The 72089-nt window shown below is 31.4% G+C and overlaps 4 protein-coding genes across 6 annotated transcripts in view; 3 read left to right on the plus strand and 1 right to left on the minus strand.

Moving 5' to 3' along the window:
• The first annotated feature begins 529 nt into the window (after nucleotides 1-529).
• LOC123206908 (aspartic proteinase CDR1-like) lies at nucleotides 530-2057 on the plus strand. The gene has a single exon (XM_044624192.1). It carries the CDS (start codon nucleotides 617-619, stop codon nucleotides 1925-1927), a length of 1311 nt encoding a protein of 436 aa, XP_044480127.1. The 5' UTR covers nucleotides 530-616; the 3' UTR covers nucleotides 1928-2057.
• A 32126-nt stretch (nucleotides 2058-34183) lies between these two features.
• LOC123206522 (methanol O-anthraniloyltransferase-like) lies at nucleotides 34184-35832 on the plus strand. The gene is made up of 2 exons (XM_044623755.1): nucleotides 34184-34715; nucleotides 34804-35832. The coding sequence occupies exons 1-2, from the start codon at nucleotides 34266-34268 to the stop codon at nucleotides 35686-35688; spliced, it is 1335 nt and encodes a 444-aa protein (XP_044479690.1). The 5' UTR covers nucleotides 34184-34265; the 3' UTR covers nucleotides 35689-35832.
• Nucleotides 35833-64228: 28396 nt separating this feature from the next.
• Nucleotides 64229-70355, minus strand: LOC123209563 (xylulose 5-phosphate/phosphate translocator, chloroplastic). 2 transcript variants are annotated; one of them, XM_044627662.1, is made up of 2 exons: nucleotides 70325-70355; nucleotides 64229-65830 (listed from the first exon to the last, which is right to left on the minus strand). In XM_044627662.1, the coding sequence occupies exon 2, from the start codon at nucleotides 65800-65802 to the stop codon at nucleotides 64567-64569; it is 1236 nt and encodes a 411-aa protein (XP_044483597.1). In that variant the 5' UTR covers nucleotides 65803-65830; nucleotides 70325-70355; the 3' UTR covers nucleotides 64229-64566. The 2 variants fall into 2 exon arrangements, with proteins under 2 accessions (XP_044483597.1, XP_044483596.1); XM_044627661.1 differs by having other exon boundaries at nucleotides 64229-65831; nucleotides 70342-70354.
• Nucleotides 70356-71471: 1116 nt separating this feature from the next.
• Nucleotides 71472-72089, plus strand: part of LOC123209346 (B3 domain-containing protein Os04g0386900-like) — a 2400-nt gene continuing 1782 nt past the window's right edge. The window contains exons 1-2 of one of the 2 annotated variants that reach the window (XM_044627345.1): nucleotides 71472-71772; nucleotides 71853-72053. In XM_044627345.1, coding sequence (XP_044483280.1) covers nucleotides 71677-71772; nucleotides 71853-72053 — 297 coding nt within the window. In that variant the 5' untranslated portion in view covers nucleotides 71472-71676. Of the gene's footprint in view, nucleotides 71773-71852 lie in introns of both variants that reach the window. The other variant, XM_044627344.1, reaches the window with a different exon arrangement.

Here is a 72089-nt window from a genome sequence, read left to right on the forward strand (position 1 = left end):
AAATTGACATAAAAAATATTATTGAAAAAAAATAATTTAGAGCTTGTTATAAATATCACAATAATTAATTAATTAATTAATTTGAAAAGTTTGTGAAATTTGTAATTATTACTATAAAATAATGAAAAGGGGTGATATATTTGAGGTTTTAGTGGCAATTGCTGTTGCCAATATAACTGATGTTTAAGGAAGGAAAATTAACTTTCATAACAATTGTAAAATTCCATAAATAATTGCTGCCATATCATCTAGCTTTTTGGGACAATTATTTTATAATAAAATTATATGTATCTATTTTGAGTATATAAATATATAGGCACATACATTTATCATTATATGATTTGATAATTTTAAATTAATAATAAAATAAAACTCAATTATGTGATAATACATGTAAGTGTATATATATTTGTAAATCTAAAATAAATACCTAATAATTAGCAATTATTTCATCACTACATGAAAAGAAATAGTGTGTGTATTTACATCTCTCACACTAAATGGCGTTGCCCCAACGCTACTATTTATATAGTATCTTTTTCTACTCTTTGAAAGTTACACCAATCATACACATTTTAACTCTGAAAATGCCTTTTCTCCGTCTTTTTTTCTTACGATGCTCTTCGTGTTGTCCTTCTTAGGGATCTATCTTACAGAAGCACAAAAAGTATCAGGTTTTAGTTTAGAACTAATTCATCGTGACTCTCCAAAGTCTCCTTTCTATAATCATAGAGAAACTCCCTTCCAACGATTGAGAAATGCAACAAGTCGTTCATTTAAGCATGCCAATCGCTTTGATCGGAAATCAGCATCTACTACAAATGCAACTGATGCTCAAAGTGATATTATCTCTGACAGTGGCGAGTACCTTATGAATATATCAATCGGCACCCCGCCTTTCCCAATTCTGGCTATCGCTGATACCGGTAGTGATCTTATATGGAGTCAGTGCAAGCCATGCATTTTGTGTTACGAGCAACAAGCTCCTCTTTTCGACCCTCGTAGTTCCTCCACTTATGAAGATGTTTCTTGTTACTCAAGGCAATGTGCGTCACTTGATTCATCCGTTTGTTTGGCCTGGTTTGGAATAGATTCGTGCCTATATTCAGTATCATATGGGGATGGATCATTCTCAAATGGAAATCTTGCTACTGATACTATAACACTCAATTCAACGAACGGTAGCGCTGTGTCTCTCCCCAATATCGTCTTCGGTTGCGGACACAATGATCTTGGAACCTTTGATGAGAAGGCAACCGGCATAGTTGGCCTTGGAGGCGGCGATAATTCTCTAATCTCCCAAATGGGCGATTCAATAGACGGAAAATTCTCCTACTGCTTGGTACCTATAACTTCATCTGATAATAATTCCCTCTCGAGCAAAATTCATTTTGGTAGCAATGCAAATGTTTCAGGTTCTGGGGCAGTTTCCACTCCCTTGGTCGCTAAAGACCCAGAAACTTATTACTATCTCACTCTTAAAGCAATCAGTGTAGGAAACACTAGTATCCCTTTTGTTGGTTCTTCATTCGGAACCACGGAGGGAAACATTTTGATTGATTCAGGAACTACGTTGGCACTTATGCCAGAAGATTTTAACTCTAAATTAGTTTCAGAAGTATCGAAACAAATCGATGAAGTACCAATTCAAGACCCCGAGGGAACTTTTGATCTTTGCTACATAGCGGATTCCAATTTTAAGCCTCCAGTGCTCACCGTGCATTTTAGTGGTGCAGATGTGAAGTTGAGTTCCTTGAACACCTTTGTGCCGATTACTGAAAAAGTTGTATGTTTTACTTTCAAAGGTGCTGAAGAGACTGCAATTTATGGTAACTTGGTACAGGCAAACTTCTTGATTGGATATGACACACAGAAACAGATTGTTTCATTCAAGCCAGCTGATTGCGCCACATGTAATTTCTTTTAATTTTAGGGTTTGTCGCAATTGTGTTTTTCATGTGGAGTGATAACATTAGCTTAATCACTGTTATGCATTTTATATATAAAAAATAGAATAAACCCTTGTAACGATCATGTTCAAGGGTTTTTGGTCATAATTATATTCTATATCTGATCTATTGTTATTTTATTAAATACTGATCATATCATTATATAGTATCGATATTATTTAAAGATGGAGAAAAATAAAATATTATATATTTTTATGGACTGTTCTTTTCTGCAAATCAATATAAAAGACTTATTGATTTACATTTTTTCAAAAGAGTTTATATAATGCATTTTTACAAAGTCAAATGTTTGAATCTTTATATTAAATGTCGAAAAAAGTTGTTTATAAATATAGACAAGTTATATTAAACTTTAATGAAGAAGGTCTAGTACTTTATTATGTATGAGCCAATTAATATATTGGAATTCTAGAACTTAAACCATATTGCAGGATACGGTCCATATTGCAGCAACATTGTATTTAACACTAGTTTTGCTGAAAAACATACGGAATTTTAACAACACATGGATTTTAAGTTTGATATGTTTTATTGTTCATATAGTGATAAAAACATGAATAATGTATTGATTTAAAGGAAATATTAAAAATGAGCTCCATATCTTCCTACCATTTAATGTGTTCAACATTTTCAGATTTGGTGGCAGTTGGAGACCAAACATAAACGTGTCATTTCCTTATTTATTTTTCTTATAAGACAATCTTTTCTCTTTTTTCCTGATTTATAATTGCAACCTAAATGGCTGCTATGCGTCAGCAAGATTTTAACACAAACAGGACGACTGGTAATTAAAAACATTTGTTAAAAAATTAAAATGAATAATATTTTAAAATTTTGTAACGAATATTTTACTTCATTTATTTTTTTTTAAAACATGATTTTAACTTGATTTGTTTTAACTCAAATACGACAAGTATCAAGTGTGATAATAAAAGTTTCAAATGTTACATCATTATTCTAGTGATTTTCAGTTCAATGTTGTTCTTTCCATTTATATTTATGACATACTATACATGTTGTTCTAGATCTTGATTGCCACATTGTCTTCTATTCCGCATTAAACAAATAGTCAAGTAACTAATGATCCTCCTGTAAAGTAAAAAGTTTAAGATTATAAAACATATAATACTGCTTTTGAAAAACAAAAGGCTTCTAGTATTAAATTTTGAAAATTTCATGTTTTATGTTACATAAGTATGGTAAAACATTCAATATTTCATATAGGTTATTTTCTTTTCCAATTAAATTTTAATTAAAAATAATAAACCTTTAAAAAATTAAACTTTATTTTATGAAGGGGAAGGATATAATTTTATTAATAATATATTTAATTATGTATTAATAATTTTTTAGAATTGTCAAATATAGTGTTGTAAGTTTTGGATTTCTAGATTTTAGAATAAAAAAGGTTTAACAAAAATCAAGAAGAGAATAGAAATAACAGAATATATTTGAATGAAATTCCTTGCTTCTCATACTGCTTAAAGATTTTACATATAGTTTTATAGTTTATATATACAGTTATCTAATACTGTTAGTTTTGTGAATAATACTACTCACCACTCAATCTTGATCATGATCGTCGATGGTGTCACAAGTTTCATCACCAAATTTTAGAGAGAGAAACTTAAGTTAAGAGACTTGAAAATATTTGTGCAAAAAAGTCAAAAAACTTTGACATTGGTTTTGAGAAATAAAATCAAATACAATAAAACATAAACGGTTGTTTGACCAACCACAATTTCTAGTTCATAAACTAAACATGTCAAATGGGTCAGATCACCAATAATTCAATCAAAAGCATATAAAATTAATGCAATTTGGAAAGTTACAATCCACTACTATAGTGGATCATATCAGGCACATGGGCCTATCGAGGGTCTAGCCATGAAACGTGTGGGTTGGCATAGCCCACCACTATTTATGACATAGTTAAAAAATTATAATATTAATAATAAAATTAATTAATTTATAGTTTTCTAGACAATAATATAAATATGCAGAATAAATCAGAAATATTTATATAATATACATATAAAGAAAATGAAAAAAATGAATATAAAAAAAAAGTTGTACACCTAATTGCTTAGTAAAAAATTTTGTTAAATTTAATTGTATATATGTATTTTAAAAAAATATGGCTTATAGTTTTATTTGGTTTGAAAATTAGTCAAATTGCAACCCAAACAAAAAACTATTTTTAAAAATCTATCAACCTAAATCAAGTCATTTTACAAACCAAACAATAATTTTTAACTGATTAGATCTAATTTTATAATTTAAACTGAATTATATACACTCATACCTAAATATCCTCATTTAAACTAGACATGTTAGGGTTTAGGGTTTATGGGAAAAAAAAACATTTAAGTTTTACCAGACATGAAATGTCTGGTTTGCTGGAACAATAATAATTTAAAAAAAAAAAAAAAAACATTTCCTGCAACTTCAAACACCAACACTCTGCTGCACATATTGAATTTTTACCATACAGAACAAAAATATCACACCCATCAACTGCAAGCCCGATTATCTTACCTGAAACTTCCATTAATACTGCTTTTGATGCTCATAGTGATCATAAGGAGTCACATAAAATAGAAATAACACATTCCTCCATATGTAGGTTCCACCATCAATCCATTAATACTCCTACTAAAAAAAAGAATCCACCAGCATACAAACTCCTCTAAATACAAGCTAATAATTGCAACTTGAAAAATTCACACGCTAATCACATAATTTCCTCCCTAAATTCTTACCACATACTTTTAAAAAGAAAAGAAAAGCATAACTGACCACATTAATATAAAATCTCAGACAACAATTTATCAAACAAAAAATCACCAAAAACAATTTTTAATTCAGCAAGAGTCCAAATGAAACCAAAAACAGCAGTTTTATCAACAAAAGTAAGATAATCTGGTACAACCAAACTTATAAACTAGAAGCAGATTGATGAGAAGCAACAAAATACAAAGGATGAAGGGCATGTGGAAGAACAAAAACTGGACAATGAGGAACAATCCAATATTGAAGTCCACAAAGAGATCTAAGAAAAATATAACAACAAAGACCAAAAAAAGACTAGGAAACCATCTATGTGGCTTAACGATTTCATTAGATGAAAAAGATTTATTTTGTATGGATAAGAGTAAATATAATTAGTAAGTTTTATTTAATTTTGCTTAGCATTATCATGTTTAGTTGTCATGTGAGTGGAATTTTATATATATATATATATATATATATAGGCCAAAGGACTATTTCCTACCCAAGGATTGCTGTTTTCCCAAGTATCCCCCCTTTAACTTTGAAAATCCTAAATACCCACCTATGAGCAGTTAAATTTAACAGTAGTAAGGGTAAAATCGTCATTTTATCTATAATATTAAAAATAAACTAAAATACAATCTCCTTTTCCTCCCCTAAACTTTTAAAACTAAAAGTTTTCTCCCTATCGAAGTTTTAAAAAATGACAGTTTCTCCCTAGGATTTGGTTTCCAGATCTTCGGTGCTACATCCGGCAACATTGTCAGTTGTCTATCCCTCTCGAAGCTTCCTCTCCCTTCGGCGGTCTCTCTCCACCCATTTGGATGTTTGTTCGGTGTCGATCTTCTTCTGAAAGCTGAAGAGCTTCATCGGGGAAGACGAAACACTTCGTCTCCTATCGTTTTCCAAGCCTCATTCAACTCCGATCAGATGTCCAAATGGGTAGAGAGAGATCGTCAGAGGGAGAGGAAGCTTCGGGAGGGATAGACGACTAGCAATGTTGCCGGATTTAACATCGAAGATTTGGAAACCAAACCTTAGGGGGAAACTATCATTTTTTAAAACTTAGGTTAGGAGAAAACTTTTAGTTTTTGAAGTTTAGGTAGGGAAAAAGAGAGAAAATTTTAAGGGGTTAGGGTTTCAATAAATTTAACTGCTCATGGGCTAGTATTTGGGATTTTCAAAGTTAAAGGGGGGATACTTAGAAAAACAACAATCTTTGGGTGGGAAATAGTCCTTTGGCCATATGTATATATATAGATCTTGCTTTTGTATTTTGGAAATAAGATAATACAAAATAATCTTGCTCTGTATATTCTTTTTTCTCTGCTTCATTTCCTTTTTCTTCTCCAATTTTCTTCTAAGTTTTTCTTCACCCAGAGCTGACCGTTGCTCGAAGAATGGTTTTTTAACAATCATCTTACATTTCTTAAATTTCCAAAAAAGTTGTATCATTAGTGCTTTCATTAAGAGACCATGATGGCGAATACAAAATCGATGGACACAATGAATGCTCTGGAAGCTTAGTTTGAAGATCAGACCATTTCCATCCACTAAACTTTACAATAGTACATGGCTTCAACTGACAGTCATTTGGAAGACTTATGATTACAAATTCAAGAGACTTTTATGGAACAGATTGGTCATGGTGGTAGTTCATTGAAGTTTGCATCCTTATCAGAGAATTTTTTAGGTAGGACAAAAATTTCTTTGATATTATGATCTATGAAAATAAACGTCCCAAAATTTGATAGAAATGACCCTAATAGTTGGGTTTTTCAAATTAAGGAGTTTTTCGATTTCCATGGGACTCTGCAACACTTACAACTTCAGATAGTTTTCTTCTATATGGAAGGTAGAGCCACTAGGTAATATTAGTGGAGGAAGGCTAACCAATTGCTGACCACTTGGAAAGAGTTTTTAACTAATCTTAAACATCGTTTTGTCTCATCTATGTATGAAGATCACCAAGGAAATCTTTCTAAATTGACGCAAACCACTATTGTTGCTAAGTCCCAATCGACCTTCAAAGACTTGATAAAAAAGGTAACAGACATTTTGGAACCATTGTTGATTAGTTTCTTTATTACTAGACTGACACAAGAAATTCCGATGGAGTTATTGTTCAATAGGCGTTCCTCCTTGATAGTGGCATTTGCCTTGGCTCGGTCATTTGAAGTCGATAATAAGGAGAGTAAATTATGTTCTTGACCTTAGAGTAAATGGAATTTCCCACCCAACAACCTTAAACCAACACCACCTCCACCTTCACCTCCTACAATAATTTCCATAAAACCACAAACATTACAGCTAAACACCTCTGAAATAAGCAATTTCCAACTATCAAAACCTTCACCACTACCACAACTTTTACCATCACCAAACCTCCTTATTCATCATTCTAAAGCCAAGTGAACTCTAAAAGAAATGTAAAAAAGGTTTGTGTTATAACTATGACTAGAAATATAGTCCTAATCATCATTGTCATAGTAAGTATCTGATGTTATTGGGCACTAATAACTCTTCATCAAATTCAAGCTCTGATGCAAAGTTCCCATGTTCATAGTCTTTTTGAATTAAACTTTTTGCTAGTGAAGGAAAATTCTGATAACTCAACTAAGTTGGAAACACAAGTAGTGGAATTTTTTAACTCTTTACCTGACCTTATCAAAGTAATTCTTTATCAATACAAAAATTTATTTTTTCCACCATCTGGCCTTCTGCCCCATCGAACCACAAACCATAAAATTCATCTAAACCCAAATACTAAATCGATTAATGTTAATCCTTATCATTATCTTCATTATCAAAAACCTGAAATAGAGAAGCTTATTAGTGAAATGTTGGTTCAAGGGATAATCAAGTTAAGTTAGATTCCTTTCTCTTCTCCAGTATGATTAGTTAAGAAAAAAATGATAGTTGGAGATTTTGTATTGATTATCAAGCTTTGAATGTTGTAATAATAAATGATAAATTTCCCATCCCAATGATTGATGAACTTGAGGGTGTTGTGATTTTTAGCAAGTTAGATTTAAGGGCTGGATATCACAAAATTCATGCACATAACCATGACACTTACAAGATGACCTTTCAAACTCACGAGGGGTACTATGAGTTCTATGTCATACCATCTAGTTTTACGAATGCCCCGTTGACATTCCAAGCAACAATGAACCAAATTTTTGCTCTATTTTTGCGCAAATTTGTGATCATCTTTTTTGATGACATCTTGGTTTATAGTTCCTCTCTACAAGACTAGCATTTGCAAAAAGTCTTAGAATGTTTGAATTTTCATCAACTTTTTGTTAAGCTATTCAAGTGCCTATTTTGCCAAGAGACCATTGATTACTTGGGCCTTGTGGTTTTAGCTTGTAAAATACAACTAAATTGTCAAAAAATTAAAGCAATGGTGTAGTGGCCTATTCCAAAAATTGTAAAACAAATTAGGGGATTTTTAGGTCTCACCAATTACTATCGACGTTTCATTTAGAGTATGCTACTATAGCAACTCCCCTCACAAATTTGTTATTCAAAGATTCTTTTTCCTAAACACAATAAGCCATTGATGGTTTTGAAGCCTTGAAGTATGCCATGGTTAAAACACTAGTTTTACAATTACCACACTTTAATCTTGATTTTCTTATCGAGATTGACACTTCTAATGTGGGAATTTGAGCTATTTTAATGCAAAACCCAATACCATATTTTAGCAAGAAGTTAGGACCAAAGATGCAAGCCTCTTCGATATATTTTAAAGAGTTACATGTGATTTTAGAAGCAATTCAAAAATAAAAACAATATCTTCTTTGTAGGTTTTTTATCATTCTAAAACAACACAAGAGCATTAAGGAGCTTTTTCAATAGGTTATTCAAACCCTTGACCAACATGTGTACATTCAAAAGTTGATCGAATACTACTTTCAAATTGAGTATAATCTTGGCCATGTGAACAAGGTTGTCGATGCTTTATGATGTTGACATGAGAATGAAAATAATGAAGTGCAAAAACATGTTAGTTGCTTGCTTTTCCTTGGTCATAAAACCTTCTTTCGATTTACTAAGTGCATTGCATAAAGAGAACTAAACTCTATCAAATTAAGTGCAATTACATAAACAGTTCTCAAAAGGTACATTAGCGTATTCTTACTTATTTAATGATGGTCTCCTCTTTTATAATAATCGTTTCTATATCAGTTCAAATTCTACTCTGAAATTTGTTTTATTGCTCGAATTTCTTAATACTCTACTTGGAAGGCATACAGGAATTAAACTAACATTGGTACGCTTGTCAGCTAATTTCTTTCACCCTTGTATGCGGATTCATGTGGAGAAGTATGTCTCTAGTTGTTTAATTTGTCAGCAAATTAAAAGTTCTACTCAACCCTTAGCAGGTTATATTCAACCATTACCAATTCCTAGCTCCATTATATTAAACTATGACCTCATCTTCTTAAGCAATTTTTTAGCTCAACGACATTACTTTATACCTAACTCTTCTTATCTTTTGCAAATTGACCCGGCAATTAAAGGTTATGAATCAAGGACTTGAACAATATTTGAGAGCTTTCACCCAAGACAAGCCTAATACATGGGCTTCTCTGTTTAGTTGGGTAAAATTCTGTCATAATTCTAACTACTATAGCAAACTAAAATTGTGACCATTCCAAACATTATATGGTCGATGTCCTTTATCCATTCTTGTATATTCGAAGAGCTCTACTACAATCCAAGCATTTGATGAAGCTTTATTGGAACATGATGAGTTATTACGCTCTTTAAAAGACAATTTGTTGCAAGCCCAACATCGCATGGAATAGAAGGCTAACACTCACCGACAAGGTGTCTGACTTGAAATTGGTGGGAATGTCCTTTTATGTCTCCAACCTTATAGACAAACTACCATGGCTCATCAAACTTTGTAAAAATTGGTGAAATGTTATATAGTCTTTTTCCAATGGTGGAATGCATCGATCTAGTCGCTTACAAAGTGGCATTGCCAAGTGGAAGTAAAATCCATCCGATGTTTCACATTATGCACTGAAACCATATCAATTGAGGTACTACCTCTCTAGACTCTCTTCTATTGCCTTTACTAATTAAGGATAATAGGCCACTATCATTACCAATAACTATAGATGCAATTCATATAATTCTTTTCCAAGAAAAATTTGCATCAAGTCTTGGTGTAATAGGTTGATAACACTCTACAGGACTTAACTTGGGAAAACTTTGATGAATTTTGTAAGCTTTACCTCGACTATCACCTTGAGGACAAAATGGTCTTTTAAGGAGTGGGGAATGACACAACCAAACTTATACACTTGGAGCAAGTTGATGAGAAACAACAAAATACAATGGATGAAAGGCATATGGAAGAACAATAAAACCTGGACAACAAAGAACAACCCAATATTGAAGTCTATAAAAAGATACAAGAAGTACAGACCAACAAAGACCCAAAAAGGACTAAGAAACCACCTGTATGGCTTAATGATTTCATTAGATGACATAGATTTATTTTGTATGGATGAAATAAAATATAGCTAGTAAGTTTTATCTAATTTTGTTTAGCATTTTCATGTTTAGTTGTCATGTTGACTTGTCATGAGAGTAGAGTCTTATATATCTTGCTTTTGTATTTATTATGTTTGGTTGTCATGTGAATGGAATCATATATCTTACTTTTGTATTTTGGAAATAAGATAATATAGAATAATCTTGCTCTCTATATTGTTTTTACTCTACTTCATTTCCTTTTTCTTTTCCAATTTTCTTCTAAGCTTTTCTTCACCTAAAGCTGACACTCGCTCGAAAAGTGGTTTGTTTACAGTCATCTTGCATTTCTTGAATTTTCAAGAAAATCGTATCATAATCTTATCAGATTTATTTTGCATAAATAAAATAAAACCAATCAATCCTAATCCACAAGATATACACATATATTATAAAATATTGAATTCAATTTTTTAGGTTTATAAGAATACCTAGGACGTCATGCAATTTGAATCTAAAAAATCTTTGAGAATCACCTAAAAATTTAAAATATGTTATGACTTGTTTTCTCATTATGATGACTTTCAATGGGTAAAGATGTTGTGATAGAGTTTCGGAAGGGGATCAAGTCAATTTATAAGATAGATTATTGGACACCCTATCAAAAGTCTAATAACCTAAAGACTCACACTAAACCGTCTATCTAAATCTATAAAGTCTATTATACTTATTTTTATTGATCACTTAAGTTTATCTGTAAATTAGCATTGGACTAATTAATTACCCAGTTTTATTAAAGAAATATTATAATTAATGTTAGTTCACTTAAGAAAATTTTCTAACATTCTCTTACTTGGATAACATTAATTAATTTTATTATGTATATTTTTATAAGAAAAAGAAAATAATTTTTTTGACTTTCAAGTAACCAATATTTTAACTTTGAAATGGCCACTATATTAAAATCAAAATAGTCTGAAGATTTATAGCACTTAATTATGAATCCAATCAATTTGATTGCTAATAATTAATCAAAATATTACTTTTGTCTTCTATCATCACGAGATCGTCGGTGACCACAATTACTTGTAATCAAGTTAACACAGATAAGTGATTTGGGAGTGTTGCAAAAATAACACATAATCATGTAATCTCAGATAATGTTATACCTCTATTAGTCTTCTATGATTTCTCTTTAACCTTTATTTTTGACAAGAAATAAGAGAAATTTCTTTGTTTCTAATGAAGTCTGTATGTTTCAATCTTACTCGAGACTTATGAAACATACACATACAATTATCATACTCAAGAGAAATGAAATTTTAAGACACATGATATATCATAACCGTATATATGCACATTTATTCATATTCAAATGAAATTTTAAAACACCCTCATATTTTCAACATGACTTTATAAGCTATAGGTCTTATTCCCCTGGTTAGGTCCTTAACCTATATCAACTCTATATTTATGTACTTTATCATATTGTCTCATTTCTTTATGAGGTTCTTAATTGTAAGATATTTTATTTATGTATGTGTCAATCTACTTATGGTATTTTACCTAATTACACTGCTATCATAGTAAATAGATTTGACAACAAGTAGTCCAAATATGTAATCCTTCAGCCACAACCTGAAAAGCTACCTTTTAACAAGCTTCAAATCTAATGTCCATGGTTAAGGTTGTTACTAATGAATACTTAATGTTTTTCCAAATATGACCCATTTAGTGGGCATAATAATATTTTTGAAATTAGATTTTAGATCATCTTTACAACCACCAACATATTGATTTTTTCCAAGTATCTTATTACCTCTTAAACCACAATCAAATAATCAAAACTTGGATTTGAGAGGCATTGATTGAGAACCTTAAATGCAAAAATTATATTAGGCTCATGCATACTTTTACATTCTTCAAGTTTCCAATAGAACCATCATAAAGGACATTTCACATGGTTCCCTTTCAACCACATTCTTTGCATAATGCTTGATGTCAAACTTATTTTCTTTCACAATAGGCACATTGTTTGCCTTGCAATCCTGCATGTTAAGTCTTTCAAGCACATACTTTAATTATAATTTGGGACAAGTTACTAAGTCCATGAGTCATTTCTCAATACTAAAAACAATTTATCATGAAACAAGTTGATATCACTATTATCAACATATTGAACCATACTATGAAGATAAATATGCTTTCGCTAATCTTCATATGTCTATATTGGTCCAAATTGTTTCATATAAAATTATGTGAAATTGAAATTTCATTAAAAATTAAGACACCACTACCACAAAGTCTATTTCAACTATAAATAGATTTCTTTAGATTTCATACCAAATGTTTCATTCCTTATGCTTTTAATAAACATGACTACAAAATATAGATTTTTTTACTAAGCTTTTCATTTAGAAAGAAAATTGTAACATCCATTTTTTATAGCTCTAATCTAAATGAGCTACCAATGCCTTAGGTAGTTTGATGATGATCTCATACTTTATCACCAATCATAGATTTTGTCATTTTTTTTTTCATGGCATTAAACTGCTTTTTAGATTTATAATTAATGAAGGCTTCTAAACAATTGTTGGATCCAAAAATTTGACCAATCACAAAATCATCCTTATTGAGATACATACAACAATACTTAGTGATAGCAAATCATTATTTTATAGTAGATTTTCTCAATAGGGTTTCCATATCTTTAAAAGTGATCTCATATCTGTGGGACTTTATAAACCTTTTTTACTCCTACTATAATATTATCCATGACACTACCATACCTTATGGACATTTCACGAATTAGACGGATCTACTTTGTTTCTTTCAAGGTGAAAGAGTATTACTTTTGAAAGTCTCAAGACTCAAGGACTTTTCCATATTAGAGCCAATCGCTTTAGTACTTTGATTGGGGAATTAAGTGTCATGTCATTTGAAATGCTCCAAATGGCTAATGACTTAACAACATACTATTTTTAGATCTAGTCTCTTCTCAACATGACTGTAGATTTGTAACACTCTTCTAAAAGTATTTATCTCTAGAGGAAGATGTCACTAATTTGATCATTTAAGCATGCATACATTTAAAAACATTTAAAATCTTGAAAGCAAAACACATGTATATGTACATGCTATAAATTTATAATTACCAAAATACTTTTTCGAATTAAATGTCAACGGAAACATGTCAAAAGATATCCAAAATAAAAGAAACTTTTTCATTAAATAACAGGGTGTGTAGCCAATACATAAAAATAAAGTCTATATATATAAATTGATAAGAAATAATATGACAGAAATGCCCTCCACTACTCTATGTTGGTTGACAATTACTTACCCTACAACTATTATGATTACCTATACCTATATACATGAAAGCAAAGAAACAAGTGATTAAACACTTTGTAAGTAGGAGACTCTACCATCAACTTTTACATAATACTGAAAAAGCCCTTATCTTGACCTATATTATCTTTATCATCTAGAGTATGTTACTATACTCCTATTAGGATGATAATGAGTCTTATATTTCATATTTATACTCATACTGATCTTGGGAACATCCAAGCAACAATCATAGCTCTCGGATCAAACTATTAAAAGGTAGTGAAGAAGAAAATGTAAAGAAAATGACATGCGTGCATAGAAAATACAAGAATCAATGAACATGAAAACATATAAGGAAAAGGTGAGAATTTTACCTATTCTAAGCTTGCTTATTTGATTAAGGATGATGAAGATAAGATCCCCACTTATTAAGCCTCCAAAAAATTAAACCAAACCAAGGAAAAATTCTTTTGGCCAAGAGTTAGAGAAAAGGGAGAGGAAAATGTTTTAGTAAGAGATTGGTTTAGTTCAAATGAACTTGAATGACTTAAAATGAACTAATACTCTCACTTATATAGTGGTGGGTTAGTTAACAAATATGCATTTGTTATTTCGTCCTTGTAAATTCTTAATTTGAACTATGACTTTAGCTATCTTATTTTATCTCATAAACACCTTAACTCTTAAAGTGTCATTTTTGCACTCATATAACACTTGTATTACCTTTCAAAAGGTGCTAGCCAATCTTAGATAATTAATCCTCACTTGCTAAAATACTTGGTTTATTAGTACAACCCTTTAGGTTTAACATGGTGTAGCGATGGGCACTTTTTTAGATGATCTATAAATGCATATGAAAACTTAAAGATTATGATAAACATTTAATAATGTGTCAAAGACCCTAAACCAGATAAAGAAACATTCCATCAAACCTAATTTCCCAATCATACGTTCCATATAGGTAAAATCTTTCTATTGTCCAATCCTAATATATTTTAGGCTCATGATTCGTCAAAACCCTAATCTTGATATATTATGAATCATCAATCGATATATTTAGAATGTGTCACCATGAACAACCTTCATATGACTTATATTATACTCTAGCCAAAGATTTTGGTTTATAATATTTATTGACATCTATTCAAGAATTCGAATATGGATCGAGTCAATAGATACTCTAAATCCAATATCTTTGCATCAATAGATCCAATTTTGATTATTATTCATCTTTGCATAGAAACAATGTATGATTAACATGACCTTTCATACGAAATATGATTAATCTTATATTTATACATTATATGAACCACACACATGTATATCAGATTGGGTCAAAAGATTACTTCGTACACTAATACAATTATACAATAAGTCATTAAATATGATTTAATAACCATATGACTTACTCTTATTGGTCAAGTTTGAAAAACGGTTCACTAATTATTAATTCACACTAATACCCTAATAATATGATCATCATCATCAACCATACTAATATCATCTCATGATATTCAATGAAGAAATTTAGTATGCCTACTATGTGACATTATTATCCAACTTATATCATGTTCATAAGGAACAATTTGATAATTCAGTTTTATTTGCTAAGTGAATTATCCAAACAATTCACATACATACTTTACATAAATAAACATAAAGGAACTCGTTTACATATATGAACAAAAGAACTCTTTTTTTATTAATAAATTATTACATATATATACACAAGATAAAATGTCTAGAAACCAACAACATAAATAGCTTTTAGGGCATACATTAACAACTATGTCCAGCTCAATCGCTAAGGAACCACTCATTGGATCCCTACTGGTGCGACCATATCATCTTTAGGTGAAAACATTATCATTTGGAAATTATGTCTTATTATTATATCCTACGTCGATCAGATTGGATTGAATATAGTGATTTGGCACCTTGGCCATGTAAGCACTCTTATGTAGTCCACTCACCTATACCACTATCGAACTATCAAACATCATCTTAGCTAAGCTTTACTACGAGTTAATACCTTACTGTATGTACAATGTCCTACTGCAGATATGCCTTACTACAAGCATTTTAGGGAGTTTGTACTCATGGTGCATACTTTATATAAACACAAGTAAAGGAAATAGTTTACATATATGAACAAAAAAACTTTTTCTTTTATAAATAAATTATTACATATATATACAAGATAAAATGCCTAGAAACTAACAATATGAATGGCTTTTAGGGCATACACTAATAACTATGCCTAGCTCAATCACAAAGGAACCACTCACCGAATCCTTATTGGTGTGACCATATCATATTTAGGTGAACATTATCATCTAGAAGTTATGTCTTGTTATTATATGTTAGGTCGATCGGATTGGATTGAATATAAGGGTATTCGCCTTGGCCATGTGAGCACTCTTGTACAGTCCACTCCTCTATACCACTATTAGACTATTAAACATCATCTTAGTTGAGCTTTACTATGAGTTAATACCTTACTATAGGTACAATGTTCAACTAAGGATGTGTTGTACTATAAATAGTGTAGGGGGTTTATACTCATGGTGCATACTTTATATAAATACAAGTAAAGGAAGTAGTTTACATATGTGAATAACTCTTTCTTTTATTAATAAATTATTACATATATATACAAGATGAAATGTCTGGAAACCAACAAAATAAATGGCTTTTAGGGCATACATTAAAAATTATGTGAAAACATTATTATTTAAAAGTTATGTCCTATTATTATATACTAGGCCGATCAAATTTAATTGAATATAAAGACTTGGCAACTTGGCCATGTGAGCATTCCTATGTAGTCCATTCAATTATACCATTATTGGACTATTGAACATCATCTTAGCTAAGCTCTACTACGAGTTAATACCCTACTACAGGTACAACATCTTACTATAGACATGTCTTACTACAAGTAGTGTAGGGAGTTTGTAGTCATGGTGCCCCCTTTAATGACCTTATGACATATAGTATGCATGTATCTTGAGCCACAGATCGACTCAAGCTCGTCTTAGCTTTCACCCTAATCACATCTTGTGCTCCATCATAATCATATCTCTTGGGTATATTAAGTACTACTGCATACATAGAATCTCTATACTGTCTTTTAGAATGACCTTTAAACCTCTAGCATAGTTCTCTTTTTGTTTTCTTTATTCTACCCTTTATACATAAACATACCCTTTGAGATACATGGGCATGTATCTTTCCTTTTGCATGAAGCACAACTATCCTCTTAATGGCATGTCTCTATTGTGTTATAAATGACTTGTTACTGCTAGAACACAACATATATATAATATTCATCATTTAATAAATTCCATGACTTTTTATCGTTCTCTTGTCATGAAAGCTCTTGATGTGACACATGACAAATGTAGTGGGTTTATACTCTCATACACCTGATGCAAGACAAGTGTTAATGGAATTATAATATCATTCGTAATAATGCAAAAAGGTTAATATCATTTAACAGATGAAAAAATAAAAAAAAAAATTCAACGCAATCATTGCAAAGCAATTCTTAAAATAACTAAAATGTTAATTTTATTTATAACATGAATGATTTATTGAATTGATATAAGCTTATTTTTCTAAAATAGACTAAGAAAACGTAAAATACAAAAGGAAAAATAGTTTAACTAGAATAGGAATCCTAATTAATTCCAAATTTTAGAGAACTAGGACTTTAGAAAATAAATTTAATAAAATTTAACTAAAATTTAGTTTTCCTAAACAATAAAATCCTAAAAAAAAAACTTTATTATATTTAATAACTTCTTAAAATATTCCTAAGCTCAAAATATGACCCTTGACAACTTTAATTAATTATTAAATACTCACCACACTAGGAAACTAAATTTAAATTAAAAACTCAATAATATTTGAGTAGTTAAAGTAAATTAAACTCTCCACAACTAGGAAACTTGACTCAACATGATTTGCCATACAAGCATGCCATCTTTTGCCACATTACTTTGCCATGTCACACCAAACATATTGTCATATCCTCTTTAACTGCCACATCATCCACTTATTCTCTTTTTTGTCTTTGACCTATTTATTCAACATCCTCATTCACCTTTTCCACCAAACCACCATTTTACCTCGGATCTTCTTTTAAGCTCTTTTCCTTCCACAATTATAATGTATTAACCACTTAACCCCTCTTTTACCTCGGATCTTCTTTTAACCTCTTTTTCTTTCATTTTTTAATCTTTTTTTCCTTCCATTTTTTCCTTCCATGATTTGCCATTCGAAGGAAAATATCACTAAATTGACTATTAGAGCATGCATTTCTTTCAAAATATATAATAAAACTCATAAAATCTTTAAAAGAAACTTCATTTATTAATAATTGGAAACACGATTAAAATACTCTTATTAAAATAAGTATCGAAAGCACACAAAAGATATCCCAAACTTAAAACATAACTAAAAGATCACAATATATGTGGTCAAATACATAAAGGCATTAACAAAATAAAAACTGATAATAGACAAAATTGCCCTTACAACTCAATATACCTGTTAGCCACCACTCTTCCTATAGTCTTCATCATCACCTACACCTGCACGAATGAAAGTAGAGGAATGAGTGGCAAAACATTCAGTAAGTAAGAGACTCTACTTCTAACTTTTGCATAATCCTTAAAAGGTCTTTGGTCTCGACCCATATTATCATTGTCATCTGGAATTGATATTAAACTCCTATTAGAATGATAGTGGATCCATCTATTATCTCTATGCTCATACTGAACTTTAGAGAATGTCTAGGCCACATATCTCAATTTTTGAATCAAACTATGTCTCATTCGCTCACTAAGGAACCACTCTTTGGATTCCTACCTAGTGTGACCATAACTTTACTTAGTGAAAGCATCATCATTTAAGAGTTATTACTGAAACTATATATTATGTCAATCAAATTAAATCGAATACAAGGATTCAACACCTTGGTCATGTGAGTTATCTCTCTCTATTTCATTGCATATGAACTTGTTCTTAATAGGGTTTTTTCTTGCGAGTGAATACCTTATTACAAGTATAGTGTCCAATTACAAATAAGCTCTACTAGAGGTGGTGTAGGGACTGTGTACTTACAATTTCTCCTCGTAACAATCCTATGATGTCTAATATGTATACATCTCAAGTCTTAACTAAATTCGGGTTCATTCTCGCTTTCACCCTAAGAATATCTCATGCCTTCCTAAAACTTTCATCTCTTAGGCATATTGGGTACTATTGTGTACCTAAGATCTCTTTACTAACTCTTGAGATAACCTATAGATCTTAACCTAGTTCCTTTTCTCTTTTCTTTTCTTTTGCCTTATATACATGGACGTGTACTTCTTAACACATGAGGTTGTATCCCCTTTTACACATACATGACTATCTTTCTAATGGTTTTTCCTAGTGTAACTATGTTTCCATATACGCAGGGGTGTGCCTTTTTATCATAAGTGTGTTCCCTTTAGATATTTAATACACTTTCCTTATTTAAGACTTATCTCAACCTTGCCATTTTTTAGGGGTATTATAGTCATTTCTTTTCATATATGGTCATGTAAAAACTTTACATAGGAAGCCCATGTGTCTTAATTAACTGCTTATTGGTCAATGACGTCTAACGATCATCGAAACATAAAAAACCCAATCTAAATTTTAGAGTTCGCACACACGGGCATTTGTTCCATACCACATGACCATGTGGCAAATGTCAGAAAGAGATCGAAAAAGCCTAAATTGGATCCTTATTTACATTCCAATTATTCAAACACTGTCTAATCAGTTCTTTGCTATGATAATATGTCTAAGTTATGAAAAAAACTAAACCTAAATACAACTGAGTGCCAAGAAATCATAAATTGATCAACTCACTCAATCCAAACTCAACCCATCAAACTTCATAAGTAGTTATAAGCACACATATCTTTCCATCTAATCTCACCATACTATATTGTATTCCCAATAACTCAGACACACATTGCACATATAATACATATCAAGAATAGATTCATCATCCTAATAACATGTATTAATATATATATATATATATAACTCAACATCTCTCACTCAAATATAACATGATAAAACCATTCACGAATACTCCTATATAATGAACAAAAGCATCACATTATCAGAGGCATAATTCTAGATTAAATGCATTATATTACTCAAAGAATGAGTAAAAGGATCCCTACTTACCTCTTACCAATTTTGTCAAAATAACAATAATCATAGGGTCTTCTTCTCCCCTCTTTTCCTTTTACCACAATGTTAAAATCTGGTCACCACAAAGTCAGATGATCAAACTCAGAGTCTCTCTCTCTCTCTCTTGAAAATGCATACATTTGGATAGTTATTGGAATCCCTAAAATTCAGCGATCATGCCTTTTTAAAAACTAAAGCCACGCACGTCATACACGACTATGTATTGCTTAATTTAAATCTTACATAGAAATCACCTTATTTGACTGATGTGGCAATGACACACGAGTATGGCCTTCTCATACATAATCATGTGCCACTTAACTATCATATCTTAACTTTAAACTCACTTGGCATCATACAAAAACATATGAAAAGACTATTATTCCCTTGAGATGTACCTATGAGTGTTACAGAATTTGAGACCTTGGATAACAAATAACAATTTAAAATTTTTAATAAATTGTACAAACACATTGCAAAAACCCCTTCTGAATCATTCATGTAGAGACTTGGTTCACAACATACATAAAACACACATACATAAAACACACATAAGGTGTTTTATTCGATATACCTATATAGCCAAATTATTTACACGATGGCACATCATCTATGTATACAATTATATACTAAAAAATGTGTGCACATAGCATTGATTCGGTATATACTAACTTCTTAGTTAGTGATTGAACTAAGATTTATGCTAAGGGGTCTTTATGGCTTCTTTAGTTTGTTTTGTGCCCTATATTTCTAGTTGAACATACATTATTTTTTTAACTAACATTTGATAAACCTTTCCATTTGGATCCGAAAGATAGAAGGAAGGAATAAAAAAAATGGTATTGTTCAACCAAATTAAGAGAGCACAAATCAAACTAAACAATTATAATCTACATAATGAACTCCTACTTTAACAAAATAAAAGGCCAAAGGACTTATTCTCACCCAAGGTTTGTTGAATTCTCAAACTGGTACCCATTAAATATTGAAATATCAAACTCCCACTCATGGGTTGTTAAAATTAACAGAATCAGTCATTTTTCAGGGGTAAAATTTTTATTTAACAAGAAATATATTTAATATAATAAGACTTCATGTCAAAGAGGTTATATTTTCCTCCTACTAGGTTTCCATTTCTCTAACAAAATTCCTTCGATGCTCTCTCCCTTCTACGATTAGACTCCCTTTCACCCCCTTCTACGAACTTCCCCCTTATTTGGCATCTTTGTCTTCATCTCTAACAAAGACAATCTATCTTTAGCAAAGATGAAGACATCAAAGAGTAGCTGGCAGTAGATCCAGGAGAGATTGTATCAAGAGGAAGACTATTGGTAGCAAAGAAAGAAACGTCATGACCAGATTCTAGTTCTCAAAGAAGGATAGGTTCAAAATGAAACCATAGGAGGGGGAAAATATAATTTTTCAAAATTTAATCTTGGAAGAAATTGTTAGTTTTTTAAACTAAATAGGGAAAATGATATACACTTTTATATTTTTTTTATATTAGTGGTCAAATAATAATTTTACCCCTAAAACTAATAGGTTTTGTTAATTTTAACAACTCATAGATGAAAGTTTGATAATTGAATACTTAATGGGTAATAGTTTGAGGATTCAACAAACCTTGGGTGGAAATAAGTCTTTTGGCCAAAATGAAACATTAATTGTAATGTAACAATCTGTAGCCACTCAATAGTAGTTTAATTCACTATTATAAAAATCAATTGAGATAGCTCATCGAAATTCAATTAGAACTCATACTTCTCAAGATGACTTACAAAAAGGAATGAAAATCCCTAAATTAAAAGAAAAATTAGACAACCAACAAACTAAAGAATAAAATGGAAGAAACAATTCAAAAAAAAATTATTCCATTTGTTTTTTTTGGTCGATTAGTAATAATATAAAGAAAATAAGTATAATAAGAGAAAAGAAATGAAGGAGAGCAAAAGAAAGATCCTTTTTAATTGACGACATTGGTACATAAACGAATAACTGAGTGGAGCCCTGGACAGTCTAGTAAGCAAATTTATCCCTCAAGTTTTCTAGTTCTGTAGTGCCTCGTTACGTTAATGGAGATGTTTTTTGTGTAGGTCTCCCACTCCCAGGGTTGTCATGGTAAAAATAAGCAAATATGATAGCAATCAAAATTATCCATCAAGTTTTCTAATTTAGTAATGAATTAAACTACAAATAATTACAGACTTTAGGTTATAAATTCCTACACTTTACCTAGAATTTGCTAGTTAAAGAAACCTGAAGGAAAAAGGGTAAGCCCAGCCTATACTTCTCAAAATTTTTTGGAATGGGCTATGACTCCGCCACTTCTCTTGGTGATTTACATCTCAAAGTTTCTTTTCGTGGCCTCAATCAAGCTAGAATAATGAATTGTTATCTTCTTGCATATTGATGGAAAAGACTTGGCCTAGTTTGATAAAGACATGCCATCGTTGGTATTTATTTATTTTTTTTGTTTTGTTAATTGGAGACTCCATCTATATTCATTGAATGAATAAATTCCAAACACAGTGACTAAACTTATAACTACTAAACTAGGTAAGTCAAAGTTTGACAAACATAACAAAAGCTCGAACCCAAGCCTTCACCTTAGATGTTTCCAAACACAATGACTGAACCTATAATTGCTAAACTAGATAAGTCAAGGTTTTACAAATGTAACAAAGGCTCGAACCCAATCCTTCACCTTAGATGTTCTAATACTCTATCGATTTTGCTAACCCTTGAGGTCAATTGGTATTTAAATTTATACATATTATTTATGCATATAATATTACTCATTTTATATTGAGTATTTGAGATAAAAATTCAGTGGTGTAGCTGTCCTGAATTTGTTAAAATAAATAGGGAATCTATATATTAATTATAAGGTCTTTACATTAGAAAATAGGAAATTTAATTTTTAATGGATTATTTGTAACATTCATAGGTAAGCCTAAGGACATTCTAGTCTTTTCTCTTGCTTTTTAAATGAGTTAATTATTATGTTCCAAGGTCATACATGCTCGCACATAGGGGCATACACGTCTTTCTATCGTTAGCAAGTTTGAATTTTTCAAGATCAGAATCATGACAAGATTAGGCGTTGTCTTAGTTGTGCAACACAACACATGCCTGTATAAAGTCCATGCACGCCTATGTATCAATTCCAGGAGGCAAAATAAAAGCACGTTTAACCTAATATTTTAATTATTTTTCTCACCCTAATTGCACCCAAACAAGAGAGCAAAGGGACAAGAGAGTTTTTGGTTGTTAGAGAGAAGCTTAGATCGTCGAAAATTATTATAGCCATGGAAAGACTTGTTTGTATTCTGAAAGATAAGTAAGCTAGTCTCTCCCTCTTGGATAATCGAGATCTTTTTAAATGAGTTTAAAGCTTGTAATCAAAACTACTATTTATGAGTGATTTTATGATGCTATGAAGATTATTGATTGGATATATGAATTTTCCATATGATGAATTAGTTTTTAGTATTATGATAATCTTGATTGTGTGTCAATTTGATGTTGAGATGAATTTAGTTTTGATCCATGATGTTAGATTATATTTTCATACATTTTGTTTGATGAAAAGATGTCTAAGATGTTTGGAAATGCCCTATGAATATTGTGATGTGCTTAAATGGGCTAGAATCAGATCGAAATTGCTTAGAATAAGTAGGGTTGCAATTTCCAAATCGTGACACATGATCGTGTATGGCCTTATACACGCTCATGTGTCATCAGTTTAAAATACAAAATTTTTGTAATGTTCACACACTAATTCTGAGGGAAGGCATACATGACTATGTGATATGAGATACACGCCTATGTGTGACTTTTCAAAAGTGGACGTTACATTTAAAAAGAGGCACACGAGAATGCATCTCATGCACACACCCATGTAATTATTGAAAAGACTATTTTACCTTTAGTTTAAGCACAATAAGGGAGAATAAAAAGAAAAAAAAAAAAAAGAAAAAAAAAAGACCCTAGTAAGAAAGACAAGATAGTTATAGTTAGAAATGGTGTTTAGCTATGTGGGAGACAACACGTAATCCCAATCAAGTTAGATCTAGGTTGAAAAACAAAAAAGTTAAAGAGAGTGATTCACATCTAGTTTCCAATTGTGTGTAAACGTGACAAGATACATGAAAGTGATAGGGTTAGATACCCGTGCAATACATCATGCACTTAGTGCCAAGACGCAGAGCCACTCATTTCAGTTCAAGTTTGCATGATAAAGATTATGGCCTTTTAGATATTTCTCACGTTGTCACTGGAATGCATCACATATGCACCACAATAAAGGTTATATGGCATATGCTTAAGGCACAACAAATAGTGACACTCAAGGTGTCTTATATTTTTACTAGGACATGAGATATGTCAATTTCAGCTTAGGCCTTAGTAACTTATATGGATGGCCTATGTAAAGGCACGAGGGTGTTGAGTTATGATCACTTCTAGATTCACAAATGGAATGTCAGGTTTATCAATTTATAAGTGTAATCAAAGTGTACAAATGTCACTGTTTATTGAGTTTTTTCACTTATACATTCCTTTTTATTATTTTATAGGTAGATGTGAGTAATGGGGCATGTGAAGGATGCGACGATCCAGTGAGTATTTGCACAAGAGCAAAGGGCATATTAATCATTTTTATATATTTTTTTATATTCATGTATTGATGACATTCAAATATAGTTTGATATTTTTTCATGCAAAATAACTATTCAAATTGAGTTTCAGACATTGTTTTATTTATAAATACTATAAATGGGGCATTTCAAAATTTATCTAAATTTCACCTTTTTGCACATTTGAATATTTATGATCATGCATTAAATTGCAAGGTTTTAAACTAAATAGTCTAATTGTGCACATCTCTCCATGTCATATTCTAAATAAAGGTATATATCTAGAGAGAGGTGTTACATTTATAATATCAAACCATGATCTTAGTCCCTAAAAAGGTGATAGGCTTTAGTGTAATGAAGTCAATTAAGGAAAGTAGCACTCATGTAACATTGACCACATTTGCACGCCTACCACAATAAATATAATAAAGCTGCATTCAGTTAAAGTATTATATGTGTCTAAATCATGATATTATTTTAGGATAGAGAGATCCAATAGATTAATTAAGGATGCCCTAAAGGTCCCCAATCAAGAGAAAAGCCAAGCTGAGGCTCAAGAACAGGCATTTGACGTATCAGTTGTGCTATTAGTAGATAATGAGGCTATTCGATCGATAGTGAAGAATATTCTCTAGTGCATGCCCTATCAATGCTAGAACAGCTTTCAATTACTGAGATACCATCCCAACAGGACAAAATAAAATGGTAAGTGGCAGGTAGACACCAATCTCCTGATTTTAGAGGAAATACAATTTTAGATAGGTTACTTGTTAAGAAGTGGTTGGAAAAAGGAGAGGACATCATGAAGATCTACACCATGAAAGATGTAGATAAGATCCAATATGCTAGCTTTTCACTAAAAGATGATGCAAAGGTATAGTAGCAAACATTTTATGGGACTTATCAAGTATTAGAGATGACTTAGGCTAACTTCAAATAGGCTTTTGAGAGAGAGTACTTATCTATAGACATTTTCCATATGAAGGCTTAATAGTTTCTTCACTTGAGACATGGTAATATGATAGTTAAGGATTTCTCTACCAAGCTAAACTCGTTAGCTAAGTAGCTCTAGAAGTAACCAGTTCAGCTAAAGGTAAGTTAGAGGTTTTCCTTGGTAAACTCGAATCAGATATCGTCAAAAATGTCATGATAAGAGATAATCTTCCCAGATCTTTTTCAAAGTCCCTAGGCAGAGTTTTGAGATTAAAGGTCATAAGACAAAAGATGGTAAGAGATAAGGAGATACTAGATTAACTAATGCTAGTAGCCTTATCCCTAAGATAAGGCCATATAGTCATATGTGGCAGTTGAAAGGACAAGAACCAAGATAAGGGTAGTAGAGACTTTAGAGCAAGAGGTCTTTTCAACCTTAAAACAAGAAAAACTAGAGAGGTAAGAAACAAAAGAGAGAAGATCAACTGAGGTGCGATGATCCCACTACTTGCCATAAATATGGGCAGAGACATACCAAACAATGTCTTGCTAGTTAGAGAGTATGTGACAAGTGCAAGCAACCTCAGTACTTTGTCAAATAATGCACTAGCCTAATGGTACCAACCCTAATAAAGTAGACAGTTAAAGGAAGATAAGCCTAAATGTATACAACCACTTAAACCTAGGTTGAGGCTAACTTGACAGTAGTGATAGGCTTTTTAATCTTTCACTCTTGTCCTTTGTATGCTTTGATTGACTTGGTGTTATGCATTATTTTATTGCTAGTAGCATAGTAGAAAAATTAGGGGTAGAACTTGTAACGATCCTATAAATCAGTATAGAGATGTTAGATAGAGACAAAGTCCATTGTAGCCACATGCTAATTGGAGAGATAGATGGTTTCTCTAAGAGGTCGAGAGAATGTCATAAACCTGATAATAATGGGCATGCCAGACTTTGATGCAATACTTGGCATGGACTTCTTAAACAAATATGGAGCAGAGATAGATTACAAAAATAAAAAGGTCTAGTTCAACCTAGATAATAAAGAAGAATTTAATTTTGGAGAAGGTCAAGTTCTCAGCATGATGATCAACAGTGTCAACAATAGAAAAATTTGAGTAAGAGGTGCACAACTTATTTGGCGCATATAATAAGTAGATCAAATGAGGCTGTCACAAGTGTTAAAGTTACTCTAATGGTATAAGAATTCTTAGATATTTTCCTTGATAGTCTTTTAGAGTTAGCATTTGAGAGGGAGATAAAGTTTAGTATTAAACTTACCTCGAGTATAGTGCCAATCTCCAAGGCACCATACATAATAGCCCTCGTTAAACTTCAAAAGTTAAAGAAACAATTACAAGAACCATTTGATAGTGTCTTTATCAAATTAAGCCACTTGTTATGGAGGCACCAATCTTGTTTGTGAAAAAGAAAGATAAATTGATAAGAATGTGCATCGACTATAAGAAGTGGAACAAAGTAACAGTGAAAAACCAATATCTACTCCCGCAAATCAATGACTTGTTTGATCAGCTTAAAGTTGTATTAGTGTTCTACAAGATTTACCTGAGGTTAAGTTATCATTAGGTCTAGGTTATTGAGCAAGATATACCTAATACTTCATAACCAATATGGGTATTACAAATTTATGTTTATGTCGTTTAGGTTGATCAATGCCCCAATAGTGTTTACAGCCTTATGAATAGAGTGTTCAAAGTTGCCTAGATAATTTTTTGGTGGTATACATAGATTATATCCTTGTATACTCTAGGACTTAAGAAGAGCATGCATAGCATCTAAGGTTTATGCTGCAATGATTAAGAGCGAGACAGTTATATGCCCAATTTTCTAAGTACGAGTTCTAGCTAGACAAATTAGTTTTTCTTGGACATGTGGTCTTAGTAGATGGTGTCTTGATAAACCTTAGTAAAATATATATTGTGTTAGAGTGGTAGAAGCCCAAGTCAACTAAGGAGATGAGGAGTTTCTTTAGGTTGACAGGTTATTATAGGCAGTTTATTAAGGGTTTTGCCAGGTTAGCTTGGCCGCTTACAAAATTTACTCGTAAGGATATTCCTTTTAGATGTTAGGATGCCAATAAGCAAAGTTTTTAGGATTTAAAGAAGAGGTTAACATCAACTCTTGTCTTAGCTTTGCTAATAGAAGGTAAATAATATGATCTTTTCATAGATGCCTCACATCATGGTTTGAAAGCAGTTTTGATGTAGAACAATAAAGTAATAACATATGCCTCCTACCAAATGAAATACTATGATACCAGGTACTTGACACAACCTTAAATTGGCAACTACTATGCTTGCTCTTAAGATATGGCAAAATTATTTGTATGGGATCAAGTGTAATATATACATGGATCACAAAAGCCTCAAGTATGTTTTTATCCAGAAAGAGCTCAATATGAGGCAAAGGCAACGACTATAGTTAGTAAAAAATTATGAGTGTGAGATCAGTTACCACCTAGGCAAGGCCAATGTAGTTATAGATACTCTGAGTAGAAAAATAGTTTTATCATAGATTACCACTCACTGAAAGTTATAGTAGGAGTTGGCGAAAGAGCAGATAAAGGTAATCACAAGGTTGTTGGTAGACCAGCAAATATATTCAACCCTTTTAGATAAAATCTGTTTGACCAAAGTATCAGATTATTGGTGTGTCTAGTTAAGTTAGATAGTTGTTGAGTTGACTGAGTTAGATTTGAGTATTGTAAAAGGTATTTTGAGATTTAGAGTTTAAGTATATGTTCACCAAGAACAGAGTTTGAGAGATAGGATTCTCATTGAGGTACATAATTCCTTTTACATTGCCTATCCTATGAGTGTAAAAATGTATCAAGATTTGAGAATATCTTTCTGGTGGTCAGGTATGAAGAAAGATATAGGACATTTTGTGGCGAGGTGTCTAGTGTGTCAAAAAGTTAAAGTTGAATATCAAAGACTATTAGGACTGTTATAGTCTCTTAGTATTCTAAAGTGGAAATGGTAACATATCTTGATAGACTTCATGGTTGGATTATCAAAGGTTAGAAGAGGATACAATGCTTTGTGGGTCATAGTTGACTGATTGAACAAGTTAGTGTACTACATTGTAGTGAAAGACACCATAAATATAGATTAGTTGAGTTAGATATATGTTAAGGAGATAAATAGACTTTATGAAGTACTTAAAATGATAGTTTTAGATCAAGATACCAAGTTTGTCTTGACTTTTTGATAGAGTATGTAAAGGTCTTTGGGTACGAGATTAGCATTTAGTACAGTCTACCATCCCTATACAAATGTTTAGACTGAGAGAGTCAACTGGCTAATGAAAAATATGTTAAGGGTGTGTTACCTAGATGGAGGAGTGAGTTAGATAGATATATTGCCATTGATAGAGTTTGAGTACACTAACAATTACCAGACAACTATCAAGATGCCATTGTAAATTTTCATTGCATTAGGATGAAAAAGGAGAAAGAGATGCCTTGATTCAGTCTTTAGGACTAGAGATGGCCCAAAAGATAAGTGAGGATGTCAAATTGATAAGGGAGAGGATGAGACAGGCTCAAGACGACAAGAAAAGTTATTCATACCAAAAGAAATGCAATCTCAAGTTTAGTATAGGTGATAACGTTTTCATTAAAATAACCCCCTATAAGCATGTTATGAGATTCGATAGGAAAGATAAGTTAGTGTTGAGTTTAGTGGGACTATTTGAAGTATTGGAACATATAGTTAAGGTTACCTACCAGCTTGCGGTGCTAACAAACATGGATTGCTTTCATAACGTGTTTCATGTTATTATATAAGTATGTCAATGAGCCGACCCATGTGCTCAGAGTTAAGAAGGTCAAGATTAAGGATAATTTGGCATATGAGGAATACCCAATTCAGATCCTAGATAGGCAAGGTAAAGAGCTTAGACACAGATAGATTTTCTTTATGAAAGTTTTATAGAGGAATCACAAAGTTAAGAAGCCACATGAGAAGTCGAGTAACACATGAGGCAATGGTTCCCAGAACTTTTTGAGTGAATTTTGAGGACAAAATTAACATAAGGAAGGGAGGATTGTAACACTCATAAGTAAGCCCAAAGGCATTCTAATCTTTTCCCTTTCCTTAATTATGTGACATGACACACGCCTAAGTAGAGTTCATACACGCTCGTGTGTCATATTTAAGAGGAAAAATAAAAACATGTTTAACCTAATCTTTTCATTATTTTTCTCACCTAGCCACACCTAAACAAAAGGTCAAAGGTAAAAGAGAGTTTTTGGTCGATGCAGAGAAACTCGGGTCATCTATAGCCACACAAAGACTTGCTTGTACATTGAAAAATAGGTAAGTCAATCTCTCCCTCTTAGCTAATCAAGCATGTTTTTAAATGAGATTAAAGCTTGCAATCAAAACTATGAGTTTTGAGTGATTTTATGATGTTATAAAGATTATTGATTGGATATGTGAATTTTCCTAATGATGAATTAGGTTGTAGTTTTATAATCATCTTGATTGTGTGTCAATTTGATGTTGAGATGAATTTAGCCTTTATCCATGATATTAAATTATACTTTCATACATTTTATTTGATGAAAAGATGTCTAAGATGCTTAGAAATGCCTTATGAATATTGTGATGTGTTTAAATTGCTAGAATCATATCGGAATTGGTTAAATTCCATATCACAACACATGACTATGTATAGCCTCATATACGCCTATGTGTCAATAGTTCAAAATAGAAAATTTGCACAATGTTTACTTGCTTGTTCTCAGGGAAGGCATATATGACTGTATAATATGAAGCACACGCCTGTGTGTGACTTTCTAAAAGTGGATGCCATACTTAAAAGAGGCACATAAGGGTGTATCTTAGGCACACACTCATGTAGTTATTGAAGAGACTATTTTACCTTTAGTTCAAGCATAATAAGGGAAAGCAAGAAGAGAGAGGAAAAAATAAGAGACCTTAGAAAGAAAGACAAGATAGTTATTGTTAGAAAAAGTGTTCGACTATGTGAGAGATGACACATGATCCTGATCAAGTTGGATCTAGATCAAAAATCAGAAAAGTTAATAAGAGTGGTTCATATCTAGTTCATTACTAATTATGTGCAAAAGTGACAAAATACGTGAAAGCGATAAGGTTGATTACACATAAGAAGAATCATACACTCGACACCAAGGTGCATAACCATTTAGTTTAGTTCAGATGTGAATGGTAAGAATTATGGCTTTTTAGATATTTTCTCACATGGTTAGCAAGATGCATCATATATGTACTCATGGTAAGGGTCATCCCAAGATGGTTTAAATAACAATTGTGATTAGCTTATATGATAAACGAAGAGACTACTATCATATTTTTTCTTATGTGACCAGGTGGTTATAGTTAGCTAGCCCAATAAGGCATATTACATATGCGTAAGACACAAAAGATAGTGACACACAAGGTGTCTTATGCTTTTGCTAGAGAATCAGATATGCTGATTTCAACTTAGGTCTTAGTAACCTATATGGATGGTTCATGTTAGGCCATGAGAGTACTAAGTTGTGACCATATCCAGATTCACAAACAGAATGTCAGGTTTATAAGTTTATAAGTGTATTCAGAATGCCAAGAGATCACTAACTTAATGAGTATTTTCACTCACGTGTTAATTTTCATTGTTTTGCAGGTAGAGATAAGTAGCAAGACATGTAAGGGAGTCAGAGGTCTAGTCAACATCTGCGTAAGGGTTAGAGGCATAATAGTCATTTTATATATTTCTTTATATTCATGTATTGATGACATTAGATACAGTTTGACATTTGTTTATTCATAATAATCATTCAGATTGAGTTAAGACATTGTTTTATTTATAAAGTACCATAAATAAAGTATTTCAATATTTATTCAAATTTCACATTTTTGCACGGTTGATATTTATGATCATGCATTAAATTACAAGGTCTTGAATTAAATAATATAGTCATACATGTCTCTTCAAATCACATTCTAAATAGAGGTATGTGTTTAGAGAGGAGTGTTACATTATTACCTCACACTAGAAATTATACTATAAATTTTACAAAAATTAATTACAACCATGAGAAAAAAGAATAATGCTACTTCAAAGTAAATGACATTTTCCCACCCAAGATTTGACCTAAAAACACTTTTTCACCACTAGTTTACATAAATAATATTTTTTCTACTCAGACTCAAATTCTATTTAAAAAACTAACAATGTCAAGGTAAAATAGTAATTTTATCGTTTATTAATTTTAAAAATAGAAAAAAAGACATTTTATCATACCTATATATTTTAAATATAATAATTTAACCCTTAAAAACTATATTGCATTTTCTTTAATTTTTATGGGATATAATTATCATTTTTAAAGCTATTAGAGGGCAAACTAATATTTTAAAATTTTTCAAAGGACTTTCAAACTTTTTCAAATTTCCAACAACCCCTTAAAAAATTTCACAAAAAACCCTAATATTTTTAAAAGTATAATTTATCTCATAATATATGATTATATGAAAAAAGTTCTCTATCTATAAGAAAGAGAAATAGAGAATAAGGGTGAAAAGGAAAAAAAAGAGTAATTTTTTATATAATTTTTGTTACATATAAGATGGCTTCCCACCGAATGGGAAAGCAATAAATATAAGGGTGGACAATTAAGTATGAACGCATTTAAACAAGGTGGTCTAAGAATCTTAGATAATTGACTTTAGAGGAAACGTTTATTGCACTGCAAGAAAATTTATCTACATATGAAAGGTTTTCTTTGTCTTTTAAAGAACTTGTATATATCTTTTTATTTGTTTTATATTCGGTATGGAAAAGCATCATTTTTGTTTCATCTTTCTTTCATTTTTCCTTGCCAATTATTAAAATTTATAACAATTTTGATATTTAAAAGATTATTTTTAATTTTTGATAATTTAAAGTTATATAATAATTTTAAAAAATAAAATAATAATTTTACTATTTAATACAAGTTTATCAAGAGAATTTAATTTTGAGTAGAAAATTGTTAATTTTACCTTATTTTTAGGTGAAAAAGTATTTTAAGATTCATTTTCAACTTCATCTCTTGCTCATGTGGACTTGTATATGTGAAGATATGCTATCCACATACTTATTATCCCCTCTCTCCAACCATTCATGTTCCACACACATTTAAGCTGTGATAGCTTTGTCTCCATTGCAAAAAAATCGACAATATTCTCCAATATCGTCCACTCATACTCCATGATATAATTTTCGATTTATAACCGGGCTCTCTCGTTGTTATGCTGTGAAACCTAGCCTGAAAGAAATGTATAAGAGCTAAACAGGAGAAGTAATTAGCCAATGCATAGCAAACGTATGGTTACAAAAATAGTGATTAGACACATTAGTTATACAAAATAATTCTCATTTAAATATCATTTATGAGTAATTAGATTTGAATAATTATTCTAATATTTAAATAATATATTATTGTATAACCGAATTTTTTTAAAGTGTATTTGACCTTCTTTTAACACCTGTCACTGATATCATCGGATCATTCACATTTTAAAAACAGTTGAATACAGTGCTACCTCTGTATTTTCATCAATGTTAACACATTTCTTGCATTCTCTCATGATTCTTGTACGTTCATTGTATTAATAACCTACGTATGCATCAAAAAGTTATAAGCTGTGTTGACTGAAGTCAGCCTTCCCAGGATTATGTGGGTTATTGCTTAATGGCCAAAAGATTTATTTTATTTCTACCTCCTAATCTCATATTTTCCTGGTTTAAAAATCTGACTTTTCCCCTCCTCCAAGTACAGGGTTTGAGACTCATATTTTTCATATATACAACCAACCCAGTTTTCTAGAAAATTTCAGTTTTACCTCATTCCTTATATCCGTCGATTTCTCTCTTGTCAACCGAGCCTTGATCTCTAACGATGTCCCCCCTCTTGGTCTCTCTCCTTTCCCTGTCCAGTCAATGAAGACAATTGTCTTCATTTAGGACAAAGATTGTTTATCTTCATCGGCAAGAAAGGGAAGAGAGAGGGAAGAGAGAGACCGGGAGGGAGGATATCGCCAAAGATCAAGGATTAGCTGATAAGAGAGAAATCGCCAAAGAGAATGACAGAGAAAAAGATCTAAGGTGAAATTAAAATTTTCCAAAAAGCTAGGGGGACGATTGTATATGTGAAAAATATAAGAGGCTGAAACCTTGCCAATTTTATAATTTTCGATTCCACTTTCAAAACAAATTTTTGCATGGAATCCAAAAATCGGGTAATTAAAAATTTGGTTTAATTGTCAATGAATTTTTTACATAAAATCAGTTTGGTTTTGGTTTGAAATTTTTTTAATTGAAAAAGTCAGTTCAGTTCACAAATATTGCTAATTAGTTCGGTTACGTAGATTTGTACACACTTACTTGGTGTTGCTTTAATTTTCTTTTGTTTATTGTAATTGATATCTTGAAATATCATTTACTCTTGAGTAATACTACATACACAAAAATATTGTATATATTTATATGTACAACATCATATAGTAACATCTCATTGATACAAATATAATTATACTAATAAATAAATTATATAAATTTATCGGTATAAATGAAGATTTTAATTTATAATATAGTGATATAATTATTTATGTTTTCTCAATTAATTATTATCAGTTCAATTTGTCTAAATAAAATTGTCCAATTTGTTAATAGAATATTAGTCTAGTATTACTCGTAGAAAAATGCCAATGATGTAAACTTTAAGCAGAATATTATTATTATTCTGCCTTTATAAATAGGTATCTTCTATATGCCATTCGTACGACATGGTAAGCTCACTTAATTCCCTCAGTCTTCACATCTAAGTTGTTCTAATAATTTGCAGCCAATAATGGCATCAGAATCACATCAAGCGATTTCAGTGATCCGAAAAGCCCAGGAATTGATCACTCCGGCAGCACCAACGCCACGAGAAATCAAGAAACTTTCAGATATAGACGATCAAGAAGGCCTGAAGTTTAATGTTCCATCAATATTCTTTTACAAGAACAGTCCTTCACCTGAAATGGAAGGGAAAGATCCAGTTAAGGTCATCAGGGAAGCTCTAAGTAAAGCACTTTTGTTTTATTATCCTTTGGCCGGAAGGCTGGTGGAAGGCCACAATCGCAAGCTTCTGGTGGATTGCAGTGGTGAAGGAGTTCTGTTTATAGAAGCTGATGCTGATGTCAAACTTGAGCATTTTGGCGATGAAATTCAGGTTCCATGTCCATATATGGACCAGCTGCTATATAATGTTCCAGGCTCTGATGGCACTCTTGGTTGCCCACTTTTGTTTATTCAAGTAAGTTATCTTCAGAATCAATTACATATTTGATTCACCTATACTATGTTACCATCAAAGTAAATTTGTTCTTTTTCTGGAAATACAGGTGACTCGTCTCCTGTGTGGAGGATTCATTGTCGGGCTACGTTTTATCCACACAATTTTAGACGGATTTGGCTTTATGCAATTCCTGAAAGCCGTGGAGGAGATGACGAAAGGTGCAAATTCGCCATCGTTGACACCTGTTTGGCAAAGGGAAATTTTAAATGCAAGAAATCCACCACGAATAACATGTAGCCACCACGAATTCGAGTCTGTAAAGAACTCCAGAGATATCTTCCTGAACTTGAATCCAGATGAAATTGCCCACAAATCATTCTACTTTGGCCCCAAAGAGATAGCATCACTTCGTCACCGACTTCCCTCTCACCTTGAAAAATGTTCGACGTTTGATTTGATAACAGCCTGTTTATGGAGATGTCGTACGATTGCAATTGAACCAAATCCTGATGAGATTGTTCGACTTTCATTCACAGCTGGTTTTCGCGGAAAGCATTATAACAAGCTTATACCTCCAGGATACTACGGAAATGCTTTTGCATATCCAGCTATATGTTCAAAGGCTGATGATTTGTGCAGGAATCCATTGGAATATGCAGTGCAGTTGGTGAAGAAGATGAAGACTGAAATGAATGAAGAGTATATAAGATCTGTGGCAGATCTTATGGTCACCAGGGGAAGGCCTAAACATACGAGTGAGGGATTATTCATTGTGTCTGATAATTCTCGAGTTGGATTTGATGAGGTTGATTTTGGTTGGGGGAAGCCAGTGTTTGGTGGAATCGCTGGGGCTTTATTACTCATCAGTTTCTTTATTAAGTACCAAAGGAGAGATGGAGAGATTGGAATCATGGTACCAATATGCTTGCCACTCTCAACTATGTTGAAGTTCCAAGAAGAAATGAAGAAGATGACTAAAGCACCAATGTGAAAATGACGAACGTGGCTGCAAATTAAATGCCAAATTGCACCTTGTATAATAAGTTGTTCCTAGATGTATTCGAAGTCTACAGTTTCGAAAATGATTATCGCTTAACCAATTTGTCTTGAAATATAAAGACCAATGTTATGCTTACACACCGTATAATTAGATATATAGATAATGTATCATTATGCAATTAGATGTTGTTTTATTTATTAATTTAAAATCACTCAATTATATAATAATACATCATTTATTTATCTAATTATATATTCAAAAGTATGTACATATAATTCTATTAAAATATGAATCGTCTTACATAATTAAAAATGTTACCATGTATAACAGACTGTTTAAAAGATTCGATCACTTTCAATCTCTAGGATCACATTATAGAGAGTATTTTACATAAACATATAATAAATATCCATAGGGTGTTTATAGAATCAATACCTATGTTGATGACTCCTCCAAATCTCTACATAGCTACTGAGTACACTATTCAACCCACAAATGAGACTATGTCTTGGTATCCATGTGAATCACGAACTTGGGGAGGTTTACTTTGCATAAGAGACAACTAGGGTTTTGTGCATAGTGTATTTGTGCTTTGGGGGTCATGTATGATGGCTATGGTTTTGCTACAAACACTTTTGAATTCTAAAATTATGTTCCTTTAAATAGAGAATTCCATGAATAGCCATTCACTAAAAGACTAAACGGTCATTCCCCTTCACTAAATAGGAAAGATTGTTTGTCATGCATGACTGTGTATTCGCAATTTAGTAAAAGTTAAATTTGACTAAATCAATCCTTTTGGATAAACTCGATTCATTTTGGAATCCACATCACTTCATATACATTAGGATTATCATTACATAATCCAATGCATCAAAGTTTGGATTAACTTCTATATGCATATGACCCATAAACTCTCTAACTAACTAGTAGTGTCTAAATTCAAGTTGAATTTCAACACAGACCAACATCGAACTTTGGCTAGGTATGATGGCCATATGATTGTGTGCCTGTTTTAGTGACTCCTTATATAAACTGATGCACATAAATAATCAAAAGACTTAGATCGGGCTACAACCCAATCCCACTATGGCCATAGATTCAAGTGATTATTAATTCTTTTAGGATTACCATGCGAGATATCATATCTCGTGTTCAATGAGTAATGAATCATTTATTAATCCAAATAGCCTTCATACAGATCACAATATGACTGATTACTACCTTCATGACATCTTTTTTTATAATAGTACATTGGACAACGATGAACTATACTGACCCTTGTATGAGATGGTCTAACGACCTCAAGTTTAAAAACCACATGTACTTGTAAAGTTAGAAGATTTATCACCAGAGGCATAAAAGCAACAATACATTTGAAAATCCTCTTGTCAGGTCTATTCGATGAACATGTCTATAACATGCACCTATATGTTAAACCAAGTTGTCTACTAATAACTTCAACATGTGAGAATTGTTGTCATCTCTCGGTGGAGTTGCTTAAGGCTATGATAATCCTATCATTATTACTTGTGTCTTTTGTTATAGTAATATCAGGATTATGGACGTTTCTATAATAGTTATCATATTTTTCATAGAGTTCTCATGATCACTTGTCTAATCCCCTTATCATGATTTTATCATCCTAGGGACATGTTATTCTTGCCAACATATTATGCTTAACATTAATATGCATGAATAATAAAGAATCTTTTGTTAATAAATGATAAATTACATGATTGCAAATTTTCATCAACGATTGGCTCTAGGGCACTACCTTAACAATATTCTAATTACACTATAGCCAATCTCTCATTTGTCTAATTTCATATATGGTTACATGTCTATCTTGTTTTTGCTATGTAAGAGACTTAGTTAGTGGTTCTGCCAAATTGTCATATGCTTCAACTCTCATGATCTATATGCTCCGCGCTAGATGATATCTTAAATCGGTGATATTTTTTAAGTATATGCTTAGACCATAATAAGACCTTCGTTCTTTTCCCTGAGCAATGGCTCTATTGTTATTGCAATAAAGGCTGATTGGCTCAGCAATGTTGAAAACCACAACAAGTTTTGTAATGAACTTCTTGATCCAAACAACTTTTTTGTAGCTTCAAAGAGGTTAATGTACTTGGACTCATTATAAATCAACAATTATATTTCGATTAAAGCTTTTCTAGCTATCTATACCACCATTTGAATAAAACACAAATCTCAATTAGGATTTAAAGTCATCTTGATTAGTCTAAAAACTAGCATTACTTTATCCTCTTACAATAAGCTCAGTCTCTCCTTCATAAATCAATAAAGTATATTTAGTCTTTCTTAGATACTTAAGGATATTTTTAATAGCTTTCCAATATTCTTCACCTAGATCAAGTTGATATCTAGTACAAATACTAAAGACATATGAGACATTAATCCTCATACATGATAGATCATATAATATATGCATATGAGATCTTGTTCATCTTATCTTTCTTAGATTGTATTTGAGGACGCATCTCCTTTAAGAGACATATGTCATAGGACATGGGTGAGAATCCTCTCTTAGATTCTTTTATATTGAACCTAGTTAATAAATTTATCTCTATACATGATTTGACTTATGGCAAACATCATATATGATCTATCGCAATAAATCTTAATACCTAGGATGTAAGTTGCTTCTCTTAAGTCTTTCATGGAAAGTACTTGGATAACCAAGTCTTTACTAATTACAAGTTTGATATGTCATTTCCAATAATCAATATATTATTGTCAAGTAATATCAGAAATGTAATATGGATATTTAATTGTCTACCTAAATTGAAAGGTGAGGTGGATTCCACAGTGGCCTCCCTTACTCTCCTCTTCGTGGTTGCTCTCTCCATTCCAACCTTTGAACTTATCAAGATTCATCTTATGGCTTTCACCATTAACGATACTAAGATTCATCCAATTCCATATCAATCTGGGTTAAGGTGACAAAACCAATTCAATCATGGGAAAAGTACCTTCTTGAAATGTTGGGTTTTACGTCAAATCATTAAGGTTCGACTCATCTTCATTCTTCTCTCAACTTGTTTAGATGAAACATTTTATCAACATCATCCCTATTAAGAAAAATATCTTCTATGAATGTAGAATCTTTTAGTATAATTGTAATTAATCTTCCAACGAAATCTTCTATAATAAACACATGCTCTTTAGAGTGCTTAGCATATCTAATAAAGATACATTCTTTTCTTTTTGGTCTCAGATTTTCAAACTCATGAAAAAAAACTATGGATAAGCATTGCTAACTACTAAGGTTGTAATCAATTAACTCAAACTTTCTACTTAACCATAATTCATATAAAGTGAAAACAACTGATTTAGTGGGCACTCGGTTAAATACACAAGTAGCAGTTAATATTACATCATCACAAAGTACATTAGTGTTTTGCTTATGGCATCATTGACCTAACCATTTCCAATAGAGTTCAATTACTTTTTTCTACTACGCTATTTAGTTACGAAGTTTTTGGAATCATTAACTATTATGCTATTTCTTTTTTATTACTCAATTCCTTGAACTTTTCAAACAAATACTCAAGACTTCGGTTAGTTCTTAAAACTTTTGTTCATTTTGTCTAATTGATTCTCGACCCTAATTACATACAATGTTTAAAGCAGTCTACTGTTTCTAACTCATAGGAGATTAAGTAAACAAGACCGAATCAAGCATTGTCATCAACATAAGTAATGAAATATAAGATACCTTCTCAAACTTTACATTCATAGGAAAACATATACCTAAGTATATAAATTGCAAAGAAAGTCAAGCTTTTACAATTTTGTCAAATGGTTTTCTAGAAGTTTTTCTACCTGGCCGATTCTCACACATGGACAATTCTATTTATATAAAAGTTCCTAATAAACTTTCATAAGGTAATTTATTCAACCCATCTTGTTCAAACGTACCCTAATTTAGCATGCGAGATATTTGCATTTATATCCATAAATATAGGAGAAATGAACAATGAAAAACTAACATTATCATAATGAAGGGTGACAAACACCATATAACCATTCAACTAACAAACCAAATTTATATAAATTAATTCTATAACATTTTGATAAAGCACTCAGAGAAATTCAAATTATATTCTATTTTAAGAAGAACAAGTATTTTGATTAAGATTCATCGAATATTTAAAGTGTATTAGATTTCATATAGGTATAAGATTTGACCATCTTGTAAAACTCATTTGCTCATGTCTATTCCTCTTACTACAACTCTTGTGTTATTACCTACGTACATTCAATTCACCTTTTTTGGACTTCTAATGAAATCTACTAAAGATCTTTTATCATGAACTATTTGGTCAATGGGTTTTAAGTCCATAATCCATATAGGATAATTTTCAATTAGTATCATAGTACTAGAAAATAAAGTTTCATTACTTTATGTAAAATAAAACAATACCATTTTTAGTTCCGTTTATTCACGAGCAATATAACTTTTGTTGCTTCTATTAAACTATTCATTTTGGTTCTATCTTTTGTTCTAGTACGTTTGCCACTCTCCTGTTTCAATTCCTTGTTCTTGTTCTTTGAGCATTATACAACCTCATTTCTCTATTTGGACTTAAGCCACTCACTTTTGAAACTCGACTTTACAATATATGCACGAGTACTAGGTCTAACTGTTTTAAGGGCGCTATTCCTCTATTCTATATGGCAAGAATAACTATCAAAAGTCTTTCTATCTTCATTGTAGGTCATATGCACCATCATACTCTCTCACTTTCAAGAAAAGATCGCTTTACTAAATGAACATATTATTCATTTGTAAGGTTGTGTCTAGCTGACTTTAGTTCCATTATTATATTTTATACTTAATCAAATTTAATAATCAACTACTTCATTTATGGACTGCAGTTCCTCCAAACCTTTTCTATTAAAACCATACTTATGAGATCTACAGGTGAGCATTACTGGTACTTATATACCATATCGATTTTTATAAAACTAATCAAGATATCACACAAAGTTACTCTTGCTACTTACATACATGATGTACGTCCACATCACGTATATGTAAGACACTATTTGTGTTTTTATCCCTTAATCAGTCATGACTTTATCTTAACCTGATGTATATCCTCCAAAACCTTTTGCTCACTAGAATATTGTGTATTTAAAATGTCACACATTGGAATTATCTCTATTAAGTATCATTTTCATTCAAATCAACCATCATTTTCTAAGATGTTATCGAAAACTAGATCATAGAGATATTTATAAGACAACTCAATCGACACAATCAAATACACATCAATTGTTATAATTACGTATTAAAATTTAAAATATCTCATATAACACACAAAATCGAAAGTTTACTATGTTCTCAATCATCTTCCATGACACAAATGTTTGATATTTTAAAATTCAATCTAATTGCACCAATATTAATTATGAATGAGAATTTCACTAAATTCTATCAATCTCATAATTTTCACAATTAACAAGATTTATGATACAATAAATGCATTATTTATTATGAGTAGAAACATTTCATCAACCCATATTAATTTCAAAGTCACTTTATCTATGATAAAGTCTCTATGAAATTTGCAATAGGTCAAATACCACTTATTTCATTAATTTGGGAATAACATTAAAGTGGTGGATATTTCTCTCGTGTATTACTAAGTGTCGCTCTTAATAAGCTATAATGTATTCACTTGGTTCCAAAAATTTTCAAATTCTTGTCCCAAATAAGATCATTGATTACAAGACTCATATTCTTGCATAGGTATTATTAGACTATATATTATCTGTTTTCCAATTAAAAAGGTTCAACAGATTATATATATCCTCAACATGCACATTAGATCGTTAGATACTCATATCATTTACAAAATGTAATAGTCCTTAGTCAACAAACTTGTATGAATTAGAAACATGTATTTCAAAACATCAATATGCGTTTTCAAGAATCGAAATGAGGTATTACATGTCTTTACGCGTTGTAGGACCCACGGAATACATTCCACATGCAAATCTGAGCTCTACACATCTTTTACTTTGTGAAAATAGTTTTCATGGGCCCAAAAGAGCTGGAAAGAGGTGATCATGCACTGTCGCACGCCAAAACATAGTCCTACAGGCCTTCACATGTCACATCGATGTCGCATGTGCTTTTATGCACCGAAATAGAGCCTACATGTGCATTCACACGCCAACATTGATCCATACGCGCTACCACACACCAGAAATGGGTCTCACCTACTGATCAACGATGATAGTTAACCCTTGATTGTTGACCCATCAGCTGACCCGAGTAGGTGTTATAGGTTTTGATGAAACCCAGTTGACTAGGTAAGTTGACTTGCTGACCGACAAGTTTTAACCAACCAGCTGACCAACGGGTCAAGCAATCGAGTTTTTCCAATTTGATTTCGAACCGAATTCGTGTGATGAACCCTAAAAGTTTGGCCTTCAAATCGAACATCTTTCAGTAATTTTTTGGCGATGAGACCATAGGGCTTTTGTAGCCTATTGGTGACAAGACCAATTTTATGCAATTTTGGCTGAATTTAATTTGTACCCAAAATGAATTTTCATAAAAAATTTCAATCCAAAAACAACAATTCAAAATATAATTACACAAAACACATGATTTAATTCATAGAACAAATGACATATTTGCAAGCTACACTCTGATACCAATGTTGGAAACATGTAAACATGTTGAATCAATATTCTATGAAATTCTGTAAACATTAAATTAGGCGTACCCAGATTCAAGTTTGCAACAAAGTTCATTCGAATACAGCGAGAGGTATTGATGTTAGTCGTTTCCACAACCTCATTTGCCCCACGTACTACATTCTTTTGAGAGATATGATTGTTGTGTTTGTGGGTTCTTGTGTGTGAAGTATTGTTTTCTGTTATAAAAAATAGCGTAATCTTTTTTGATGAGACAGTTTGGACAGTTAAATAGATGTCCAACTGACAATCACTCCTCTATACCAACTACCTTTAGTAGTTAAAAAAATCAAATCGAATCGATCAGGTTGACCCATCATGGGTAAACCAAGACCCAATGAGTATATATATATATATAAGTATAATCTTATGTTGGAGGCAAACAATAATTTTTTAAAACATTAAAATTGTTAATAAAAATTTAAGGGAGTTTTTGAAATTCAAAAAAACATTAAGGATTGTTTTTTGAAAATTTTAAAGTTTCCATATATCTTTCAATAATTTAAAAAATGATAGTTACGCAAGGCACCCATGGAGTAAATTGGCTGCAGAACATCAATATCCATACTGAGTCTGATTCATTGTGAACATCAATTACATGTTTCAGATTATCCTGGCCCTTCCATCATTGCATATTCTAGTAAAACTTTAAACCTTTGAGCTAAAAAATACCTGTAGTCCATCTCCTTTATTGACGGCTAAAATGCCTCTTATAATGTCATCCCTCACAGCTTTGTTTCAGAGCAGATATCAACTCAAAGGACCTGGGAAGCCAAAAACACAACTGAGATAGATAAACTTAAAACATTTACGCAGATACAAATCAGCCAAAGAAAGTATAGTTAAAGCTCCATTAAAGATAAATATCTTTAAAATTTTGTTGGTTAAAATGACCATTGTTAAGAACAATGCTTGCATATAGCCTTACCAATATCGTAAGGAACAAAACATCATATTGAAACTAGAAAACATGTTAAAAGATATTTTCTCATAAGCATCTACGTCTGGATCCAGAACAATTTCTACGTCCTCTCTTTTAGTGACCTTCATCATCATATCCAAGCAGTGAGAAAAACAAATATACGCTTCCGTACTTCTCAATTACTTGTGGGAATTGACATAGTAACTATAACTAAAACTTCATTGAATTAAACTCAAGGAAAATCACCTCCTCAGTCTCCAACACCCACAGATCGGGCTAAAAAAATCTACTTTTCCCTCAATCGTCATTTCTGCCGTATGCAGATCATCATCTTGGCTTGTATAAGCTGATGATTTTCTTCTGGGGAGCAAATTTGTCTCGCCTGTAACCGTTTTAAGAAAACTTCCCATCATCCGTTGAAGAAAACTGAATCAAAAGTTAGTATAAAAGAACGACATCTAACTAAGATAACAACTATATAAGAGGAAAAAAATTGAACGAAAACATCATTCATTAATTTCATCTTGCTTCAAGCTAAAAGGAATATAACGCTAGGTTCTGTCAAGTAAGGGAACCTTTGGTCTGTGTAGTAGAATACAACTATATAAGAGTGTGACATATACTACAAAATCAAGCAACCTATTAGAAATGTGCACTTGTGATGTCCTAAGCCAAGAATCTCTGTGGCGTTTTTTGGCTATAGTGGGTACTGTCATAAACCAGTGCTGTTCATTGTACATGAATATATAAAAACACCGTCTGACATGCATGCATTGCCATTTCTGGCTTTCTGTGCAAAAAAATGGTGGTGACCAAAATGAAAAACAACCAAAAAACGAAAGGCTTGAAAAAGGAAGACAACAAGAGAAAGACAGGCTTCGAACATACGTTGAGTCCTTGCTGGAACAGCTCTCCTCTGCTTGGCTCATAACCGACTAAAAACCCAACAAAAACAGGACTTTTATAGGTCAACATATTCATCATTATATTAGTCAGTCAGTCTTAGAACATAGTCCATCCAATTATCAAATGAATAATCTTGCCAGCTCTGGAGTTTCCATCATGTAACTTTATCAATCAAGTTGAGCATTATTTCTGCTTAGCCAAACCTAATGTACACATGCTTAAAAATTCTACCGTTATCAATTTCAATAAATCCACCAGCAACATTTTCTAAGTATTGGTATAATTAGAAATTTCAAGATCAAATTACTGAAAATATAAACAGCTTATTTCCTTATCAATACACTGTCAAATTATACTTGCCCAAGTTGAAGTACAATATAATGTGTACTAGATTTATAACTAGATAAATATGTTCAGAACCCATACAATTAAAAGTATTTGCCCTTTATGATCCCTGATGGACCTGTAATAATCTAGCAAAGAAACACGAAATAGAATGTACAAACAACATTGCAAGTAAATCATGTTTCAAAACTGAAGCTTCACTATACATATCCTCAATGAAAGTCACTGAATTTCATTATCTCCACCTGTTGACTAGAATCTGATAAAAACGACATCAATTTTAACAATGAAATCATTGACACCAATTTCACCGACTATTTTGAACAGATTCGGTAACAACTTGGCGAACTTATCTACAAAATTAAAAAATTAACCAACATTTACATGCATGTTCAATTAATTTGATACAACGAAAATGCCCTGAATTTATGGCAGTTAAGCAAACGACCGATAAAGTTTGATTGGGTTACAGAGAACCGAAGATGAATAGTTGAATAGGACAAAGCAAAGTTTTTATTTTTGTGCGTATAACTTTTGAATCTGTCTTTATTTGTCTTGGGTGCAGGTGATTTTGGTGCTTTTGGTGGTGGAAATTTCATCCGAGGTGGTGCAGCTGCTGCCACAGCCTCTGCAGACGGGGCTGCTGCTGCTAAAGAGAAAGGAAGAGAAGGAGGAGAGCAATAAGGACATGCAGGAGAAATGAGGAAAGGGTATTTATTATACTTAAAAAAGGTAAATTAATAATTTAAAATTAAATTAACTGAAGAAAATAACAGAATTAGATTATGAATAGATAGTTAAATTTTTTTAAATTAATAGGTGAGATTTTATGTAACACCCTTCTCTATATATATTTCCTTGGTGGAAATATACCGAAAGAGATATACACAATTAGATTATTAGAAAACTTAATGCATTATCATAATTATAAGCGTGCAAAGAGGTGATATAATAAAAACTCTTTATTAATCAATATTTGTAAAAACTCAAATGTCTAAAAATACTGTCAATAATGATAATAATAAAACAATAATAATAATAACAAAAGCTATGTGTCTGATAAACTGAATAACAACCCCTCGTTTCATGTAGTTGCTGGCCAGATCATTGGATCCTCGTTTGTCCCACTACTCATCTTTACCTACAAAACATACAAAGGAAACGCGTAAGTAAAACTCAGTAAGTAAAGGTCTTTTGACGCCTATGGCTAATAAATTATCTAACAATAAAATTCACATTCCATTTGTAACTTAACTATTGTCACATTAGGGCACCTCGATGTCCTGACATGGATCATTTCTCCCTTTAGAACAAGCGCGGAACCTTTGGATTTTCAAAATTTATGAAACGTCACACGAGCGTGTATAGAACCACACATGACCATCTATCGCAATCTGAAAATCGCACCCTAGGGTTTCTACGTTATTCCAGTCATGCATAAAGCCATTTAAACACACATTCAGGCTAATACAAAGAGTCTCTAAGTCCACCTAAACTGTTTATTCATTGGAAATCATGTTTTGTAACAAATACATACATCACATCATCGATATTATTGAACTATGAACTCAAAATGCCTAATATTCAAACTCAAGAGACTAAGCATGCTTATGGCTTATCGAAATTGCATACAAAAAAACAAGTACATCATACAAATCATCACATTCATGTTTACACAACCTTAGATCATGTGAATATTGGAGAAACTTCAAGGGTTTCATGATCAAATAAGGGAAAACTGTTCCACTTACTTGAATTCCAACACAAACGTCTCCTTGTCTGGTTATGGTGATTCCGATAATCGATAGCCACTCCTCAGGCAACCACAGACTCCTCTCTCACACTTTCTCACTTTTTGAATGACTAGGAAGTAAAAGAATATATAAGAATTAGGGTTGATCACATTTTTTTTTATCTCCAACATGCGATACATGGGTGCGTATGGACCATATACGGTTGTGTGCCTAGTTACACAACTAAGACAACTTCTTGTTTTACCACAATCATAATTTGATCCAAAAGTTTGACTTTTTTACTAACCATGCACGATTGTGTATATCTCAATATTAGAGCATGTAATACGGGGATTTAAAAGTCATCGAATTTAAAACTAAGAAAAATACTTAAATGTCTTTGGACTTACTTGTGGGTGTTACATTTTATGAATATACTAAACCTTGTGTGGAAATAAGTCTTTCTAACTTATGAAAATGGGAATCATCTCATGACACAATATGTAATCATTGAGAACAACACATAAATTTAATTATAAAACAAAAATTGTAAAGAATTAATGCAATTTTCAATCACTAAAATGATAATAATATATCAATTAAACAAAAAGATGAAGAATTTCCTCGACAACCACCTTGATATCTCTACAACACATATACTCAGTTCATTTTAACATTAAGGATACATATACTGTAACATTATAGCTTCTACTTACCAAAAATATTTTAATTTGAGATAAAATCAATAGTAAAGAACATTAAAGATTGACTAACTATTAGTTCAATGAAGAGAACAAGAAATTCTAAAGAAAACAAGGTATATTATCAAATAAGTGAATTCACACCATTGTGTAATTGTTGTGTAACGTAATTAAGATAATTTGAACAATCTTTTTTGTTCATCCAATGTAACCATGGCATGTTTAAACCTTCTCAAAGTTTTCATCTTGAAACATTTAATTACCTATGATGACTTTAAAAATGGAAATTTTAAGGTGTAATTCTTGTAATTGAAACATATGAAACTTCTAAATTAAGCAAAGACAATACAATTAATTTTTCAACAATGATTTCACCATTCTTTGTTAATACTTTTTTAACATCATTCCACATTCTTGTATTGTTAAACTTCTCATATGCATGAGACTCTTGGTGGTTGAGGATGCCATTAAATTTTGCATTCCATTACAAATTACCTCCAAAGACCACAAATTTTCGAATGATGATGAAGGTAGCAGCAAAGTCATCAATTTGTAACAATATTCTACCTCTAAATATTTAATTATTTTGATGAATTAATTTGCACAGGAAGTCTTGTTTAAATTTAAAAGTCTCTGCAATTTTTAAAATTCTAATTTCGCAAGTGTTTCAACATGCTTCTAACCTTTTTCCATATGAGAATATTTCTGCAAATAAATTCACTTTCAATATAAGGCTTTCAAAATGAATAAATTTCATAATTATAATAATTGGAATACATGCATATTCATCCTTAATCAATTCAAAAGGTTATATACTTTATCAAAGTTTTCTTTCAATTCTCCTTGCAAATTGACAATATATCTCTTCCACTTAATGTAAATATCTTCAAATTGGAATTCACCTAAAGAAAAATCGTGTCACTCAAATTAAAATTAATAACTTCCTTGAAACATATGATAATTTTATATATAAATTTACAAAGGAACAAGAAGTGAAAATATGATGAATTCATGGTTATTATTGTCTAAGCTCCTTGTGGGCACTGGTTCAACAATAATGTTCGGCATATACATAAACTAATTCTTTTTTTAAATGGTATCAATGTCAATATAGTCTAAAACACAATTTATTATAATTACAAGTGAAAATATAATATTCTTAAAAAGTTGTACTAATATATTTAAACTAATTAATTGAATACGTATTAAGGAAAATGCATAGTTAGGGATTCTTCAACTGTCCACAATCTATTTCAATTATTTTTTGGAATGCATACAAGCTGAGAATTTCATTCGTCTCACAATCCTTTTTATGATATCAGAGCCATTGTAGAACTAGTTTTGCAATCAATCCTCTCAAAATGACCTACACTTAATCAACACTAAACTATACTCAAAATGAGTTCAATTCCTCTATTTTATCTTAACTCAAGCCATCAATCATCAACCCCCTTGAAAACACTTTTCTTTTTTACTCTATCAATATTGCCAATCAAATATCCATCAAACTCACACCTTCCAACTACATATTATGGCATTTTCAGTTTCATGCCAATCTCTTAGGTTATGATCTTATTGACTCTATCGACATCTCATGACCATATCCACAGCCCACCATCATACTAGACAATTTTCTCTAGATTTGTCAAGATAAACTAATCTTGAGTGCAATTGCTAGTTCCATCTCTCCTAATATTGTCTTTTTCATTACATTTGCAAGAACATCTCATGAGGCTTAGACAATTTTGGCCAACATATATACCCAACCAATCCATGGTCACCTAAATCAACTTAAGGAAGATCTTCATCTTCTCACAAAATGAAACAAAATCAATTACAAAATATATGCAACAAATCAAGGTCATCATTGATGAGCTCACCATGTTTAGCATATCGATTAACAAGAAGGACCTTATGTTAAAAATTTTAGTTAGCCTTAACAATGCCTACAAAGACCTATGCTCGACTTTGCATGAACGAGAAACTTCAGTTATGTTTGATAAGTTAAATGAAAAACTCATGAATCATGAAGCACACATCAAGTCTGAAGCGCAAAAGAAGCAAAGTTTGCCAAATATGTGTGCCTCTACTAATCCTAATCAAAAATCCAACCTCTCATCCTTCAAACATAACTACCAACAATATCTAAATCAACCCTTTCTTTATAACCAAAATCACCATTTCTTCTAGTTTAGTACTGCCACTTCTAACTTCCCACATAACTCACCACAATCCAACCTATAACACCCAAATCCTTGACCTTACCTTAGGAAATGTCAACTATATGGCTAACAAGGACATTCTACAAAGCAATGCTTTATGTATAAATATATGCCTTGGAACCATACTCCATAATCCAATACCTTGTTAACACTCTTCAAGCCCACTTTACAACCCCTGTCACACCCTCGACCACTAAATGGCTCTCAGACTCTGGTGCTTCTTAGAACATTCCCTCAAGTCTTTTCTAGTAACCAATAGAGTATCATATTATGGCTTCTTAGAATGTTGTCACTGTCACATTGTTGAAATTGGTCTTGTTCTTCTCCATCATGCTCATATGCCACTCACTTTTTAGTCTTATGCTTTTAGCACCCTGGTTTATCTTATCAATCACATGCCTAAGATCAATCCTTTCATGATGTCATCTTTTAAAAAACTTTTTGGGTATGCACCAAACTATCTCAAATTAAAAATTGTTCGATGTCTTTGTTATTCGTGGATTTAGCCATATGGTTCTCACAAACTTGCACAATGCTCTTAACCATGCATTTTTATTCATTACTCCTCTACTCAAAATACTTACCAATGTCTTAATCCTTACACTCACAAAATATTCCTCTATAGACATGTCACCATTGTTGAGTTAATTTTTCCTTTTTTACATCAATAATTAAATCTTCATAGGCCCATAAACACCACACTAGAACAATGGTCCATTACCCAATCTAATATTTTGTTGATTATCTAAATCACTCAGTTACTTTAAGTTTTCTTTAGCTACAATCAGTTACACATTTCAAGGATGGTGATAGCATATTTACTTCAATGACTCCCCTTTTGAGCAACTCACAAGGTAACCCCAATGCTACTACCCTTTCACTCTCTCCATCTTCATCTTCTTTAAGCTCAAACTCACCAAATTTGCCCAATCTACCATTTTTATCACTACCTACCAAAATAAATCCAATGCAAACTAAAGCAAAAATGAAATACATAAGCACATACAGAAACTCAGCCTTGTTACACTTTATAACCCTAATACCGATGTCATACCTAACACTTTCACTTAAGCCTTAAAACACCAGGAAAGGCATGAGGCTATGTCTAATGAGTTTAATGCTCTTCTCTGCAATGAAATATATGATTTAGTTCCTCCTAACTTAACTCAAAATCTTGTTGGTTACAAGTGGATTAAAAGGAATCTTGATGACTCTATTACTCATCATAAAGCCTACCTTGTCACAAAAGTGTTCCATCAACAACCTAGTATTAACTTCATGAGACTTTTAGTTTAATCATCAAAATTGTAACCATTTGATTGGTACTTAGTCTCGTCGTATCACATGGCTAGTCACTCTCAAACAATTGGATGTCAATAATGCTTTCCTTTATGGTCATTTAATTGAAGATGTCTATATGTGTCAACCTCTAGGTTTCATTAACAAAAACAATCCTAACTATGTATGTCATTTTAAGAAGGCCCTTTATAGACTTAAGCAGCTACATCGAGCATGGTATAATAAACTTCCCCAATTTCTATTATCAATTAAGTATGTCAACTCAAAGTCAAACACTTCACTATTTGTTTTTCAACAGAAGCACTTGACCATGTATCTTCTAGTGTATGTGGATAACTTCATTCTCACAGGTAATAATGCAACTCTTCTTGACAACTTCACTACTTAACCTGCTACTAAGTTCCTCATAAAGGATCTTGGTGATCTTTCCTATTTTCATGGCATGGAGGTACTTCCTTAATCCACTGAAATCTTGTTATCTCAACAAAAATACATTTATGATCTCTTGGAGAAAATGAAAATGCTTAATGCTAATGAAATTCATACACCCATGTCTCTAAACAATGTTCCTAAGCTTTAAGGCGGTACCTCTCTTATTGATGAAAAGGAATATTAGTCCATAGTTGGTGGCTAACAATATCTCTCCCTTATGCAATTAGATATTGCCTTCATTATCAACAAATTATCTTAATTCATGCATTGTTCTACAATTCAACATTGGTCTGCTGTCAAACACCTACTTCAAATCTTTGTGGCATAATCAACCATAGCCTATTTCTTTGACATCATTCTTCCATTCAACTTCATGGTTTCTCTAATGTCAACTGGGTTAGAAACATTGACGATCACACATCTATCAATGTTTATATTATGTTCCCTGATCACAACGCTATCTCTTAGAGCTCTAAGAAACAAAAGGCAATTACTAGGTCCTCTACTGAAGTTAAATATCAAGTAGTTGCCTTCACAAGCACTAAAATCGCATGGCTCTAATCATTACTACACGAACTTGGAGTTCACTTGTCCATTGTTCCTATAATTTATTGTGATAACATCGGTGCAACTTATCTATATGTAAATTTTGTATTCCAGTCATGTATGAAACATTAGCCATAGACTTTCATTTTGTTCGAGATAAAGTACAATGTGATGAAGTTTCTATCTCTCGTGTCTCTTCTAATGATCAGCTTGTTGATGCTCTTACTAAGCCTCTTTTTCACCAATAGTTACAATCATTACAAGTCAAGATTGGTGTTCAGACACTAACCACCATCTTAAAAGGGCATAATAAGGAAAATGCATAGTTAAAGATTCTCCAACAATCCTATTTCAACCATTTTTTAGAATGTAAATATTTTAATTTTTGGATGTAAATATATTATTCTAGAATATCCATGATATCAAATATGTTATTTTAGGATATCAAATATTTTATTATAGATTATCTCATTAGTTAGAAAGTTAATAATTAGAAGTTAATATCCTTTCTATTTTAATTGATTTGTATGTTGTATAAATATTGTACTCTTTCAATTGGAAATACAAGATAGGAATTTCATTTGTCTCACAATCCTCTTTAATACGTACCATTTTTTCGTGTGTTTATTGTATAGTTGTATTCAAGTCATTCTCCCCAATCTCTATCAGTTTCTTTTTATATTTGATATTATGTCAATTTGGTGTGTTTATAATTCCTTGAGAGAAAGTTTTCATATAAGGGCATCCTTCTATAATTAAGTATTTCAAATATAAAATATTGAAAGAGTAATTCTCTAAACAAAAGCATGTAAGATTTTTTAATTCTTCAAGTGATAATTTGTTCAAATTGTTAGAAATAATTTCAATTTTTGTTGTATCTGCCTCATTTTCTACTACTTCAGTCAAAACTGAAGAAAATCCTACACTCATTTTATCAAATGCACCAAACTTTTAGCCAATCAAGGTGTTATTAGACATTATAAGATTATGGAAAGAAGCTGAGAATGTCAGTAGACTAACCGATCTATAACTTAGAAAGATTGAGTTCTTTCAAATTGTAAAACCTCTAAAGAACTCCAATTGGAATATTTGTGTACAAGATATCAATAATTATAGATTGACTTTGCCATTTAATCTTTCTCTTTTCCCAACCATCAATCAATTCAAATACCTTCAAATCAAAATTGATTTGCAAATCCAATCAAATAGAAATTCAAAATGTTTTTTTATGTTGATAATCTCTTAAATACTTGTAACTTAAAACAATCTTCATGCATTCATTTTTTAGAAATCCTGTTAACTTTGTTAGTGAAGGTGCTCTCAATTCTTCCAATGCAAACTTTTAATTTGATGGATGACTCATGTTTTTTAATGTTTTTGCTATTGTACAAATAACAATAAGTAATGCCCACATTACTTACATATATTTTGGTAGAGAATGTAATTCATATGTGTTTGAATAATGTTACTTGCAAAGAGATGTAGGACTATACAAATTGCATTTTCTATTTACATGCATATAATGAATTTAAAAACAAGAAAAGTTCTAAATATTGAATTTCAGTCTTCTCAAAATAAATCCATCAAAACTTTTTATCTAAATGAATTCAACTTTATAATATCAAATAGGCCAAAAGACTTATTCCCACTCAAGGTTTAGTCTATTCCCAAACTCTCATATGTTAAGTTTCAAAAACTTAAATGTTCACCCATCAGCTGTTAAAGTTAACAAAATCTATTAAATCTAAGGTATAATTATCATTTAACCAATAATATTACAAAAATACAATGTTATCTCATTTCCACCCTTTAGTTTTAAAAACTAACAATTTCCCCCCAAACCTAAGGTTTGAAAAGTTACATTTTCCCCATGTTAGGGTTAACTCAAAAAGCAACCCATTTTTAGACAACGACAAAAGCAACTGAGAAATCAACCGAATCTCATTCATCTTTGATGAACACAAGCACCTTTTGTCTTAGTCGAATCTTGTTTGTCTTCGATGAATACAAGCGTCAATTGTATCAACTAAATCTTGTTCTTCTTTGACAAACACAAACACCCTTTGTCTCAGTCGAATCAAAGACGAACACAAGCACCAAAGAAAAGGTTGTCTTGATTGAATCAAAGACAATTACAATCGTCTTTGCCTTACGAGACTCATCCAATTCGGCAGCCGTTTCTCTTGTTGGAAGTGACAGAAAGCATCAAAGAAAGGTTGTCAGAGCTCTATTGTGACCAAAAATAGTTTGCTTTTTGAGTTAGAGCTCTATTGTGATCAAAGAAAGGTTGTTAGAGCTCTATTGGGGAAAAATTGTTAGTATTTAAAACTAAGAGGTGGAAATGAGATAAAATTTTATTTTTTTAATATTATAGTTAAATGACAATTATACCCTTAAATTTAACGGATTTTGTTAACTTTAATAATTGAAGGGTGAGTATTTGGGTTTTTTAAACTTAACGAGTGAGAGTTCGAAAATTGACTAAACCTTGGGTGGAAATAAGTCTTTTGGCCTATCAAATATTATTGCTCTTAAGTTTTCATTTGTGAAAATATGTAAGTGGCAAATAGTGTTTCTCACAAAGTATTCCAAAGATACATGAATCAACATATTAAATGAAAAATAGTTTTATCTAACAAACTAGAGAAAAATAGGCTCTTAGAATTATTTATTAGTACACAAATTAAGCAAAAAATTTTATGTTTATTCATGCTCAAATCTATTAAATTGTACACATTCTCAAGTCATGCTTTGCAATAGTTTAAAGCATTCACATTATAAAAACTTCGATTAAACTTATATATGCAAAAACTTTGATTAAACTTATATATGCAGATCAAGACAATGCAAACACTTTTTCCACCCCTAATTGACATACATAATATTTTCTCACTCAAAATCAAATTATGTTAAGGAAAACATAGAAGTATTTACTTTTGGGATAACAATTAACACAATAAAATCAAAGATAAAAAATTGATCTCTAGAGTAGAGGTGAATTCGATCAGAGCTAAACTTGAGGTTGAATCGGGCTCGGATCAAAGTTATACTGTTCAATTTAAGTTTAAGCTCAAATTTATTTAAGCTGATGAACAATGTCATCTCCGATGGTGTGAATAGTGTTGTCAAAGTGCTTAACAATGTTATGAGTAGGACAAAAAATGTCATCGAATGAATAAGCTAAGAGAACACAAAATGGAGAAAAAAAAAATGAAAACATCATTCACTTATTTTCATTTTGTTTGATAACGAAAAACCTCACTTAAGTCGGACCATCCATTTGGGGCAAAGCCAACCACAATAAGCATGACAAACCCAGTCTAATGATCGAACCTACAATTATTAAACTAGGTACGTTAAGAGTTTGATCTTAAAATGTCGCATAGAGAAAGTTAAACTCATATCCTTTTATATATAAAAGCTCTTTTTTTATCACTCAAACCATCTTTTGAGAGTATAAGCATATGCATGTAAGGTTAGGAATATAAATTAGGTCTGAAAAGACTAGGCTAGGTTCTATCTTGGATAAATAAACCAGGAACCTTTGGTCTGTACAGTAGAATACAACTACATAAGACTGCGGTATAATCTAATGCTACAAAATTAAGCAACCAATTAGAAATGTGCACTTCTGATGTCCCGGGCTATACTGGGCAATGCCAAAAACCAGCTCTGTTTTCTCTCCCAGGTTCAGTTCGGTGCTCTTTTCAGGATCAAGTACAACGTCAAAACAGCAAATCAAGATATTAGTTGGCAAAGTTTGAACTTAAAATTCTACCGTTATTTTCATTATATTAGTCAGTCTTGGCATATTTATAGTCTTAAAACAAAGTCCTTCCAAATGATCCAGTCATCAATTGAATAATTTCATTGGCTCTGGAGTTTCAATCATGTAACCTTAACATGCAAGTTGAGCATTACTTCTAATTAGCCAAACCTAATGTACACATGCTTAAACTTCTACCGTTATCAATTCCAATAAAACCACCACCTACATTTTCAAATTATAGGTATAATTATCAATACAATTTCGAAAGCAAATTACTAAAAATATAAACAACTTATTTCCGTGTCAATAAACCATCAAATTATACTTGCTCAAATTAAATTACAATTTAATGCACAAATATATTCAGAAGTCATTCAATGTATTTACATTTTATAATGCTCGATGGACCTTTCCTAAATCGAATGCTACCTTTTTCACGATCAATTAGTTTTAATTTTATGTACTTGAGATGGCAAAAAATGCTCTGGATTTTTGGCAACTAAGTAGATGGGACTGCAGAAAATTTTGAGAGGATGGTGTTGTCGTTATGGCTTGTTTGAAATTGACTATAATCTAAAGCCGCAAAACTGGACACTGGAGCAAACTTGTAGGATTCGTCTCTAAGAACAAACTCATTGTCATTAACCACAACAGACACCTAAATCTACAATAAATTTATAAGATTGGATAATTTTATTAAAGTTCATCACACGATATATCATTTTAATTTTGTCCCATTGATATTTAATTAATATCATATTTAACCTTATAATTTCTTAATCAATTAAAGTTTCAAAGGGAACTTATATATTCTTTTGCAATAGTGTATAAAGAAAGAGTAATGTTATTTATATACATTTTTGCAGTTGCCTTGGGAATCTTTACCGTGGCTTTGAACAATATGTAATCAGAACAATACATAAATTTAATTTCATTGTAAAACAAGAACAGTAGAAAATTAATGTTACTTTCAATCTCTCAAATGATCATAATATACCAATTAAACAAGAAGATGAGGAATTTCCTCAACCACCAATATGCTTGAAAAGCACATATAATCAATTTATTTTAACTTTATGATACACAAACGTAATATTGTAGCTTCTATGTACTTGGGGGATTTTAATTGAAGACAATCAATAGTGAAGAACATTCAGGATTGTATGGCATTAATAAATGAAGGAGAACAACAAAGCCTACAAAAAAAAGTATATTGTTAAATAAATGAATCTGTACCATTTTATAATGTTGTGTGACCCAATCAAGGTCACTTGAACAACATTTTAAGTAGGGACAATTGATCAAAAACGACTTCACCCGAAGGCAGACCCGAGAGGTTAAGGAGGGTCACCTAACTCTCATTGGATTTCAAAAATATGAATTACTTCCTTCCCCACCCCCCCAAATCAAGGTCACTTGAACAACATTTCAAGTTCACATATAGTAACCTTGGCATGTTTAAGCCTTGTCAACAGGAGCATTCACTCACATATAGTATTTTCAAATGTGACAATTTTAAGTTGTAATGCCCAAAACTAAAACATATTAGACTTTCTAAATTAAGTAAGGACAATACTTTCAATTGATCAAAAACGACTTCACTCGAAGGTGGACCCTAGGAAGGTCACCTAACTCTCATTGGATTTCAAAAATATGAATTACTGTGTGCCCCCCCCCCCCCCCCCCTTAAAAAATGAGTATTTTAATACCTCTTTAGTCTTGAAAAATTACTAATTTAATATATTTAAAATATCAAATTAACCTCTAAATTTAACACTAACCCTTCTTATATTTCATCTTTTCTTAATTAACCTTCCATATTTTTACTTTTATTTAATTTTAACCCCTTTGTACTATATCTTTAGGTCTACTACTAACTTCACAATTCTCTACTTCTCCCTCATTACTTTTATCATCATTACACATTCTCAAATCAACAAGCTTTTTAAACACACGAGACTTTTGGTGGTTGATGATGTCACTAAGTTTTGCATTCCATTACAACAATTTATGACCAAAGACCTTATATTTTCAAAAGACGATGAAGTAGTAGTAGGGTCATCAATTTGTGATAATTATTTATCGAAAATTTTGAAAAATTGATTTGAATCGAAAGTATTGTTTCGAAATGCACTTTAAATTAAAAGGTCTTTGCAGTTCTAGATCGTTTAATCTTCAAGTGCTCTAACATATTCATCAGCTTCTTGCCATGAGAATACCTCCTCATATAAACTCACTTTCAATATGAGTTTTTCAAGACTAATAATTTCATAAAGATATGAATTGGATTATATGATTATTCATCTTTAATCAATTCAAGAGTTTCTACTTTGCATAAGTTTTCTTTGAAATCTCCTTACCAAATTGACATGATATCTCTTCCACTTAATCCAAATTTCTTTAAATCAAAGTTAGCCTAAGGAAAATTTATTTCAAACATATTAAATGAATATGTAACATCCCTCCCCAGAATTACTATACTCTGAAGGAGAAATATTATGAATTAATATTTGGAGCATCTATTTTTTTTTTAAAACTACTTTAAACTAAACTCATTACTAAAAGTGTTTAGTAATTATTCTAAGAAAATTAAAAATCTAGAAGCAAACAAAAGATATATATATCCCATATGAAAACTCATTTGAAAGCATCTGAAAATATAAAGTAATCATATACAACTATACAACCATCTCAAGAAGGTCAAAAGTCAACAAGACATGCGACTGTATGCATGTAACATAAACTAAAGATAACCTACTCCAGCCAATCTATCTTCCCTGACCTGACCCTGTCTTGCTACTGGCATGATCACCAGTACCTGCAATCATGAAAGAAAAGGAAGTGAGAGATAAGAACACTCAGTAAGGCAAAAGAATTAAGTAAACTATCTTTTTTCCTGTTCTAACTCACTCTTGGGACTCAATCTCACATTATAACCTCCATAAGGAATCGAGGAGATAATCAAGTTCATTCTTTACTATTTAGGTCATACTTTGTCCCCTCTGGTGTCCATTTAATACTTTTTGGAAGCTGACTACAGGGATTTGGCACTTTTCTAAGCTCGAGATCTCTTTTTTTTTTCTCACTACACTATTTTTTAATCTAAATTATGTTCTACTACGAGCATGCTTTACTGTAAGCGGACCTTACTGTGGGTCTATGTCCTACTACGAATGTGTTCTACTGCGAACGTGCCCTACTACGGGCAGTATATTATAAAGTGCCCTTCATAGTTCATAGCATGCATGCATTATATCTCACTAATCTTGGGACAACCTTTGAATCTTAAACCCCAAATTCCTTTTATTGTTTTTCTTTCTTTTCTTCTTCTCTTTTTTCTTTCCTTTCCTTTCTTTCTTTTCTCCCTTTTTCTTTTCCTCCTCCTTTTGTTTCTTTCTTTCCAAAACTGTAAATCACCGTTCACAGGACTGTTCACTTGGTATGATAGCCTTTTTCTTCATGCAATCTAATAGCCCAAACGGTCTTTAATTCATACAAACTATATACCATTGGAAAGAGGATTTAAAGAGCTTTCCAAAACGCTATAACAGCACTCATGATTCATCAAATAAGGCAGTCAAAATGTAGGATGAAATCAGTGACAAAAAACTGTATTCACTGTTTATTTTGTAAGGCAATCTTTTTGTTCATATAATTTAATAGTCCAAACGATCTCTAATTCATACAAGTTATATATCATTGAAAAGAGAATTCAAGGATATTTCCAAAAAGCTATAATAGCACTCATGATTCATCAGATAAGGTAGTCAAAACATGGATGAAATTAGTGGCAAAAAATTATATTCACTATTTATTTGGTAAGGCAGTTTTTTGTTCATACAATTTAACAGTCCAAACGGTCTCTAATTCATACAAACTATATATCATTGAAAAGAAGATTCAAAGATCTTTCCAAAAATCTATAATAGCACTTATGATTCATCAGATAAGGTAGTCAAAACATGGGATGAAATCAATGGCAAAAAACTACATTCACTGTTTATTTGGTAAAGTAGTATTTTTGTTCATGCAATTTAACAGTCCAAATGGTCTCTAATTCATACAAGTTATATATCATTGAAAAGAGGATTCAAAGATTTTTCCAATAAACTATAACAGCACTCATGATTCATCAGATAAGGCAGCCAAAACATGGGACGATTTCAGTGGTAAAACGGTAAATATCATCCAACTCTCTGCTATGAACAAACTAATACACATAGATACCCCAAATGGTAAAACAAAATTTCTCAACTTCAAAATCATCATTTATAAGATAAATCCAAGGAACCAAAAGCATAAAACATGAAACATACCAAGGATAATACCTCTTATCTTGTTTCAAGTCAATCTTTGCAAGTTAGCTTCCTCCTCTTTGTCTTGTTTCCTTTATCACCAAAACCACCTTAAATCAACACCAAAACACACTAACATATTCATATAACATACATCCATTATATCTAAACATAGGTTAAGGGAAAGGAAGAAGATCTTTTGGTTACCAAGGCTTCCAAAGTGTTTCTTTGTTTTCTTTTCTTGTTTTGTCTTCCAAAACCCCTTCAATTCCTTTCTTTATCTTCACAAAACAAAAGAAAATAGCATGAAGAAGGTTGGCTGCTAAAATGGTTTTTTAAAATATCAACAGAAATGAAGGAAGGAGCAAAATGACTATAATGGAACAAAACCAAATATTTGAGTTTTCCTTGTTTGATTGTGCTTGTGATGTGGCTTGACGATGTGCAAAGATTGGTGAGGGTGATTAAATGTCATGAAGAAAGGTGAGTTTATTTTCGGCGTGGAACTTTAGTTTTTTGATATTTTTAAATTTATTTTTTATTCATGTAAAGAAAATAATTAGAAATCCGAGAAAAACTTATCCTTTATGGTGAAGGATCTTGCCTTTTAATTCTTTGTACCTCCAGTTTGTAGATTTCTTGGTAGGAGATTTGATTTTCTTTATTGGGTTTTTAATTGTTGTAGCTGATGATTTTTGTGTTGTGGTGATTCAAATCTCTTGCATTGGCGGTGATTGGTTAAAGTTATTCCTTAACAAGACAAATGATTGAGATTGGAGGAAGTGATGGATCTAGTGTTGTCTCTGTATTTTCCTTCTTTTTTTTTTAAGTTTTTATTGTTTTAATTTCTTGTTTCATAGCTTATAAATTCTTTGTTTATTCAAAGGCCGTTTTGGTCCTTAATCGAAAGATTTTGTTTATTCAGAGGCCACTTTGGTCTTTAAAGATGAGATTTGCAATAGGTAACAAAGTTGCCCAATGTTTGTGAAAAAAGGAAAACTTCCTGCAGTGGCACCGGGGCTACTCCACCTGTGTCAAAATAGCACGATTTGAAGAAGGCAGCAATAGACTCCAATTTTGCAGATCAAAAATTATGTTTATTTAAAGGTTATTTTGTTATGATTGCTGTTTTCGTATAGTTTCAAATAAAGGTCAATTTGCACCAAACTATCTTGAGCAAAACTATCAACCCAACATGAAAGAAATGACTTGATTTAAATAAACTCAAACTTAACTCTTCACAGACTAAACCAAACTTGAACTGATTTAAGAAGAATTCGACTTTTCAAATCGATATGACCTAAACTCAGTTGGACTCAAATCCATCCCTAGTTTCCGACACTCATGATATCAAGAATATTAGTCTAAATCCTGAGTTGTGCCAGCACCGTAATGGCATTCGTTATTAAACTTGGTCCTTGAGTCAATAAACACCCAATAAAACAATGAGGAAATGGGATCAAACAGAAATTCAAGAGAAATTAACTCCGATTATCATAGAACTTGGTGATGATAAATTTATCAACAGAGAAGATATACTTGGTTTCAACTTCATCTAGATGGTCAACATTGTTGCCCCAAGAAACTGTGAAGCAATCCTAAGCCTATATTATGTAACTCAATCAAGGTAACCTATCACTCAATGGATATAACTCCTATTCTCAACAATCTAAATAATTCAACTGAAAAAACAGATATATACAACACAAAGGCTAAAACTTTACATCATCAAATATTATAAGAATCTACATCAGTATAGTTGACACTTTGACCAAAAGAAGTGTGGTGGGAAGCAGCACCCAAGCCCACCCAAAAAATAAAAGCAAACCCAGTTAAAAACAAACATAAAAATATTTAGTCCGATGATTTATTCCAATACCCAATCAATAAATTAATCTTTCAACACTTTTAGAATTAGAAAAGTCAAAAATCACCTTACTAACACTCAAACCCACAAACTCACAAATCCAAAAAAACTCTATTTTTTGGATACCTTAACCTAAAATAATACAATTTATTTTTATGAAAAATTCCCCTTACAAACAAAAAATGTGGGACAAAGATGGACAAAGATTTAAGGCACAAGCTTAACAAATCCTCTCTTGAGTTAAATTCTTCAATCATTTCAATAGCATTTATAAACTTTAATTGCTTGTCAATCTTCTTCACTTTCACCGCATGAATTGGAAAGCCTCCATCTTCAATCTTCCCAACAACTCAGCCTCCATCAAACATGTACAAGTGATTATTGATCCTCTTTCCTCATAGAATCAAACTACCATATTTGTACATTTTACACCAATCACTTTGTCCAATGTATGCATATCCACAAGAAACAAACTCACCCAACACAATTAAATTGTAGCTATAACTCACTCATGTCTCCCATGACGAGGAATCCTAACAACACCATTGTGAAATCTAAGGCGAACACTCCTAACACCTTTAATATGCACCTTATCCTTGTTGTCAACCACAATATCACTAAGATTTTCATTCTCTTCCAACTCCTCAGAGTAACTTATATCATGCAAACATGGACAAAAGCAACAAAATTTAGAACTCAACCTTTATAAACTTTCAAACTCTAAGTCTCATACACACAAGTAGTCAAAAGAAGGTCATCATCAATCACAACAATAGTACCATCATTTTTCTCATCATAAGCTTTCTTGAAAGCAATCATATTCTCTCTCGAGTGCTTCTAGCACGCTTGAATATGTCCCTTCTTACCACAATAATAACACTCTTTGTCTCTGTAATCTCTTTCTCTCAACATAGATTTCCCTCTAAATACACCATCCCTCTTTTGAGTTCTCCCTCGAGCAGAAGCCTCCATGACTAGTACACTATCTCCAAAGAGAGCTCTCTGCTTCATTCTCACACAACAGACAGTCACATCATCTAATTTTAAAGTAGACTTATCTATCAACAAAGTCTAAACCATGGTTTATAGGACTTGAGCAAAAATGACAACAACAATAAAACCTTCTCTTCATCTTTTAACTCATCAACAGAGATAACTAACAATTAAGAAACTCGTCTATTAAATTCATTCAAGTAATCATTGAGACTTGTACCTTCTTCCATCTTCATAGAATAGAGGTTATCTTCAAACACGATCTACTAGTCAATACTTTGATGCAAAAAATTCCCTTAGCTTACCCCAGTTGCTGTAATCTCAGTCAACATATTGTATTTTATTTTTGGGCTATGACCATTCTAATTGCACTAACATCTTTTGTCTTAATCTTAATCCAATTACTATCAGTCATTTCTAAAAGCTTAACATCTTCTAATGTCTCATCTTATCCTTGTTGCACTAACAAATCTTGAATCATATTTTTATCATAACATAAAATTACTTTTTATCTATCAAATAGATCAATCTCAAATTTAGAAATATAAGTAGACATACCTCTTGACATTTTGAGATATCTGATTCACTCAAACTAAGTCTTGAAACTCTTGAATCAAACTTTTCCTCAAACTAGGTCTTGCTTCTTCCTAAGCCATGAACCTCACTTTGACATCACTTACTAGGGCACAACACTAAAACCCCAAAAAAATAGTGCAAGCCTAATTAAAAAAAAACACACAACTCAACCCAAAGTGATTTAATCCAAAACCCAATCAATAAATAAACTTTCAATCATATGACATTTAAAATGAGAAAAGCCACAAAACCCTTTACTAACACTTAAACCTACAAATGCAAAAACCCATAAGCCCAAAGAACCCAATTACACCCTTTTAATAACCACTAGCTATTTTATTAGTGTCTCTCTATTTTTGGGATAGTCCAACCTAAAGTAAAACAATCTATTTATAGGGGAAGTCCTCTTCCAAATCTAGTAAACAAACGATGTGGGGCAAATATATTTATAGGAAAAACCCTTACAAATTTAATAAAGAATGTGGGACAGATTCAAGGCACAACCTCAACAAAAGATTATAACTTGGTTACATTTTATATCAATGCTAAAGCATTTGCTCAATATGAAGTTCAATTCCAACTTTCACACAATTTTTATTAACTTGCCATCAAGTAAACCACAACCCATATTGAAATATTGAAATGAATGAACTTCTCATTCCTTTGTCATCTGCAATAAAAACCACTGAAAATCATAGAAATATTTATATTCTTAAACATATTTTCTAAAGTACATACACATTATATCACAGGAAGCCTTCTAATAATTATGATGTAATTGGCACTTTCCCTAGGGTCAATTATGGTTCATCATAAAATGGCTCAGGTTTTGGAAAAGCTCTGAACCTGACATCATTGTAAAACATACGTGTTTTCTTTCCTAAACTTCACACAATCCCAGAGACTCCTCCACTTTAACTACTAAACAGACCCCATTGATGTCATATTTTCTAGTACTTAAGACCCACTTGGGTATTCAGCTAAAAATACGGTATTAACAGGCATTTAAGGACCTGGAATTAAGAAAATAAAAAATTATAATCCAACGCAAGTTTTGGACTAGAGCAGCCCACTCCTATCACCTTTGCTCATAAAACAACAAAACATTACAAAAAAAACATTAAATAAGAAGCAAGATAGAGCAATATATTGTCATAAGAACAGAGAAAGAAAAAGAAAAAACATTCGAAGCATTGATAAGATTTTATTATTGTGAAATAAGATAACAGGACAACAATTCAAGACCTGAAATTAAGAAAATATGGAATTATAATCCAATGTTGGCTCCGAATTAGAACAGCCTACTCAGATAACCTTTGGAATATATAACAATAATAGATTCCAACCAAACATAAATCAAGAAGCAACATAGAGAAAACATATCGTCATAAAAACATAGAAAAGAAAAAGAAAAACTTTCTAAGCATTGATAAGATTTTATAATTGTGAAATGAGATAATAGGACAAAAATGAAAATGTTATCAGATCAAACAAGAAAATTGTCAACAGCCCAACTGAATCTTTAACTCTTCTTTTCACCTTCAACTTTCTTCTTAGCTGTAGCCTGTGAGTACAAGAATGTGCCCAATATCGCAATGGCAGATCCAAGCGCATTCAAAGGCCTAACAGGATTCCTGAAAACCAAAACAGTAGCCACAATAACCACCACTCTCTTCATAGTATTTCCTACCGAAAAGGTCAATGGACTGATATCATCAAGAGCCTGGTAAGACGATTGGTTATATAGATGGTAAAAAATTCCAGAAAGCAACACCCATATGTAAAACGTAGATGGTTTGGCAACAGCTTCAATTGCTTTATGATAGCCTGGAATCCATTGAGAACCTTCCACAAATATCGCAACCGGAAACAAATAAAACAATGAGATTATGCTGATCCAACCATACAAATTCAATCCATCCACTTCCTTGAAATTCTGCAAACTTTTCTTAGAAAAAATATTCCTCAAAACAAAACCAACATTACTAATCATAGCACCCCACAGACCACCAAAATTGAAGGAAACTTCAGTGACAGCAGCAAGAGAGCAACCAAAAACAATGGGAAGAATGGAAAGCCAGACCTTTAATGGATAAGTATCCCCAAGAAAGGATAAGAAAATAACAGAGAATACAGGCTCAGCTGATTTGATAACATGTGTGAAAGACACAGCCACCTTGGAAAAAGACACACAAGCTGAAATGTGACCAATTGTGTGAAACAATGCAGGTCCAAGAAGAGCAATAATAAATGGTTTAGTAATTTTTGGGCAAGGTTGCAACTTTAGGGACCATAAAATCAGCATCCAAACAGAGCCAGCAAATAACTGAAAGGAGGCTAAAAGCCAAGGAAAAGGGAAGATGTTCAATACCTTCTTGTTGTAGATATTAAAAACAATGTTTTGAAAGTACCACAAACCAAACACTAGCGCAAGTTTGAGGGTCTTGTTGGGCTTTGTTCTTCCATCTCCTTCCGGGTTTGATTCAGCAGCTGCTGCTTTAGCAATCAAAGATCTGTTTTTTGAAGAAATCCCCAAAAGGTATTCATTTTTGACGCTTGAATCCTGGATCTGAGGAGTGAGCCCAAGTGGGTATCCATGGATTTTGGTAGGAATAAGAAAGGTGGTTTTGTTGAGGAGAGCAGGAGGAGAGTTTAAGTACTCACGGTTTTGAGTCCTAATAAAAAGTGGAGAAGAATTAATGGGGATAGATTTGGCGAAAGTGATAGGAGAGGATGATATTAGATTTAAAGTAAGCATTTGTCCAAACAGGAAGAGAGAGAGAGAGATAGAGATTCTGCAAGTGAAACGCAAAGAGGAGTTGAACAAGAGATCTTTTTTGGGAAATTTCTGGATCTGCCTTCTATACGGGAACGTTTGGTTAGGGTTTTCACATTTTGAAAGTTTTGCTTCGATCTGATGCGATTGTTGAGAAAATTATATTTTATTTGACGAAGTTATATATTAAATAATGGCCCAAAGACTTATTCCCCCCTCAGGTTTGGCAGATGTTTTTTCACCTATTAAATTTTAATAGCTCAAATATTTATTTGTTAACAGTTAAAATTAATAAAATTTATTAAATTTAAAGATAAAAGTATTATTTAATTAATAATATTAAAATAAATAAAAATATTTCTTATTTTTCTGTATTAATTTTACAAATTCACAATTTCTAACAATTTAAATTTTGAAAAATTATATTTTTCACCTAATATTTTATTCTTTTCCATTCCTTTTTAAGTCATTGTTCTTTGGACAACCTCTCATACTGATGTTTCCTCCTATCTCCCAAACGAGAATGAATCGTCAGACAATCAAAGGTTAACTGATGATTTATCAATACAGATTTGTGCGATGCATAAGTCTATACAACAACACACAGATTTGTATGTATGATCTGTGTGGATTAGTAGAACAATTGTGCATCTTCATCTAGTTAATTTGTACGTCAATCAATCCACACAAATCCATGTGTCGCAAAAATCTATATCGACAAATCGTCGATCTACCTCTGGTTGTCAAATGATTTGTCTTTATCCGAGAGACAAGAGGGAGCATTGATATAGGAGGTTGGTTGAAGAATGATCGTCAGAGAAGGAAGAAAAAGAATGAAACTCTAATAGAAAATATAATTTTTCAAAACTTATATTATAGAGAAATTGTGAGTTTGTAAAACTAAAGTGAGAAAATAAAATAAAATATTATTTATTTTAATATTATTAGTTAAATTACATTTTTACCCTTAAATTTAATAAATTTTATTAACTTTAACAGTTGATGAGTAGATATTTGAATTTTCGAAACTTAGTAAATAAGAGTTTCGGAACCGACTAAACCTTAAGTGAGAATAAGTCTTTTGGCATTTAAATAACTGGAATTAATCAAAATAATTAAATTTTGTCAAAGCTAAATGAATTATCCAGAAATAACTTACATATAAATTAACAATAAAATTATATATATGTACTTTTGAATATATAACTAAAATAATTTCTAATCATATGAACTAATTAATTTGAAGTGTTATCATGTGATTGAATGATTTTCAATTAATAATAAAATAATATTCAATCACATAAAGACACATTACCCAATTATATATTGAAAAGTGTATACAAAACATTGCTCATAAATTAATATCAACTTTATCCTCATTTATAACATATCTCAAACATTTTCCTTCAAAATTTTGTTTAAATTTCAGTTAAAAACAAAGAAATTTATGGTACAAATTCATCTTAATTTAAATAAATAAATATTTTATTATATTATTTATTACTTTATTTGAATCATTGAAATTCCGGTTTTAAAATTTCATACCAGTAATAATAGTAGTAAGAGTGATTCCTTCATTTTTTACTCAGATCCTAAAATATATTTTTTTGTCATAGCCAAATTTTGTAATAATATATCCCCATATAATTGGGTGATTTTGAGAGAGATAAAATAACATATAATTATGTGGTGACATATTATCATTTATATATAAATTTATATTTATTATTTATATACATAATTTTATTATATTCATTATTATCTTAATTGTTATCGTTAGTTTGAGTTATAACTTAGAAGTATGAATATTAACTTTGTTTACATTATTTAGGCCAAAAGACTTATTCCCACCTATGGTATAGAGAAATGTCAAATTCCCACCCTCAAACTTTCAAAAATTTAAACACATACCCATAACCAAATTTTTTCTAAAAATTTCAGTTAAGATTAGGGGTAAAATTGTTATTTATCAAAAAATTAAAGTTTCATCACGTGTTCCTCCCCCATATTTAAAAAGTTACATTTTCCCCTATCCAAAGTTTGAAAAGTAACAAAAACCCCATAAAGTTCGTTCCTCTTCTTTCGACACTTATTTGTCCTTCCTTGATCATCGATTGTCCTCCTTTCTCCCCTTATCTCTCCTCCGATCTCTCTCCCTTGCCTCTTTGGTCGTCTTCGACTAAAGAAAAAGACAAAATCATCTTCATCTCTGAGACAAAGACATGTCATCTTCATCTCTCTGATGAAGACGTGTCATCTTCGTCTCTTTGATGAAGACTTGTCGTCTTCATTTCTAACGAAGACCGATCGTCTTTGTTTGAGAGATAAAGATGACACGTTTTCGTCTCGATGAAGATCAATCATCTTCGTCTGAGACGAAGTCGATTTCGCCTTTATATTCGATCAAAGACAATCAGAGATGTAAGGGAGAAAGACTAAAGGAGAGATAAGGGGGGAAGCGAGGACGGTCGATGGCTGGAGAAGGAAAAATCAGTGTTGGAGGAAGAGGAACAAACCCTAGGGGGGTTTTGTCACTTTTCAAACTTTGAATTAGAGGGAAAATATAAGTTTTTAAATATGGAAGAGAAAAATGTAATAAAACTTTAATTTTTTTGATAAATAATGGTTTTATCCCTAATCTTAACTGAATTTTTAATAAAAGTTTGGTTATAGGTAGACGTTTAGGTTTTAAAAAATTGAAAGTAGAATTTTAAGATTTCACTATACCTTGGTTGGGAATAAGTCTTTTAGCCTATTATTTAAACTTAAATATAGTTAAATATATGGAAATCTTTCATTGAATTAAAATGCTAGCAGGAAGAGCCAGTGGCTACCCAAGGTTTTATTTGAGGGGGCCACTTATTATTGTTTATTGATCAATTAGTAAAAACCTTTAAAAAACCACCAAATCTCAAGTAAAAGAAAACATGTAAATTCAATAAAACCAAAAGTGTTTATAACAATCATAATCTATAAAAAATATTTAGAGTTTCATTATCAGAGAAACAATCAAACTATAAGATGTATAACTATAAATCTAATTATAAAAATCAAAACTCGATTATCCAAATTAAAAATCAACACGTTCTTCGTGTACTAATTAAAAAATTAAGTTTGAATGTTATACATTAATATCTAAATATTTGAATATTGATTAAATAGAAATGAAAGCAAATTATAATGGTATATCTGAAATTCTTCAATATAACACGATTTTCCACTTTGGTATGTTCTGAAAACATTCAATAATCTCTTCGTTGTAAACTGTATGAAAACTTGGGTAATTTAATGTATCCAAAATGTTATTTTGAATATAACTTAGATAACTTGTTAAAATCTCGAATGCGCTTTTTATATGAAAATATATATCCAAAATTTTATTTCTTATTTTGAATATACCTTGGGTAATTTGAAGGGACAAAAAAATAATCAACTATAAGACACACAGATATAAACAACTTACATAAATTTAACAATTAGTATTTACATACATATATAAAATTCAATAATTAAATAATAATAAAGACATTAAAAAATGGATATATAAATCACCAACTTAAAAATTTGCTACACAAATTTTATGATGAAAACAATACTTGTGAAATAAAACAATAAAACAATACGAGTCTAGCACTTTCCATTTGAAAATAGGTTTTAAGAAACAAGATTTTAAATTTGGAGAGTAGAAGTGAATTAAGCATTAGAGGGCATAAGGTTTTCGGAAAATGTTTAGACTATTAATGATAATTTAAGAAAAAATGAGGGTTGGTCTATTCTATCCATTTTCCTTTTTTCACTTTTTTCCAATTTTGAGGTAGACAGGACTAGATTAAAATTGAACTGAACTCGAGTTCAGTTTGGTTTGTATATAGTAAAGTTCAAGTTCAAGTTCAAGTTCGAGTTCAAGTTCGAGTTTGAACTCGTAGAAGTCAAACTCAAACCCGGTTTGAATTTGACTCAACTGGTTTCGAATTCGAGATTTTAACTATTTTGTTATTAAAACGACTTTATTTTAATACATATTAGCTGAAACGATGTTGTTTTGTATTAAATTTTTTATTTGACAAATTTGACGAGTAATTCGAGCTCGAGCTTGCATAAGGTTGGCTTATTTTAGGGTTATTCGAATCGAGTTTAAACTTAAACTTGAATTAATTCGATTCGAATCTAATCCTAGAGATAGGCCAAGTCCACCCTCTAGATCCATCCTTAGTAGGAGTTATTAATCTAGCCTCGTTATATTGTCGGTGGTTGTTTTATTATATTCAAGTTATTAAAATCAATTATTTTATTATACATTGAATATTATAATCTTTTTTTATATGATTATTTATTATTAGAAATTTTATTGTATTTTAATTATAAAAATTAAACAAATTAAAACAGAAAAAATCTTAAATTTTATTTTGAAAAGTCCTTAATTTAATAATACCAACTCTAATATATTTTTCTCTTAACTATTTATTTATTTATGTTAATTATATATATATATATATATATATATAGAGAGAGAGAGAGAGAGAGAGAGAGAGAGAGAGAAATAATATTATAATTTTTAAATAATAAAGTGATAACTTTTTAGAAGTATTTGTTACTTTCTAAAACTTTAGCCTTTTAGTCCATACGATAATGTGGGAATCTAATATTAGATCAATATCATATAATAAAGGGATACCTAATAATCATTAATTCCCTACCAGGGACTTAGGGATCATTAAACATATGCAAACTTACATATGACTCTTATAAAATAGCAGAGTCTCTACTCATTTGATAAAATTTTAGAGAGTAAGTGTTATTTAATTAGTAGATTTTTTTGACTTTTTAATAATTTTATAAAAAAATTTAACAGTTTACTGTATAGTTAAGAAAATAGTTTGTTCCCAAATTTAAAAAATAAAAATCTATCATTTTATCCAACTTTAAGTGAGAAATAGTCATTTCACCTATATGTAATTTAAAAATGGCCAAAAGACTTACTCCCACCCAAGTTTTGGTGTACTTCCAAACACCTACCTACAAAGTTGTAAAAACTTAAATATTCATCTATCATTCAATTTTTATTAAATTTTTCAGTTAGTTATAAAAATAAAACTATCATTTTACTATTAATATTAAAATTAATAAAATTATATCTTATTTTCTCCTCTTAGTTTAAAAAATTAATTATTTTTTTCTATGTAAAAGTTTGAAAACTTGTGATTTTTCCCTTAGAGTTTGATTTTTCCAAATTTAATCGGCCTTCTGACCACCTTCCTCTTCCTAGGGAAGACTGGCCAACAACCTTTTCGAAGTGATCATAAGATTTGAAAAAAAATCAAACCCTATGGGAAAAATTACAAGTTTTCAAGCCTTTGGATAAAAAAAAATTATTAGTTTTTTAAACTAAAGAGAGAAAATAAGATATAATTTTATTAATTTTGATATTAATAATAAAATAATAGTTTTACCCTTATAATTAACTGAAAAATTTAATGAAAATTGCATGATAAATGAGTATTTGGATTTTTAAAACCCTGTAGATGGGTGTTGTAAATGCACTAAAACTTGGGTGGGAATGCTTTGGCCTTTAAAAATATATGATTGAAGGTTTGGTTTGATTTAAAAATTGTCAGACTATACCCTTAGATCATGAACTTATTTTCCAAAATTTATCAATCAAAACTTTTTTTTATTTTAATAATTTATTTTTGTCGTGTGAATAGAATTATAATCTCCCAATTTCACTTTCCCTTTGTACCAACAGAGGCGAAGCGAAACCCTGAAGCTGATTTCTTAAATATTCAGATAAATAATTCAGGAAAAGACGTTGAAGCTGCTCAATTGGAGTTGGAGTCCTCGTCAAAGACTACAACAATGGAGTTACAGGGACAAGAATTTTGGCCATTGTCTGGGAAGCCATACTTCCATGTAGTTCTTTCCAAATCAAACCTCAAACCCTCCTATCATTTGGTATTTACTTAAAACTGTCGACTTTGTTTTTGTTTTTGTTTTTTGTGACTTCTCTTAATGTAACAAAATCTTTGTTTTAGACTGTTTCGGCTGAAATCCAGAAGGTGGTACCCTCTCTGGAAATTCCCACTCTTCTTATCTTCAAGGACAATGAATGGCAGATGGTTTACCAGGGACAATCTAAACATAAAAAGTTTGATGGGTGGAAATCCTTCGCCATGGACAACAAGCTAGAGATAGGTGATGCCTGTGTATTTGAACTCCTCGATTACAGTACTCAGGTACTCAAATTCAGAGTCCAAATCCTCAGAGGCAAA

This window comes from Mangifera indica, chromosome 2, assembly GCF_011075055.1.
Source record: "Mangifera indica cultivar Alphonso chromosome 2, CATAS_Mindica_2.1, whole genome shotgun sequence".
Taxonomy (NCBI): Eukaryota; Viridiplantae; Streptophyta; class Magnoliopsida; order Sapindales; family Anacardiaceae; genus Mangifera; species Mangifera indica.

Coding starts and splice junctions, on each gene's coding strand:
- LOC123206908 (XM_044624192.1), top strand. CDS start 617: ATGCTCTTCGTGTTGTCCTTCTTAGGGATCTATCTTACAGAAGCACAA.
- LOC123206522 (XM_044623755.1), top strand. CDS start 34,266: ATGGCATCAGAATCACATCAAGCGATTTCAGTGATCCGAAAAGCCCAG. Junction 34,716..34,803: donor GCCCACTTTTGTTTATTCAA/GTAAGTTATCTT, acceptor CTGGAAATACAG/GTGACTCGTCTCCTGTGTGG.
- LOC123209563 (XM_044627662.1), bottom strand. CDS start 65,802: ATGCTTACTTTAAATCTAATATCATCCTCTCCTATCACTTTCGCCAAA.